Source organism: Mercurialis annua, linkage group LG8 (assembly GCF_937616625.2).
Source record: "Mercurialis annua linkage group LG8, ddMerAnnu1.2, whole genome shotgun sequence".
NCBI classification, from domain to species: Eukaryota; Viridiplantae; Streptophyta; class Magnoliopsida; order Malpighiales; family Euphorbiaceae; genus Mercurialis; species Mercurialis annua.
This window is the reverse complement of record NC_065577.1, coordinates 36,509,375-36,581,463: the sequence shown is the minus strand read 5'-3', so window position 1 is coordinate 36,581,463 and position 72,089 is coordinate 36,509,375. Positions and strand designations below refer to the sequence as shown.

Here is a 72,089-nt window from a genome sequence, read left to right as displayed (position 1 = left end):
TTTCATGCCAAAACCCGACCTCTTACCTTAATTTGATGGTCGGAGGTGATAGAGCTTTCCGTTCTGTAGAAATCGCCGCTTGAATCGCTCGAATCGGACGTCGAACGGAGAAACGGCGGCGAAACGAAATCGATCGGAAGTTTTTCTCTCTTTCTGGAGCCTTCTTTTCCTTTCTTTCTGATTTCTTAATTCAAATGGTTTCCCCTTATATTGAGTGGTTAAGAGCTCACTTTGATCCTTGTTCTTTTTGCTTACTATCAATTATCCTTTAAACTTTTCAATCATATGATTTAGTCCATAACTAAATCGTTAATCTCTTTTATTACGACTTATACGTATTATTTATATCCTATAAATAATACAAAGCCCGATAATAACACTTTTCCGTCAATATCCAATATTTCTATTTTTGACATAAAGTGGCTAAATTACCACTTTGGTCCCTATACCTTATTTTAGACTTTTCTCATCATTTTTCCATTAAATTCCAATTCCAAATTTTTAGAATTAAAATATAATATAAGTTTTCTTCATAATAACCTTTTCTAAAACCGACCTGCTTAAACTTATTTACCGGAAAACTTTCCAATATTGCCACTTCTGCGACTCAAAACTGGACACGTGGTCCAATTAGCTAATTAATTATTTTGGGGTATTACAAGAAGCCTACGTTGATGACATAATTGTGAAAAGCCTGACAGCAGAGGAACACGCCCAAGACTTAGAAGAAACCTTCAAAGTCCTGAACAAGTTCGGAATGAAACTCAACCCGGCAAAATGTGCTTTCGGTGTTAAAGCAGGGAAGTTCCTAGGCTATCTGATTAGCCAACGAGGAATAGAAGCAAACCCGGAGAAGATCCAAGCAGTGATGGATATGAAGGCCCCCTAAAGTGTGAGGGACGTACAGAAGTTGAATGGCAGAGTCACGGCGCTGGGACGTTTCATTTCTTCCTCAGCCAAATTATGCCTGCCGTTTTTCAAACAGCTCCGGAACATGAAGAAATTCAAATGGGATGAGGATTGCCAAGCCGCATTTGAAGAATTGAAGTCATTCTTGACTAACCCGCCCCTACTAAGTAGGCCCGTAGCCGGGGAGAACCTGTACCTGTACTTATCGGTAGGGAGAGAGACTATCGCCTCAGTACTAGTACGGGAAGAAGAGGAGGAGCAAAGGCCAATCTACTACATAAGCAGAATGCTAAAAGGGGCAGAACTCAATTACCCAACCATAGACAAACTCGCACTTTCCGTTGTCATAACCACCAAAAAGCTCAAACCATATTTCCAAGGACACACAGTCATAGTGCGCACAAACCAGCCTTTGAGGAAAGCACTGTATCGACCTGAGACTTCGGGACGATTGGTCAGTTGGTCAGTACAACTGGGAGAGCACGACATCAGGTACAAACCAAGGACCTCCTTGAAAGCCCAGGCACTCGCGGATTTCGTGGCTGAGATGACAGAGAAACCGTGGGACTCAGCAACCGAGGAGTTAACATGGAACCTATTCGTAGACGGAGCCTCCAGTGACAAGGAGCCGGAGCAGGCATAGTCCTATTAGGACCTCACAAAATCGCAATTGAGTACGCAGTACACCTAAGCTTCAAGGCTACCAACAATGTGGCAGGTACAAACATGTTTTATTCATTTCTCAAGCAAATATTTCTGCCATATGCTAACAATGTAGCAGAATATGAGGCCCTCTTAACAGGACTCGAAATTGCGACAGAAGTAAAGGCGGAAAGGTTAAAAATCCACAGTGATTCCTAACTAGTCACTAGCCAGGTTCTGGGACAATTCCAGACCAAGGACCAAAACATGGCGAAATACATGGCAAGAGCGAAGGAACAACTCAAGAAGATCGAAAAGAACGGAGGACAATGGGAAATAATACCCATCCCCAGAGAAGAGAACACCAGAGCAGACGCAATAGCCAAGGCAGCCGCAGTGAAAAGCCAGCTATATGTGTCGCTCCAGATGAAGGAGGAACGGATGACACCAACAGTAGAGGGGCAGCAGGTGTTACCAGTCGCAGTACTTGATCCATGGATGCAACCCATAGTGGCATATTTGGCGGACGGAGTCCTACCTGAAGGACGCACCGAGGCGGCCAAGCTAGTTCGAATTTCCTCTGTTTACTCATTAATAGAGGGAGCACTGTATCGGACTTCAGTCACACACCCATGGTCTAAATGCATATCACTAGAAGAAGGAAGCTACGTCCTTTGGGAAATCCATGAAGGAGAATGTGGAGCTCACGAGGGCGCAGTCACTCTATAAAGGAAAGCAATGTTACAAGGATTTTATTGGCCTACGATGAAAAGAGACGCTGAAGAAATGGTCAAGAAGTGCGATAAATGCCAGAGGTTTGGGTCACTCATCAGAACCCCAGCCGCTCACCAGTCAACTATTGGAAGCCCTTGGCCTTTCATGATTTGGGGAGTAGACATACTGGGACCTTTTGTCCCAGCTAGAGGACAAGTGAAGTTTATAGTCGTCGCAGTCGACCATTTCACCAAATGGATAGAGGTACAACCCATGAGCACCATTACAAGTAAAAAAATCCAGAAGTGGTTATCAAACGAAGTCATGAGCAGGTATTTTGTGTTTTCATTTTTCCTTTAGTCAAAAGCAAAACAAAACCACACATTAACATGTCACAGGTTCGGCACTCCACATGCCCTAGTCACAGACAACGGGAAGCAATTTGACTGCGCCAACTTCAGAGATTTCTGCGCTGAGCTAGGAATCCTCTTAAAATTCTCCTCAGTAGCGCACCCGCAAACCAACGGACTAACAGAAGTCACCAATCGCACCATCCTTTCTGGAATAAAGAAGAGGCTAGGAGACTTAAAAGGGAGATGGATTGATGAGCTTTATCATGTGATCTGGGCCTATCGAACCACCCCCAGAAAAGCAACAGGGGAAACCCCATTTCGCCTCACGTATGGCACCGAAGCTGTTCTCCCAGTAGAACTTGGGATGCCGACCTTACGAGTTCAGGTCTTAGACGAAGACCGCAACGAGGAGTCCCTGAGGCTATGCCTGGACCTCCTCGAAGAAAGAAGACAGCAGGTAGCAGTCTGAGCTGAGGCGTATCGCAGGCAAATGGCCAAGTACCACAACGCCCGAGTCAAAGAAAGGAAATTCGAAGAAGGAGACTTTGTCCTGAAGAAGTCAGAAATTGGAAGAGGAGCCGCCGGAGTTGGAAAATTAGAGGCCAACTGGGACGGTCCATATCGCGTAGCAGCAGTAGTCGGCAAGGGAGCATACAAAATAGCTCACCTAGATGAGACTCCATTACCCCGGACTTGGAATGTTGAAAATCTGAAGCTATACCTTCAGTAAAAGATGTAACCACCATTCATGAATAAAGTTACTTCGTTTCTTTTTACTTCATTTAATTTATTCTGCTACTTATGTCAACCACAAGAGTCGAACCAGTAGTATGATGAAGACGCAAGACGAATCTACACATCTTTTCATAAAAAAAAAGGAGCGCAATCAAAGCATATGACGCAACAAGACGACTGAGCAACCAGTCGCCAATACTTGAAAATATGAAAATGAAAATTGTTCAGTTAACCAAAAGAAGGGAGTCTACTATACAGACTCCCCAAATACGTACAAAAGCTACCTAACAAGTAGCAAGAAACAAAAACAAAACGGCCAAACACACGGCCTATACATCTTCCTCTGGCAGGGTCGCTCCCTCCTTTGGACCAACCACATCTCCTATGGGAAGCAAAACGTCAATTGGGTCCACGTCACCCAGCCCTTGGTCTGAGGCACTAGCTTCAACATCGGGGGTAAACTCAGTAGACAGCGCAGCTACCTCATTCCCAGCAGGAACTCCAGAAGAAGGCGTCACTTCCTTCTCCTCAGCACCTTTGACATTCTCCTCGGATCCTATCGCATCAATAGCCCCATCATTAACTACATCCGACGGAAGAATAGGAGAGACACTCCGCCCTGCTTTCTTCGCAGCCACCTTGGCCGCAACACGCTGACCCAGCGCACGAAGATCAATGGACAGAAACTTGCTTATATCATACTCGGGGTAATCTGCACGCACAATCTTAATGACGGTAGAGCAGAAGTCAGTCAAGCACCCGCTTACGTACACATTAACATCTTGCTTGCTATTTCTCTGCTCCTGCAACAACTTGTCATAAGACAGCCTCAATTCCATCAGAGCATTCTCACGACCAGAGACCTTTTTCTCCATAATTTTCAGACGATCAGCATCCGTCTGACTCAGCTTGGACAACCTGACCTTCTCCGCCGCCGCAGTTGCCCGAAGAGAAGCCATCTCCTTTTCATGCTTGTGACTCAATGAGACCATCTCATCTCGGTGACGACGCATCAGAGCATTCCCTTGCAAAAGCTGACAGAACACAATACAAATAAACAACTAAAAAAAAAACAGAGAAGAAGAAGAAAGAAAAAGACAACAAGGAGGGAATTATTTCAAACCTGAAGCAAAGCGATGTCAACCCGGTCACAGGCGTCACCTTCTGAGAGATTTGTCCAGGACTCCATATCCTGAGGAAATTGAACAAACTGCGAGAAAAGAGACGCAATACCAGGAGAAGTCACAGTCACATTGTCCACGTTTCGCTCCAACCACTCCCTGGGACTGGGGCAAGCATCCAGGTTCGTTTTCAAACGCTTGGCGGAGCCCTATTTGGCCTTGTCACGACCATCACGGTTCTTTTTCGCAGAAGGGGCAGCCAGGGCGGTATCCATGGACTTCTCCAACTTCACCACAGGCTTGGGAGGAAGAGAAGTAGACGCTGGAACAACCCCAGTGATCACAGGGACATCTTCATCAAAGGACAATTTCAACGAATCAAGATAGTTATCACCCATGTCTGCATTTGCCAAAAACAAACAAATCAAAGGATGCATAAACATCAAGTAAAAGAAAACGAAACAAATTGAAGCATACCATGAGAGGCAGTCAAATCTACATAAGACGCAGTAGGAGAATTATGGCAAGATTGAGATAAGGTACCCTCACTCTCTAGAGGACCCTCAGTCACAGCACGAAGGGGCAACTCAAGATGAGGAAACTCTCGCAGAAGGTATTTATCTACTAAATCACAGCAATCATACATACAACTTTTGGCATCGTCAACAAGGGAATCTATTACCTCCAACTCAGTAGCAGAAAGGGGAGAGAAAGCCAACGAGGCTGCATCATCAACCCACTCAGTAGGAAAATCAACAAAAGCTTCATCATGACTGACAACAAAAAACGACCGCTGCCAATGTTTAGTGATCTTAGGGAGACCTTCAACTACCCTCTTACCCCTATGAGCAACTAAACGAACGTAAAATTCATTGTTGCGACGAGACACGAAGAACAGTTGGCTAAGGAGACCTAGAGAAGGAACTAGGCCCTGTTCGTGAGACAACTCAACAAAGCAACAAAGAGTTCTAATGGCATTAGGGTGGATTTGAACCAGAGGAACCTGATAATCTACAATAAAGGCTTTGATCAGAGGATCTAAAGGAAAACGCAAGCCACAACGCAACTGCTCCTTATAGACGATAACTTTTCCGTCACCGACGAAGGTGTTAGCAGCAACTCGAGAACCGCAGACAGAAAGAGAATAGCTAAGAGGAATACCATACTCTTCACGGAATTCAGCCAAGGTCTCTCTATCAACATTGGAGGTAAACGTATCAAGTGAATTCCTATACTCTACAGCCGTACCAGAGGAAGGAAGAGAGACAAAAGACCTAGTCCGAGGCATTGAATCAATTACACTACCAATAAAGCAGAAAAGAGGAATTTACCTGATAAAAGGAGGAAGAAAACACCCAAAGATAGGAGGAAATGAAGCCGAAGCAAGAGCAGATCAGAGAAGTAAGAAGGAGCAGTTAAAAGAGAAAAAGGAAAATTGAAAAGAGCATTTAAAGAAACAGCTAGAGAACCGTTAAGCGGTTACCTGCGCGAAACGTGGCGACAGGCGGAAGTCCAGGGAATTTCGAAAGATTACAATTTTGAAATTTCAAACATTAAACCAGCTCCATAAGCGCCCAAGTAAAGATGACGGGTTGGGCCCAGGAAGCTCCTTCTAAGCCGAAAACCAAGCCCAACAAAATAACTACCCCAACGAACAGTCACACAAACAAGCATAAATACTTGACAAAACTGTTTTTCGGGAGGGAATAATGATGGATAAAGGACCAGAACAAGGGACAAGACTCACTACAACGGCCCTGAGTATGGACCCAGAGACCGATCTATTCAGGTCCCTGACCCAGTACGCAGCTATAACGGTTGAAGATATCAAGATAACACCGAAATCCCTTAAGATCAGGGATAGAGGCGAATCTCAAAGAGATAACTGAAACCCATAGAGAAACAATCCTACTATGATACAAAGACTATGCAATGTATATATAGACGAAGCCTAAGCCAGGTAACATTCATATTCACTTCTCATTACTACTCTCACTGAGACCCCATCGGAGACTGACTTAGGCATCGGAGGGTGTTCGAGCCAACACCGGCTCGAATCCTTCTAACTTGTTAATCTTAGCAGGTGGGAGCTCAGCGACAATAGTGACAAAGACGATCATCAAAACCATCAATAATTAAAAGGAAATAAGTAAAGAGAAAGTGACAAACCTAACGTTTTTGTTTCCTTGAGGCCACAGGATTTGGGTGAAATTCTCGACCATATCAAGCTTGTGTGGTTCATCGATTGCTAGGCTTTCGGACGGAGATGTCGACGATCCGAGATAACCATGGTAAACTTTTTCAACAGTATTGCGTTGTTTAGTTTCTTCAGAAAGTTGAAACATTTCTTCCATCGTCTCGTTCATTGCGTTTCGAACTTTCTCAGGAATTTTGTCAAACAACGCCAGAAACCACCCATACTCTTCTACAGCTTCCGTAACTTGGGATTTTACCAAGTCCCATGCACTGCTGCCTGGTCTTAGCTCTGGATCAGATAAATCTATAACTGGAAAGCTAAATGACCCTTCAGAACTCATTTTTTTTCTTTATGTAAAATGTTCTTGTGCATGAAATTCAGTGCAGTTTTCAATAACTTATATAGCTTGAATCTTGGGTATATGACATCCAATTGCTAGTAATTTAATTGGTCCCAATGTCTAACAGTACACGAGGTCATTTTATTATGGGATTACTATACTTTCGGTGTGTGAACTTTTTAAAAAATAACAAGTTAGTTTTTGAATAAAATTTTATCACGAATCGGTGTGTGAACTTGTTAGAAAATTACAAATTGGTGTTTTTAGCAGGTCACCAACAAGTTACAGGTTATTCTAATGTATTAAATTGACATTTTTTCATTTGAAAAAAAGTTCAAAATAATCCTTTATTTTTATCCTATATACAAATTAGATATTTATGTTATTAATTGTACAAAAAAACCAATTTCATCATAAAATTAAACGATTAAATATTTTTTAAATTTAATTTATATTAATTACTAAAATTAAAAATATTCAATACGACGCAACATCGTCTACTGTTTCACGGATCCACCATTATCCGATTTACAGATACACCGCGAAAAATAAATAAAAAATTAATTTTTTCAATTTATAATAAAAATATTAAAATTAATTTTTTAAAAAAGATTAAAAAATTTAAAAAATAATTAATTAATTTTTTATTTAAGGTTTATTTGAACGTTTTTAAAGATAAAGGACTAAAACTGAAATAACTAAAAAGTTTGAAAACTGGTTAAAGTCAGAAACTGGCAAATACACTTCTTTGTAATTATTCAACAAGTTGTAACACCAGTTTGATACAAAATAAAGTTCAAACACCGAATTGTCATTTTGTAAAAAGTTGAAACACTAAAAGTATAGTAATCCCTTTTATTATTGATCAATGGCTCATATTTAATTATTGAGAAAAGAGTCTCAAAAAAAAAATTGAGAAAAGAGTCCGGATTGTGAGCTTGCATCTTGGGAGTTAAATAAATTATTTTTAACTTTTTTAATCAACTAAATTTTAAAATGTGTTTCGGCGTCAAATAAATTAATTTAATAGAAAAGTTTATCATTGGAAAAAATTCTCTCTCCAAAGTATAATCCTCTTACTTCTCTCTACAAAACCACAATTAAAAAACTATTGTCTTGAGGGGGTGGTTTTGGCCTTTTGGCCGGAAAACCAGCTCCTCCAACCTTTTTTCTTTCCGTTTTCTAAGGCTTAATCACCAAAAAATGCCAAACCTTTGCGTCTTTTGTCAAATTTAGCCAAACCTTTAAAAACCACCAGATTTAGCCAAACCTTATATGTCATGTGTCAGTTATAGCCATTTTTAAATAGAACCGAAATTGTTGCTCGCATGTCATCCATGTCACCTCCAACTCAGCAAAATTTGTTGACATGGCACATTTCAAACTACTAAACCAACTTTATCAAATCAAATAGTAAACCAAGAAAAATCAAATCCAACCAAATATTAATTAATTACTAAACAATATTATAATATATATAAAAAATTCATAAATAAATATTAATTTCCGACAAAAAAATATATTTTTATTTATCAAAAAATAATTAAGCAAGAAAAATTTCCGACAAAAAAATATATTTTAAATTTTTTTCCGTCTGAGAAGACGAACGGTTCCCGTTCGTCTTCTCAGACGAATGGTTCCCGTTCGTCTTCTTCAGACGAATGTAGATCTGTTCTTGAAAAGATTCCCGTCTTCCCGTTCTTCTTCTCAAACGAACGTAGATCTGTTTTTGAACAGATTCCCGTCGGAAACTGTTCAAGAACAGATGACAGATCCTCAAACGAGGATCTGCCATAAATCCTCGTTTGAGGATCTTGTCGAACAGATCCTCAAACGAGACAGATCACGAGAATTTGTTTCATAATAGATCCTTGTCGGATCTGTTGTTATGAACATACCTCCCCGGATCTGTTCAAGAACAGATCCGTCGAGGATCTATTCAAGAACAGATCCGTCGAGGATCCGTTGTTATGAACAGACCTCGCCGGGTCTGTTCAAGAACAGCTCTGGCGAGGGGCTGTTTAAGAATAGATTGAACAGATCCTCGCCGGACATGTTCAAGGACAGATTCGAATCGATAAAAAAAATTCGGAAATTTTTTTGGATGAATAAATATATTTTTCTTTGTTGGAAATTAATTTTTTTTTTACGTCCATTGGAAAATCATTTGAGAGAATCTGTAGCGACCAGAGGTAGAATTTGTTTTGGATCCATAAAAAAAATGGACGGATGGGGATTAGTCTTAATTAAATATAAAAATGTTAAATTTTACGATGTCCGATTGAATTATGCAATTTTTTATTTATTTTGTAAAAATTTAAAGTTAATCATATATATATATATATATATATCAAATTATTAAATAAAATAAATTAATATTTATTTATGAATTTTTTATATATATTATAATATTGTTTAGTAATGAATTAATATTTGGTTGGATTTGATTTTTCTTGGTTTACTATTTGATTTGATTAAGTTGGGTTAGTGGTTTGAAATTTGCCATATAAGGAAATTTTGCTGAGTTGGAAGTGACATGGATGATATGTGAGCAACAATTTCGGTTCGATTCAAAAATGGCTATAACTGACACATAACATATAAAGTTTGGCTAAATCTGGTGGTTTTTAAAGTTTTAGCTAAATTTGACAAAAGACGCAAAGTTTTGGCATTTTTGGTGATTAAGCCAAACATCAATAAAATTTAGTTACTTTATTTTTTCAAATAGAAACATTTTCTTGGGGTCTTTCTTCTTAGAAGATTGAAGAAACAAATTTTTGAAGAAAGTGGTTTTTTGGGTGTGGAAAACCACCTTCTAATTTTTCAAGTGGTTTTCTTCAGCCCTTTAAAATTAGATCTACCACATAAGTCTAATTAATTTATTTTCTCAAATAAAAGTCTTTTTTAAAGGTCTTTTTTTTATTGAAGAAACAAAATTTAAAGAAGGTGGTTTTTTTTAGGATGGAAAACCACCTTGTATTTTTTTTTCAAGTGGTTTTCTTTGACTCTTTAAAATTGGGACTTTAGGAATTTTATAATTTCAATTTATGAGTTGTTGCTTATTAGTGTGTTCTAAATCTATCTTGTTGGATTCAAATCGAAGATGCGGATAAAGATTAAGGAGCAGGCGGGTTTAAGGCTTAGTCAGACGAGTCTAAGCGATCTAGCCCTGCTTCTCTTGAACAAGAGTGCCGTGTTTAGCGAACTTAAGCGGAAATCCGGTTAAACTTACTCATTTTTGATTAATTTTTGCTTATATTCTATATCTTTATATGTATTTTTGATTGTTTCTTGGTTGGTTTGCAATTGAAACTTTCATCAATATCAATTTGTAACATTTTATCTTGAAAAAAATAATAATAAATTAATTTAATTAATTTAGTCAATTAGATCCAAAATTTGTTTTTTGGAGTCAAATAAATAACTCATTTGAAGTATACAAATAATGGGTTACTTGATCTTGAGACACGAGTTTTAAAATCTAATTAAATTAAAAAGTTGAAAGTGAATTATTCGAACCTCAAATACAAATTTTGAAATTTAAGTGATTAAAAGTTAAAAATTACCTGTTGATTCCAATATACAAGTTTGAAATCCGGATCTCTTTTTTTATTGATTAGCACCAAACACGAGATCATTTTATTATTGATCAATGCTTATAATAAAAGTTTCCTATTGGTTTGATATGCTTCGTCAGTTTGTAGATCAGTCAGTATTTGGCCATTACTTGAACTTGTATTTATTCATTAAATACAGTAAAAATAATCTTGGTCAACTTAGCCCAACAACGTGTGATTTAATTTATTTTTAATCGGCCAACACATACAGCATCACTACTGTCTGATTAGGTACCATGAGCTGCTCTGTTAAAAAAAAAAGGTGCCATGAGCTGTGAATTTTTGTAATTATTATGGCAATTAATCTACTTGATCCGCCTCCTACACATATTTTTTAGAGAGATTTACAAAAATATCTCAAAAATTATAAATATTTGTCAAAAATATCTCAAAAACTGAAAATTTATAAACGTACTTACGAATTTAAATATTTATTTATTTTACTTCACAATTTATTTTTTTACTCTGTAATTTTAAACAGTTGCAAATAAAAAAAAAACAATTTGAAAATGTTTTACAAAATATTTCAAATACAGTATCTAATAGAGTTTCAAAGACATTTTCTAATTGGGTTTCAAACGGTTTCTTAAAAAATAATTTGAAACTGTTTTACAAAATGTTTCAAATACAGTTTATAATAGACGTAACCCAATAGCAACTAGAAGGGGGGGCGGGGGGGTTTGAATAGTTGCCACTAAAAACTTTCGCGGATTACGAATTGATTGCAACTAATCTAATGGAGGTTGAGAAAGAAAAACATACAAGATTTATAGTGGTTCGGTGATTAACATATTCACCTACATCCACTTCCCTCAAACTAGAGGTTTCCACTAAACTTGGAGTTTTTACAAGTTCACTCCCAACTTAGGTTTTCAAAGGCTCAACCCAAACCAACAACAAACAACAACAACCTATAGTTTTTCTAGGCAAAACTACAAACCAAACAACAACAAGAGTTTCTAGGATTCACTCTTAAACCAACAAATTACAAAAGTTTTTCACACAATATTTGAAGATTGCTTGAGAGGTTTGAATGCTTTGGTTGTCAACCCTTTTCCATACACAATAGTATGATATATATAGGCCTCCAAACAATTCTTCCCGTTACTCCTTTTGTGTGAAGCAAAAGAGTAACAAATCAACTTTTCCAAGTATGCCTTGCCAGACAAGGTTCGCGCCCGCGAACGGCTCCTTGGACAAAGTTCTCATCGGTCCTCTGCTGAAGTGTCAGCACCTCGTTGGGTGTAATAAATGACCGTTGCAACTCAACTTTTCGAGATTTAAACTTCGCGCCCGCGAACTAAAGTTCGCTCTCAACACTTGTTGAATCTGGCACTCGCGAGCTTCAGCCCCATTCATGTCTGATTAAGTTCGCGCCCGCGAACTAAAGTTGGCGCCCGCCAACTTCCACTGGACAGCTTGGTGATTGAAAAATTCGATTGTCGCTAGAGATGTCCGATTTGCTTTCCGAGTGTTCCGGGGGGTTCCTACACACTTAATTAGAGTGTTAGAACCTTTGGTGTTAATTGTCATGGTCAAAATAGAAGAGATATTGAATCAATTAAGGTCCAACATTCTCCCCCTTTTTTACTTTGACAATTAACACAAAAAAAATATAACTTGAAGACTAAACTTTGTCTCCCCCTCAATTGATGCATATAATACAAAAAGAGAAAAGTTAAGTCAAAGTTAAGATATCTCCCCCTTTGGCAAAATCAAAAAGCAAAAATAGGACACGGCATAAGCATAAATTGCACGAGTTTGAATACGTCATGAAAATCACAAGTACAATACGATAAACATAGGAAAAACACATGTGTGTTCCAACCACACTTAGAAAAACAAGCAACACAAAATGACTATGAAAATAAAACATGATATGCAAGTGAAAGGATGCAATGGGTAGGTTCAATCTTCATCATCATCGGGGTCTTCATTGTGAGGAGGTGAAGTGGAGGGCGAAAATGACCAATGAGAGTCAAATTTGTTCTTGAGATATGTCATCCCTTCCTTGATAGTATGGACCTCCCCCTCAAGCATTGTTATCCTTGACATCATATGAACATTTTGTCCATAAAGAGTTTCAAACATTTGAGCTTGCGACATGTTTGCAAAAGAAGGTGGAGGATTACTTGATGAGGCATGGGAATCCATATGTGGCCATGATTCACGCTCTTCTTGCCTCATTGCCCTTGCGGCTTCCTCAACATCTTCCTAAATATTAGTAGAGGAGACCTTTCTTTTTCTTGCTAGCCTTTCAATTTCACCACCAATTGTATTCTCACCAAATAAATATTGAATGGAGTTGTCACGAACCATGATGGCCTTAGAAGAATGCTCAAAATGCTCTTGGTCCAAGGGAGCACATTTCCAATGAAAAGGTTGAGGATTAGCATTCTTGACTTTAGAAGTGAGGGCTTTGGCCTTTTTGACTAGGCACGTCATAAAGGAAGTAACCCTTAGGTGACCCCCTCTCTTATCAAGATCAAAAAGATAATTCATAAAGTAGAAGCCACATGAAAATTTAATACCTTTAGTTGCAAGATAGAGGAAAAACACATCCTTCTTGGAAATTTTCTCATTGCCCTCACTTCTTGCATGAATGGAGTGAGTGATGATGCGATGAAGGATGAATAATGGTAGGGTCTTCAATGTCTTGGCGGTTGCGGAATCGGAACGATATGGTGTGATGGTACTAATTTCGCCCCAAAATTCCTCAAAGTTGAACCGAACATGAGAAGGACATGTAGGATGCCCCCATTCAAAGCCAAACGCATCATCAATTTCTTCTCTTGATAGCCGGTAAAGCCTTCCTTGAACTCGAAAAGAGACCCCAAAATAACCAACTTCTCCATCTTCCTTGCGAATGATGTAGAGTGAAGAGAGTACTTCGCGAGTCAAGTTTTCATACCCATCATGGTGATGAGAGTAAACAAATTTCCTCCACCCGAGATTGTCAATGAGTTCCAAAACATCTCTTTTCACATTGCTTGCTTCTAAACCCGTAAAATCTATGTAGCGACTAGGCAAAACAGGCCTCTCATGAAACTTATTAACCCTTAAGTTCAAGGTCTCTTGATCATGTGTTGGAATTTCCACTTGTGGTGGAATTGCTTCTCTTTGGCTAGTGGAAGGACCTTGAGATTTCTTGCCTTGTGTCTTTCTTCTTAATGAGCGAAGGGGGGTATCCATGATGCAAGTGAAAAATGATGATGAACAAGAGTATTTGATGAGAAAATGAGTGATTTTGGTAGCAAAAAGTGTTAGAAATGTTGTAGATTGTTGGAAATAAAGAAAACAACTTAAGGGGGTATTTATAGGCATGAAAAACAACTCCAACGGCTAGTTAACGGCTAGTTTGACCCATTAAATGCATTGAAAACCGTTGCCTAACGGCTATTTTTTTTGAAAATTCGAAGGAGTTCGCGCCCGCGAACTACAGTTCGCGCCCGCGAACTACCACTGCATAGAATTGTTTTGAAGGAGCAAACTTCGCGGCGGCGAACTAGAGTTAGCGCCCGCGAGGTTTGTCTGGACATAAAAATTTGACAAAATTGAAATTTTCAATAGAAAGGAATTAAGCCTTGATTTTCAAAAGTTGGAACACATTTGATATGAAATGAAGGACTATTCAGTTTAATTCATGAGTAGAATCAACTAGCTAAGGTCCAATCATTTAATCATGTTATCATAATAAGATAAAAATAAATAGCATGAAAAATAACGACCATAGAACCAAAAAGCACGTAAACTCGGATGCTTAGAGTCACATAGCAAACAAATCACAACAAGGTAGACCCATCAATCATACCAATTTCTCTTAAGATAAAAGACATTCTTTCCTCATTTAAGGGTTTTGTGAAAATGTCCGCCAATTGATTGTTTGTATCAATGAATTCTAATACAACATCTCCCAATTGGACATGATCACGCATAAAATGGTGTCTAATATCTATATGCTTGGATCTAGAGTGTTGAATCGGGTTCTTGGATAAGTTGATCGCACTAGTATTATCACATTTTAAAGGAATGTGATCAACTACAATTCCATAGTCCTTAAGATGTTGTCGAATCCAATGAACTTGGGTACAACAACTTCCCGCGGCTACATATTCGGCTTCGGCCGTGGACAAGGCAATCGACACTTGTTTCTTACTATGCCAAGAAACAAGGCAATTGCCTAGGAATTGACAAGTTCCCGATGTACTTTTTCTATCTATGACACTACCGGCATAGTCCGCATCCGAATAAGAAACAAGGTCAAAGGAGTTCCTCCTAGGGTACCAAAGACCTAAGTGTTGTGTGCCCATGAGATATTTGAAAATTCTTTTGACATGAAAATAATGAGACTCTTTCGGAAAAGTTTGAAAACGAGCACAAAGGCAAACACTAAACATTATATCCGGTCTACTAGCGGTAAGATAGAGTAATGAACCAATCATACCTCGATATTTCTTTTCATCAAAGTTCTTACCACTTTCATCCTTGTCAATTTTAACATTGGTGGGCATTGGGGTTTTGCTTATCCTACATCCATCCATGCCAAATCTCTTGAGTAATTCTTTAGTGTATTTGGCTTGATTGATGAATATTCCCTCATTGCTTTTCTTGATTTGAAGCCCCAAGAAGAACTTAAGTTCTCCCATTAAGCTCATTTCAAATTCATTTGTCATGCACTTTGAAAAATCCTCACAAAGCAACTCATTAGTAGTACCAAAAATTATATCATCAACATAAATTTGCACAACAAGGATGTCTTTATAACTTCTTTTGATGAAAAGAGTGGTATCCACTTTACCCTTAGTAAAACCGTTTATGATGAGGAATGTGCTAAGCCTATCATACCAAGCTCTAGGTGCTTGTTTCAACCCGTAAAGAGCCTTGTTAAGCTTAAAAACATGGCTAGGAAATTCAAAGTTTTCAAAACCCGGAGGTTGAGAAACAAAAACTTCTTCTTGAATAAAACCATTTAGGAAAGCACTCTTCACATCCATTTGATAAAGTTTGAAATTCATATGAAATGCAAATGCAAGCAAAATTTTAATAGCCTTTAATCTAGCCATGGGAGCAAAGCTCTCATCATAATCGATACCTTCCTCTTGGCTATATCCTTTGGCAACAAGTCTAGCTTTGTTTCTAGTAATGACTCCATCCTCATCAAGTTTATTTCTAAAGACCCATTTTGTGCCAATAATAGAACCAAAGCTAGGCCTAGGGACTAATACCCAAACATTACTCCTCTCAAATTGGTTGAGTTCATCTTGCATTGTAATCACCCAACACTCATCATTGATAGCCTCTTCAATGGTCCTTGGCTCAATTTGAGATAGAAATGCAAGGTTGTTAGAGGCTTGAGATCTAGTAAATATACCTCTTTGGAATCCATCAAGTACTTGCTCTCTTGGGTGGTTCTTCGATGTTCTTGTCGCTTTAGGGAGTTCCGGGTGCGGATCTTCCTCTTGTGGAAAGTCTTCCTCAAGTGTTGTTTGCATTGGTGCACTTTCTTGAGGTTTCTCTTCATCATCCATTCTGTTGAATGTGGGATCAACCTTTCCAATGTCTAGTGATCCAAAATGATCTACAAAATCCATACCTTTCCCATCAAGTGTATTGTTTTCATCAAAAACAACATGCATAGATTCTTCAACAAGCAAAGTGGACTTATTGAATACTTTATAGGCTTTTCTACATGTAGAATAACCTAAAAATATGCCTTCGTTGGATTTTGAAGCAAATTTATTTAGGTTATCCTTTGTATTTAATATGAAGCATTTGCACCCAAAAACTCTTAGATATGAAATGTTGGGTTTTCTTCCCATCCATAACTGTAATATCCAGTGTTTTTCCGTCATGGTTTCGTTGTGTTTCCAACTTAGTTTTGGATTGTTAATGGTGGACTTAGCAAGTGTGACACTTTGTTTTGGGTTTGAGTTGTATCTTGTATGTGTCGCATATGTCGTGTGAGTTTTCGATGGCGATTTGATTTGTATTCGGTTTATAATCGATGATGTATTCGTATACCTTCTGAATCTGACATGTTTTGAGAAAACATGCATATCTCCCAATATAACCGTTGGATTGGGCTCATTTTTGGATATGTTGTGCCCAAGACAACGTTGACCGTTGGATCAAAATTTGAGGCGCGTTGGAAGGAGCGATGGGCCATCTCGCCTCGCAACGCGCCCCATACATTTTCTGTGCGCCTGGTGAAGGCGCGATGGGACGAACGCGCCTCGCATCGCGCCTCACCTGTAATTTTGTATATTGGGCTATAAATAGACCCCATAACTCGACCAAACTCTTTTTATTTCGTTTTGTGAAAACCCTAGCCGACTTTGACGCACCAGAAACTCTCAGGAATCATAACTTCATCTCCTCCTTTCGTTCATTCGATCCGGTAAGTCTTTAACGTCATGTTCTTGATTTATATTTCGATATCGTCAAAAACGGTTCTTGATTTCGTATCTCATGGCTTAGCTTTAATTCGATTGTTCTTTGACGGTTCACATCAACTCAGCAATCTCTATAATCATTACGCTTCAAAATCTATAAAGGTACGTAAAGATTACTCCGTTTAGTGCCGTTCCGTTTCGTCGTTTCTAAGATAACTTGCTGCCATTCTTTGAATTGTTGCTGTCGTTCATGTTATTAAGTTGTTACTGCCATTCGTACGTGCAAACCGTGTTACAGATGTTGTGGTTAAATCTTGGCTTAAGTTTTAGATCGTTTCTTCGCCGTTTCAATTTCGCCTCGTAAATGTTATTTCGATGCCATGTTCTTGTCTTGTTGAATGATGGCTGCCGTGACAAAAATTCTTGGTTGCTTGTTTGATTCCTCTATGATTAGGGTGAAATGGTTTGATTTGTAATGGCAATAGGTTATGGTTTGAATTTGTTATTGTTAATAGGTTCATAATTGGTTAGTTGCTGCCATTGTAATCATGTTGGAGGGATTTATGGTTTTGAAATTGTTAGCTCTGTGTTTGATTTTCTTTCTTAATGAAAGAGATGGCTTAATGGCCATTATGGTCACCCTTTTGTTTAAAGTTAAACTTATTAAATCCCTCAAGTTAATTTTACCTATGGATAATAACTTTTGATTTGTGTTTTAATTTTAAATTGACAATTAGAAAACGGTAATTATTTTATAATCTAAATTAATATAATTACTCGGGTAATTATATTTAATTTTAATTGAAATGTCAAATTTGGCTAATTTGCAGTTTAGCCCCCTAAAAGTATCAATAGGATGACTTTTGAACTTTAAACTTTTGAGTTCCGTTTTGAATTTGATTATTATTTTATCAAGGTTGTGTTTATAATTATAGACTATGGTTTATAATTTGGATAATATATTATTTTATCAAAGTTGTTTTTGGAATTATAAACTTGGGTTTATATTTTGATAAAGATTTTGGGTTGGGTTAGACTTTGATCGCCCAACAAGTGGGAAGAAGCTTGGTAGTTTTGATAACTCGGCTGACTCACTGATACAGATTTTAATTTGGATTATTATTTAATAAATATTTAAATAATATTTTTTGAAACGAATTTTAAAGCGAGAACTTAATAAGCTTGACTTATTGTTGACTGTATAATTGTTTGAGTATTGCGTTTACTCTAATTGGCTTTACCTTAACTTGTTGTTGGTGCTAGTCCTATGTGGTGTCTAGTACTCTATAGAGTTAGGGTCTGTTTTAACAATTGTTTATATTTGTTTATATTTGCTTGCCAGGAGTTTTCACGTGGATTAGCAAACAGTGAGTTTATATCGCTATTTACCGCTTTATTAAGTAAATTGTATTTTTGCATATATATATATTGTATATACAGCTTTCGAACTGTTTTCGACATTATGGATCTGAATTGGAACGGGCTACTCGATGGGCATCATCGAGACTGCGTGCGCACCGGTATATGATCATATGGTATTGAGGTAGGTTTGAGATATGTCTCGCCTTGGTGAGGGCGCCGGTGGAAGATACGTCTCCTGGGACTCACATATTTTATTTGAGTGATAGTCGGGGATCGGTTATGGAGATACGTCTCACCGACACGACAATTGGATTTAGATATTTGTGGTTTAGGGTTTCAATGCTTATCCATAATGATAAATTGCTTTACAAATATTTTAAGGTTTTTAAAAGTTTTCACTTAATAAATGTAAATAGTTGTATGAACTCATCTCAGTATATCTGACCCCGTTGCTTTCCCAATTTTTCCAGGGTTATGACTTGAGCGAGTCAGCTGGTCTCCGATTTTTTATTTCCTCGGAGGTCTTACTTTATTTTATTAAAGTTATTGAACAGATTTTACTCTTAGACCGCAGTAGTAATTAGAAGTCTTACTTGTTATAGTACTTGTTGTCAGATTAATTCAATTGGATTATTTGTTGATTGGCGTTATCATATTAATTTAATTTATTTTAATATTTATGCCATGTTAGAGACTCGGAGTTGACCGAGCATTTATTATTTATATGTTGTACATATAAACTGCTAGACCAGGTTGGAGTCTCGGTTGCCCCTGAGCATGTGGTTTTATGCAGGTATAATGTTGTTAATGATAAATGTTTGTTATCCGCAAGTCTAGCTACGGGTTTCGGTACAACCATACTCATACCCTAGCGCCGGTCGCGATTCATGAAAATGGGTCGTGACAAAGTTGGTATCAGAGCTTTGTTTTTAAACCAAGGCCTTATGCATGTTATGTGTTATGTGTTTTTTTTTTGGCATGATAAGTGATGTCGTGTCTTAGGAACTACTGCGGAATTAGGATTCACGTCTTGTCTTTTAAAAACGTCATCTTTTATTTTCAAACTTTCAGCCTACATCCTATTGGTGATGTCTGTCAGTCTTTATTTGGTGTTGATGTTATGATTGACAATTTATTTCACTTGGATGTTACTTGCTGTGTTTTATCATGTTGAGGTTATTTCACTTGGGTGATTTTAATTGCTTCTGATTTCTCGAGAAATCTATTGTTGATGATGTTTTCTAAATTCATACTTGGGTATGATGTTGTTTGAAAAACTTTGGCTTTATGCCATTAATGGTTTTAAATAACGATGAATTATATGGTAGTACAATTTGGATTTGGCCGTAATTGTTGGGTGCTATATACGTTAGTACCTATGAGGATACATTTGGGTGTTAACCTAAATTTTGTGTTAAATTTTAAGGGTTAATTACATATAAAATCACCACCTTTACACGAAATTGCAAAAATAACACGACCTTTAAAACGTGGCAATTCAGGGCACCACCTTTCATTTCTTTTCAAAAATAACACGGGCACATTTTTAGTGGCATTTTTGCTGATGTGGCGTGACACGTGGCACTCTCATTGGGTGTCCAAGTCAGCAAAATTTTATCAAAAAACGTGCCCATGTTGTTTTTGAAAAGAAATGAAAGGTGATGCCCTGAATTGACACGTTTTAAAGGTCGTGTTATTTTTGAAAATTCGTGTAAAGGTGGTGATTTTATATGTAATTAACCCAAATTTTAAAACGTGTTTTGGTGGTCATACATTGTTTGACCCCATGTTGTTTTATAATTTTCATTGAGAATATTGGTTTATTCTGATTTGTGTTTCGACACAGAATCATAAGAGAAGTTTGGTTTTAAATTCTTAAAAAGTTTGATTTTTGGTTGAGTTACCAGTAAAAAAAGAAAGGGTTAATTACATATAAAACAACCACCTTTACACGAAATTGCAAAAATAACACGACCTTTAAAACGTGGCAATTCAGGGCACCACCTTTCATTTCTTTTCAAAAATAACACGGGCACATTTTTAGTGGCATTTTTGCTGACGTGGCGTGACACGTGGCACTCTCATCGGCTGTCCAAGTCAGCAAAATTTTATCAAAAAACATGCCCATGTTGTTTTTGAAAAGAATTGAAAGGTGATGCCCTGAATTGACACGTTTTAAAGGTCGTGTTATTTTTGAAAATTCGTGTAAAGGTGGTGATTTTATATGTAATTAACCCAAAAAGAAATTCTTGTATTTTGAAATATAATGTGTGGCTTGGTGTTAACAAGCGATGATTTCAAAATGATATTTTATGAGATGAGCCATTATTTTAAGAATTTAACGTTGAAATTATTTTATCATAATGTATGTCAGCATTTTAAATTTTTGGAATTTACGGAATAGATGTTTGAAATCAAAGATTTCTCACTTGAGTTTTAAATTACCGTTTAGCGGTTGGATTAAGTTGAGCTCTCAAATTTCAAAGAATGAAAATTTTATTAAAATATTTTTTCCGGATTTACAAATATTTTGAATACGTTTTATAAACGATTGTTTTAGGTTCGACTTGGGTCACCCAAATTTAGGAGTTGAGCCTGGTAGTTGTAATGACTCGGCTAGCTCGATGATTTTATGATTTGAGATACTCGGGTATCCGTTTTAAAGCAACTGATTAACAAGAAGAGATTTTTACAAATTGTGAATTTGTTTTAACCGTGGGGCTCAACAAAATTTGGAAGTTTTCGTATTTTACTTTAAATTTCAAAACGAATTTTGAAGCGTATTCTTAAAAGATGGTATTATTGCAAGTTGTTTTTTTTTATACAAAGATTTGAGCTTGTTGTAGCATGTCTTTATATTTGTCTTTAAGAATGATTAAGTCGTTTTGCTGAATGGCATGGTTGCATCGTTTATGAATTACAAATTTGGTATCTTTTAGAAATAATATATGTTGTATAATTCGCTTGTCTGTGGGACTAAGTTGATTGTTTTTGTTTTGTCTTTTCGTGCGAAGTAGCACGTGGGATGATTTATTTCATCTGGATCGAAATCTTTGGGTTTCGATATCGAGGAAGACGAGGGAGGTATTCCCTTGGATTGACTGATGACTTCTGATTATCCTAGATCGGATATTGGAAACTTTGAACCGATAAGATAGACCGGTGTATTATTACACCGGTGTTTTCATCAAGTTAATGATGCGATGCGGGAGCTGGCGGTAGGTTTCGTAGGAACGTATGTGATGTGTTATTTTCATTGAGTATAAGTTTCAGTTGGGTTGAAGTTAGTTGGATACTTTTATCGAAGAGTTGTAACGAAATTATTAGGTTGAGTTGTTATATAACATTGAATGTCGGTAGATTTGTCACGACCCAAAATATTGAGCCGCAACCGGCGCTAGGGAATGGGAGTGGTAGCTCCGGAACCCGTAGCAAGCCTTAAATCACTATTAATTTTTTTTCTCGCAAATAATAAACAAATAACATAAAGCAACAGAAGCAAGTATACATAACATGTATACACAAACATTTACACTAACTATTCAAAAATCTTGCGGGCTCTAGCTACCGTACCCTGTACGAACTGGCCTCGCGGTACTATATTGTCACGACCCGATTTCCACCTCGAAACTCGAGCCGAGACCGGCGCTAGGGAATGGGAATGGTTGTTCCGAAACCCGTAGCAAGCCTAAAACCTCTATAAATTTTTCGCCTCTTAAATATAAATATATATCGTACATCGCGTACGACCCGTTTTCAGAAAACACCGTTAAAACATTTTTCCGTTTAACGTGGAAAACATATTCTGAAAATATTCATATAGGCGATATCGCGTTTTCAGAAATGCTGGTTGAATAACCCTAGTTATTCTGACCCACGCGCATTTTTGAAAACCGGTGCGGTGGTACAGGGACTTAGCTCACATGCCTTGCCTCGCAGGCAGCCCTGTCTCAAACCGCGCACCCGAACAATATGTTTAATAAAATATATCGAACACTTTCCTTTTCAAAGCGTTATATCAAACATATAAAAAAAACATGCACAGCAGACACACAAACGTAAGGCCAGCTAAAACTACACACAGTGTCTTTGCAGACCAAAGACACGAAGCTTGGCCACCCGTAGGGGACACCATAAAACACCATATGCCTATTGAGTAGCCACTTATTAGAGCTAGACAAAGTCAGGATTCCTATCAGAGTATATAGACAGAGGAACCATGACGTGGCTACAGGCATATCAAACCTATATACACTATTGCAGCAGCTAAGAGTTAAAGTGTTATTTACATAATAACAGAATAAGCTTCCCTGATGGAAAAGGGTGGAAGCTCGACCAGACCCGGTAGCTAGGTACCTGAAAATGATAAACAACAACGGGGTCAGAAATATAAATATTTCTGAGTGAGTAGATAGGTTTACAATTAAATACCAAAATCGCGTATAGACAAAATGTCGATATATAAAAATATTACCAGTCCTCGATCCAAATGAAACCCTAATCCTGATTACGTTATAGTGCTATCATATATATAATGCATATGCACAACTCTTGTTTAATACAGGATGAGCTGTATACATATGTATCACAGCCATCTTGACTCTGTATAGGGTTGCTGGGCCGGAACTTAAATCACTGCCACCTCAGGACTACCCATTAGGTTTAAGCCGCTTTATAAGCATCTGGCTTAAAACCTAATCTCAATATGTATGCTTATAATATTTACCTCTCATCTAGTTCATTAACACCGGTGATCACACAGTCCTATTGTTGCCCAATAGATAGCTCGTTTCAGTGGATCTTCCTTGGCTAAGTTTCATACTTAGTGCGATTTATGATTTAAAAACAATTGAATACTAATATTCAAAAGTAAACAAATGAACTCACAAACACCGCTAGGTCTGGAACTTAATCCTGTGGTTGTGGTCAGACTGCTGGCTAGCTGGTCGGACTAAACACACAAAGCAAACAGGATAAAACACATCAATATATGTTTCCTATAAAATTTCTAGGTCCTTAAACCCAGATCTAGGTCAAACATGTAATCATTTAAACATATAGCACTTATGGTCTGTTTTCTTTTAAAACCATATTATAGATTCTCGTTTTGAGAAAACGTTCTAACTTCTCTCTAGAAGTTATTTTAGGTATCACAATACCTAAAGAAAACCATTTATAGTATAGACCTAATTGTCAAAACAATTCTCGGTCATATACTAAGTATTTAGCAAAAGCGATTGCTAAATCTTTAAAACCGTTTAAACATTGACTTTAACTCTTTTAAAGTCCATTATAAACGTTTAACTTAACTTTTAAAATCTCCTTTTAAAAGTCTTTAGGTTTAGGTTATAAAACCTTTTCACTTTCTTCTAACACAAGTTATCATTTTAAAATATCTAACTTTAGTTTAAAAACATTTATTAAAAATGTTTTAGCTTCGGTTTGGAAACACCTCGGGTTATTAGGCGAAAGCACGTCGGAATCGCCCCCGGAAAGTCCTCAAATGACCGAAGAAAAATCGACCCCAGACCGCTCGTTGGGGCAGCTGTGCGGTCGCACAGCTTGGCTGTGCGGTCGCACAGCATTTCATTGCTGTGCGCCCGCACAGCACATGCTGTGCGGTCGCACAGCTCGCTGTGCTCGCGCACAGCGGGCTGCGTACCCGCACAGCCCCGGAAATGAATTTCCGGGACCCCCCGTCCTGCTTAAAACGTCCAAAAACGCTATTCTAACGTCCACAATCACGTATACACAATTTAAAATCAATTCGGACGTTTAAAACGATAATTCGATACGGTAACCGTTTATAAACGAGTTTATATTCGAAATAAATCGAAATAAACGTTTAATACGGATATAATACCTCGATTACTTCAGTAATCGTCGAAGAAATTGAGTTAGAATCGAGAAATGGATGAAACGGCGCGAAACCGTTCTTCACTGTCGCCCTAAGCTAGCACCTCAACCTTTTAAACCTAAGAAAATGAGTTTCTGCACTCATTTGATTCATTTGGTAATATATATATAGTATTGGCTAAAGTGCAGTTTAGTACTAGCTCAATCATGCACTTTAAACCAACTTCTAAACTAGTCGTCCATAGCCTAAACGCAAACGATTTCCAAATTTCGTGAAAATTTTACCAAAAATCAAATAAAATATAACGAGAATAAAAATATAATTTTTATTCCCATCCGACTTATATTTTATTCTTAATAAATCATTTTCGATTTATTAAGTCCGCATTGACTGCGCTTGATAAAATTTCTGCTTCCAAATTTTATCAAATTTTCACGATAACCTTTTTAAAATATTTCGCGAATATTAGTACCAAAAATATTCGCTAGGGACTTATGAATTATTCTGCACCCAATTCATAAATCCATATTCCCTTCGTTAACTATATAACTATTCAAATTTAAATTCTAAAAATTTAAATTTGCAATCCTATAGCCATATTAAAAATTTAGGGACACTTGTAAATTAAATTTATCTTTAAATTTAATTTACCTACCCCCGTCTAATAAAATATTAGACACGTGGCTATATTTTAACTCTTAAATTTCCGGGTTATTACATTCTCTCCCCCTTATATAAATTCGTCCTCGAATTTACATATACTTACTTTTCACTTATAATCCAAATTTTACTTATACTTATTCTCACTTCATGCTTCGGAAAGCATAGCACCCTCTTGACTGGCATTCTCAATCATATCTCTCTTCCTCGCTGTTGTTCTTATCATCTGTTTGAACTTCCGTTCTACAAACAGATTATCCATTTTGTATACTCTTCTTGATCCTATAACTCGTATAGAATACCTTTACTCCTTAGTTTAGCATCCTGCAATGCATTTCAAGGACTAGTCTCTAGTCTTTTTCTTGCTAAGCGATCCAAGTAAGTAGGTATAAGTTAATACCATTTAACTTATTCCAGGGTTATCATAAAACTAGGTTACCTTTGCTAGTTTCTGATAACTACACTTTTAGTATACCACCTTTGTCGCATATCTTTATTTTTTTTTTTTTCTTTCTTTTCAACCTTAATTGTTTGTTTATGGCTCATCTTATTATTGAGATGACTTTTAGTATGTTTTATGATTATTGTTCACAAACTAACTACTCATCTTTTACTTTCCTTACATTTCTATACCTTGTATAGAATATCCCTTTATTTACTCCTCAATCTATAGTAACTTCCTGTTACAGATTGGGTAACTGATCTTCTCTCTTGCCTAAATGTAGTTGTGTAGGTGTAGGTGTGGTTATAATTTAACTGTCTCACTATAGAGCACCTTGTAACTTCCTTTATAATCACCGCAAAACTATACTTTCACTCCTAGTTTTCGGGATTTCCAATGTTAATTGGACTTCTTAACTTCTTCTCCATATACATATCTTCCTTGTTCACAGCTAACAGTTTTCATAACTGTGCTATAGCTGTTACTATCATGTTTAATTAACTGACTATCAACTTTAGCTCCACTTTCAAACCGTTTTACATTAAAACAAAATGTTCATTAAATATTTTCTACTTTTAGTCGGCTATGCATTATGCATTTCTAGCTCGACACTTAAAATACATGTACGCTACATGTATATTCCGTTACCAGTCAGCCTAGACTTCACAGTCTATGGCCCGGTTCTCGGAATTTATCTTCTGAAATTACTGTCTCACTACAGTTTTCAAATTCTTTTTATACATATATGGAGCTTATGTTGATAATTCCAAGTTAACTAAAGTTTACACTTATTATCGTGATTACTTGCGTTTTTTGGCTCACTGCCAAAATTCACGTAAGTGTCACAACATCACCTCCCTCTTCAAGCATCATATTCCTCTTCGTTGATCAATCGCAACGGTTAAAACTTAGATAACCGTCCTGAGATCATCCTATCCCAATATCAAACCGATCTAACGGTTCGATTACTAGTTACTGGGGTTTTACTATACTTTGTTAGTTTCTAGATAACATCTGAAACTTACTCCTTGAGTTCTTTATTCTCATCTCTTTCTCACTTTGATAACATTTCCATTTATGTTAATCCAATGTTTATTATACTGTTTAAGTATATTATTTATTCATCAAATAATTAATAATTATTTATTAATGAATACCTTCATTTGACACGACTTCACAAAGTCTGTCAGTCGTTAACATAATCAACGACTCTCTTTATTCAAATCAGAACTAGTAGTGTAACTACTTGGTTCTGAGAATTAGTTTCCTTTTCATCATCTTTCTTTTAACTATTCGTTATTATTTATTAGTTAAGTGCTGAGGTTTACTCCTCTCAGACTTATGAGTTTTGGTTTATCTAACCACTCGTTTGGATTTAAGAGATATGTCTATTACTGACATCTGCTCTGTCTGTAAGACCAATCTCAGATCCATTTTAATTAAACACATGCGTATGACTTTGTTCACCGACAGTTACTTGAAGTCAAACTAACCGAGTTGTGTTTAATTAGATCCTACTCTCTCTTATCTTAATCGCAATTATCTTCTATTATCTATTCTTGAACTTTTATTTATCATAAAAGTCCATCACTAGACTTACCTCTTAGTCTATCTCAAAGCAAGAATGTAAATTCTCACTTCCTACTCTTCTCAATCTTTAATAATTTCTGATGTTTCGGAATGAAACATTAGAATCCAGATCTTTATTGTATATTATGAACAATAAAAATCGCAACATCTTATCTTCGCTATCTTGTATCCTATCTTGACATTATTATAGAGTTTTCGTTTGAGTATGCTTACATTTTAAAACAAATACAGTTTGTTTTGTAAACAAATTGTTTCTCAACAATTTATTTCACAAAATTTTGTTTTATAAACAAATGGTTTCTCAAACTAATAATTTCAAACATATGTGCATATACACATATTCACCCACATATACAAATATATGTGTGTACCAGCTGGATTTTCTTTAAAATTCATCTCTTCAAAACTGTGAATCTAACAATTCACATTTTTAAAACTTTTGTACAATTGTAGCTCAGGGTGATGACATCTCTCATCCCCAAAGAGTTGCTATACAATCCTCTTTCTCTTTGATATACAATATACATGATGCATGTCCTAACAAAATCATTTTGTATAAGTATATGGAATTCAAGTATTCCTTTTTCTATAGTGATTGTTGCAATATGCATTCATGATGCATCTGAGCACAATAATACATTCTTTTAAAACAAAACTGTAATACTCACTTGTAAGCTTCTTTCAAACTACTTCTCCGTAACATTTCAAGTTTCTTAATCCTAATAATTTATTCTCACCTTAGGATTATTATTGCTTCATATCATTTGGTTGTTTATCAATAGTTATTGATTTCTATTTTTAAGGATGCACGTTTCTAACATCCCTAACTTATCAATTCTCATTTATCATTTATCTTTTAATGTTTATTTGTATGTGTATTTCTTTTTGTTTAAGAATATAATTTATATCTGTAGTTTATGTTTTCCAATTCTAACGTGATATTGAAAACACATAAACATACTAACTTAAACATTAAACACATAACTAAACATTACCTGACGATGATCGCGAAGACGGAAACGCCTCACGAATCATCGGGCCTTTACCTCGCCCTCCGCGGAATTTCAGTTTTCCCTTATCCTTTCCCCCTCGCGGAACAAAGTAGGGGTTGTAGTGCCTCGCGGGTCCAGAGTTTCCTATCCTAGGAAATGTAGCAGTAGGTTCTTCAGGTTTGGTGTAATAGTACGGCTGGAGGGGTATGTCATTCCTGCTCAACTTACTTTCTATCTGCTTTGCACGCCCAGCCAGATATGCTACAGAATCAGACTTTACCGCCATGAGTTCCTCGAACTCAGGCCCTAAACCTTTGACGTACCTACTTGCAACTTCCTCACCATCACGAACTAACTCAGGTACTTCTTCACATAAACGCATAAACTCAACAGTATATGCCTCCACATTCAAGTCTTCCCTAGTGTACTTATCCATATAATCCCTCAACCTATCCAAACTTTGGTTCTCTTGTACCTCCCACTCGCTCACGTATTCCCATGACTGATTCGGCGAGTGTCTTATTTGTTGTTGAACCCTCCTTAGATGGTCCACCTCAGCTAAGAATTTTTTTACCTTAAATCCCAGATAAGCTGATGTAGCAGTCGATTCAGACACAGAGCTATGGCTATTTCCAGTACTGTTTATGTCTTCATTCAATATTCTCTCTAATTCCTCTACTCCAATAGCATCCTCCCATATGTCCATGTCACATGCTGATGTTGAGTCAACAGCCTCTATAGGAACAGATGTATCAGGTATAACAGGCAAACCTGGTACATTATGTGGATCAGACCCCACATGCGTATGAGCTCTACTAGGCCCAGACATACTGAAACACATGAAATTTCAGCATAAGTACCGTATGTAATAGTTATAGAAAAATCACATTTTCATATAACAGGTATCAACTATTAAACCTATATAAGCAAAACATATAACAATCACACACAATTCAGATAAAATCTAACTATTTTCTCGAACAAAAATTCAGAGGAAATCTTCGCTTTGTCCTGTGTTCAAACAGAACCATTCTCCTCGAATACTGGTCATCTGTTCTGACCATTCCGCTCCATGATTATAACGTGTTTCCAATTTAGGAACATCTCACATGTTCCATCAGTTGTAACGTGTCTCGAACACAAGAACAACTCATGTGTTCCTGATCAAAACATCAATACATACTACACACATGTATAGTTGCTATCTATAGCTGAATGTATTCAATAACTGACAACTGATCAAGACATGACTCGAATCCTATGTTGCTGCAATAGTTCACTAGGAACTCTTATGACTTCTAGTACCTCTACTTAACATATATCAGCAACAATACTTCAGACATTCAAGTCCTAAAACATTGCTCTGATACCAACATTGTCACGACCCGATTTCCACCTCGAAACTCGAGCCGAGACCGGCGCTAGGGAATGGGAATGGTTGTTCCGAAACCCGTAGCAAGCCTAAAACCTCTATAAATTTTTCGCCTCTTAAATATAAATATATATCGTACATCGCGTACGACCCGTTTTCAGAAAACACCGTTAAAACATTTTTCCGTTTAACGTGGAAAACATATTCTGAAAATATTCATATAGGCGATATCGCGTTTTCAGAAATGCTGGTTGAATAACCCTAGTTATTCTGACCCACGCGCATTTTTGAAAACCGGTGCGGTGGTACAGGGACTTAGCTCACATGCCTTGCCTCGCAGGCAGCCCTGTCTCAAACCGCGCACCCGAACAATATGTTTAATAAAATATATCGAACACTTTCCTTTTCAAAGCGTTATATCAAACATATAAAAAAAACATGCACAGCAGACACACAAACGTAAGGCCAGCTAAAACTACACACAGTGTCTTTGCAGACCAAAGACACGAAGCTTGGCCACCCGTAGGGGACACCATAAAACACCATATGCCTATTGAGTAGCCACTTATTAGAGCTAGACAAAGTCAGGATTCCTATCATAGTATATAGACAGAGGAACCATGACGTGGCTACAGGCATATCAAACCTATATACACTATTGCAGCAGCTAAGAGTTAAAGTGTTATTTACATAATAACAGAATAAGCTTCCCTGATGGAAAAGGGTGGAAGCTCGACCAGACCCGGTAGCTAGGTACCTGAAAATGATAAACAACAACGGGGTCAGAAATATAAATATTTCTGAGTGAGTAGATAGGTTTACAATTAAATACCAAAATCGCGTATAGACAAAATGTCGATATATAAAAATATTACCAGTCCTCGATCCAAATGAAACCCTAATCCTGATTACGTTATAGTGCTATCATATATATAATGCATATGCACAACTCTTGTTTAATACAGGATGAGCTGTATACATATGTATCACAGCCATCTTGACTCTGTATAGGGTTGCTGGGCCGGAACTTAAATCACTGCCACCTCAGGACTACCCATTAGGTTTAAGCCGCTTTATAAGCATCTGGCTTAAAACCTAATCTCAATATGTATGCTTATAATATTTACCTCTCATCTAGTTCATTAACACCGGTGATCACACAGTCCTATTGTTGCCCAATAGATAGCTCGTTTCAGTGGATCTTCCTTGGCTAAGTTTCATACTTAGTGCGATTTATGATTTAAAAACAATTGAATACTAATATTCAAAAGTAAACAAATGAACTCACAAACACCGCTAGGTCTGGAACTTAATCCTGTGGTTGTGGTCAGACTGCTGGCTAGCTGGTCGGACTAAACACACAAAGCAAACAGGATAAAACACATCAATATATGTTTCCTATAAAATTTCTAGGTCCTTAAACCCAGATCTAGGTCAAACATGTAATCATTTAAACATATAGCACTTATGGTCTGTTTTCTTTTAAAACCATATTATAGATTCTCGTTTTGAGAAAACGTTCTAACTTCTCTCTAGAAGTTATTTTAGGTATCACAATACCTAAAGAAAACCATTTATAGTATAGACCTAATTGTCAAAACAATTCTCGGTCATATACTAAGTATTTAGCAAAAGCGATTGCTAAATCTTTAAAACCGTTTAAACATTGACTTTAACTCTTTTAAAGTCCATTATAAACGTTTAACTTAACTTTTAAAATCTCCTTTTAAAAGTCTTTAGGTTTAGGTTATAAAACCTTTTCACTTTCTTCTAACACAAGTTATCATTTTAAAATATCTAACTTTAGTTTAAAAACATTTATTAAAAATGTTTTAGCTTCGGTTTGGAAACACCTCGGGTTATTAGGCGAAAGCACGTCGGAATCGCCCCCGGAAAGTCCTCAAATGACCGAAGAAAAATCGACCCCAGACCGCTCGTTGGGGCAGCTGTGCGGTCGCACAGCTTGGCTGTGCGGTCGCACAGCATTTCATTGCTGTGCGCCCGCACAGCACATGCTGTGCGTTCGCACAGCATGGTGTGCGAACGCACACCATGCTGTGCGGTCGCACAGCTCGCTGTGCTCACGCACAGCGGGCTGCGTACCCGCACAGCCCCGGAAATGAATTTCCGGGACCCCCCGTCCTGCTTAAAACGTCCAAAAACGCTATTCTAACGTCCACAATCACGTATACACAATTTAAAATCAATTCGGACGTTTAAAACGATAATTCGATACGGTAACCGTTTATAAACGAGTTTATATTCGAAATAAATCGAAATAAACGTTTAATACAATTGAGTTAGAATCGAGAAATGGACGAAACGGCGCGAAACCGTTCTTCACTGTCGCCCTAAGCTAGCACCTCAACCTTTTAAACCTAAGAAAATGAGTTTCTGCACTCATTTGATTCATTTGGTAACATATATATAGTATTGGCTAAAGTGCAGTTTAGTACTAGCTCAATCATGCACTTTAAACCAACTTCTAAACTAGTCGTCCATAGCCTAAACGCAAACGATTTCCAAATTTCGTGAAAATTTTACCAAAAATCAAATAAAATATAACGAGAATAAAAATATAATTTTTATTCCCATCCGACTTATATTTTATTCTTAATAAATCATTTTCGATTTATTAAGTCCGCATTGACTGCGCTTGATAAAATTTCTGCTTCCAAATTTTATCAAATTTTCACGATAACCTTTTTAAAATATTTCGCGAATATTAGTACCAAAAATATTCGCTAGGGACTTATGAATTATTCTGCACCCAATTCATAAATCCATATTCCCTTCGTTAACTATATAACTATTCAAATTTAAATTCTAAAAATTTAAATTTGCAATCCTATAGCCATATTAAAAATTTAGGGACACTTGTAAATTAAATTTATCTTTAAATTTAATTTACCTACCCCCGTCTAATAAAATATTAGACACGTGGCTATATTTTAACTCTTAAATTTCCGGGTTATTACATATATACATCAGTTAGTGTATCCAACATATCACCGGCATCTGGTGCCGTGCACAACATATAAAACACGTAGCCTACAAAAACATATAAACAGGACAGCAAGTAATATGTACAATCAAAATGTACTGCTGCCTAGGCTACGACTCTGTCATACGGGACCACTACTGCAGCATTCACAGAAGTCAGATACTAAACATACACAGCTGACTTCTGGACTTCAAAATTGGCCTCTAGCTAAGTCCACAAACTAAGCACCTGAAAGACATCAAAGGTGAGGGGTCAGTATTTGGGAAAATACTGAGTGAGTTGACATTTACTATCAGTATTAATATAGAAACATAGCATCGCATCTCAAGAAAACAATAATATAAAACATATAAACATGTATTTGATCCATACGAAACTAATATCCTAGCATGCGACACATTTCTCGAATAATCATATTGTCACGACCCAATTTCATGGATCGCGACCGGCGCTAGGGTATGGGTATGTTCGTACCAAAACCCGTAGCAAGCCTCGCAGATAACCTTATATACAAATAAACCTGCAAGAAAACCACTGCTCGGGGGCAACCGAGACTCCAACCTAAGTCTAACAGTTTATACAACAGTTCTAATATCATAACTTGATAATAATCCGAAACTGTGAATCATGCCTCAAATATAATAATCCAATGTAACATGCCAAAGTATAATAATATAAAAGTCGTACCACCACGACAAACCAAAGTATAATAATCAAACACTATACTAGTTCTACTGCGGTCTAAGAGTTTAAAACAACAGACTAGTTTTATTGACATAAAAACCTCCAAGAATCAAGAATCGGAGTGGACCAGCTTTCAAATCATAAACCTGGAAAATTTGGGAAAACAACGGGGTCAGATATACTGAGATGAGTTCGCAATACTATTTACATTTATTAAGATTAAAACCCTTAAATCAAAATCTTTTATACTAATATAACATGATTATGGAAAACAGTATTGAAATGATCCCAGCGTAAGTATGACATAGCATACTGATAAACCCAGAGTGGACGGGAACATATCCTCGTCATATACCAGCGTAAGCAAGACTTTAGTCTGCCGATCCCAGAGTACTTACCGGTGCACACAGTCTCGATACAAGCCTATCGAGCAGCTCGTTTCAATCCAGATCCATAATCCGTAAAAACAGTTCAAAAGCATTTATAATATTAAAATATGATGAGGTACTTAATAAAGTGGTAAATAGCACTACAAACTCACTACTTGCTTATCCACGTGAAATCTTGGCAAACAGCTAACCCTGCGTAGACTCCGAAGCACGAGCATTCGACGGGTCTAAAACAATGTATAAGTTAAAATCCATTCAACCCCTAACTCTAAGAATACTAGACACCACATAGGACTAGCATCTTGAACACAACCAAAGTACAACCAAGTAAGGTAAACATCTATGTATCAAACAAACCAAAGAATTCATATCATTCACTTTAAACAATTTATGCAAGTTAGCTTAGATGAGTTCGTATCCATAAAAACAAAACCGAAGTCCTTTTCATAACTTAAATAGTTCTTTTAAACCAAAGAGTTTCCCGGAGTAGTGTGTTAGCCTTAACTGCAGTATAGCTCAACACAACATGTCGGGCGACACAAGTCTAACCCGTCCAACCATAAGCCAAAGTGAAAACCAGAGTTTAAAACCAATCCTTAAATAAAACCAAAGTCATTTGAAAATAAGAACTCAATCCATAGCTTAACAATGCCAACCTTAAAAGCAATAAATCATATAGCTTGCCAACACTTGACAAGTTTCACCCAAGGTATACATCATTTAAAAATGCCACCTTAAATTCAATTAATAGGATTTTAACACCTTTTAAAGATTAAACTCAAATGTAAAATATTAATTTAGATAGCCATATCACCTTTGTAAAATTCACCATAACTTATATACCATAACAACCACTGATTTTTAAAACGACCCAAGGTAAACTATCATTTTATAAATGTCCAAAATAGTTTATAAAATGTATTTCCAGACATTAACAATTTGATCAAAATCAAAATTAAGCCAAAGCACTCAAATAATCAAATTTGGCAATTTTGCCGAAAATTGCCTAAACTAGCCAAATGATTCAAAACCAACAATCGATGAACCAAAATATGTTACTACTGATTTAAAAACATAAAAACATCATATAGAAAATATTAGATCAGTAGATATAGCATTTGAAAACCATTTTGCAATCGTTGCGTTTAACTTTCGTAGAATTGTCAATTTCGCAAATCGTAGAGATTTTACAACACAAACCAATTTCAATTCTCATTTACAAATAAAAACTTTTTATATCAGTAGCTATTGATATAATAACACTTAATAATCAATCAATTTGGATTCAACCATTTAAATAATTCATTAAACGAATCCAATTCGCACAAGTCTAGAAATCGCCTATTCATTGTTTAATTACACCAATTCGTTATTGAATCATGTCAAACACTTTCCAAAACTTATAAAATCAGATCATATATGTATAACCCATCATTTAATCATATAATATCAGTAGCTTAAACATAGCATATCAATAACGACGATTCAATCCATCAAAATCCTATATTATGCATTTCTAGGCAAAATCACACAACAACGAATCCATAAATCAATTAGGAGTAAAAACATTACCTAAGAATGATGGACAAGATTATAATTGATGTATTAACCCAAGGTTCAAAGGGCTGGACCAAAATCAATTGGATCCACAAGCCACCAGCGAAGAACACAACGTAGAAATCGCGTAGATCTTGCGAGTATGATGAAAAATCAAGTTCTTAGCGTAATGAATCGCATCCGGGCTTGTTAGAACAAAGGAAATGTGCATTTTATATGAAGATATTCGTTTTAGGGTTTGTGGAAAAGAAAAGGGGGCTGCTCACATGAAAATATGGGTCTACTTATAGACTTATGCGGGCTTTACATGGGCTTTGATAAAAACCACGATTTAATTATCATTTTGAGAGTTAGAAGCATCCAAAAAACGCGAAAATTTAACACATGCTAGAATATACTCTTATGAACAACATATAAAAAAATGGGCCTGATCCGACATTTCAATTGGGAGATATCAACGTTTTACTAAAACAGGGCAGTTCTGGAAAACATACAAATGCTATTTTGATATATACCCGAAAATAAATCGAATCAACATCAAACACATACGAGATCATGGGATACATATAAGACACTCAAAAAGACACAACCAATGTATCACAAGTGTTACTTCTAACATATAACCATTCAGAATCAAGTTCGAAACATAACAAGAAAAATGTTGAAATGCAAAATAACAACGAATGCAAGAAAACAACCAATTTGTAAAGGATAACCAAACTGACAAATCAAGTTTGAAAACACGGGGTATTACACATATATCATTCAACCCAATCGTAAATTTCAAGTTGTGAGTCCAACTCACTTGTGGGCCCAGCCCACTAGATACAGGGACTTCCAGACTACACCGTAGCCGAGTTCACTCTCGTATCGAATTCATATCATATCATACGTATCCAATCATTTCTCAGATGTAAACACACTAGACCGACTCAATACTGGTGATCACACAGCCTATTGACACCCAATAGGTAGCTAGTTTCTTCGTATATATATTGCGATGCGTGTAAACCGTATATATATCTATATAAAATAACTTTAATATATAATACGTGAAAGTAAAGTGCAACTCACAGTGACCGCTATCCATTCTACAACAAGATCGATGTGGTAATATGCTCGTATTAGTACACCTCTGGTGCCCTCACTGCCTGGTCGTACGTCTGATACATATTAATTAACGTTTAATAGTCAGACGTAAATCATGTATTTATACGTATAATATTTTCATAATTTAAGTATTGGTTTCATTCTTAGTACTATTCACGTATTCAGTAATTCTTGGTTGTATTCACGACTTATCGAATACCATTCCTTGTATTCGAGAATTATATAATTTCCTTAACGTTTTTCATTATCGTTACTCGCGTAAAACGTCGAGCTAAATCTTACTTTTTAAGTTATCGGGGTCTTAATTTTATCTTTAAAGTTCAATATTCAAAAACGTCAAAAACCTCGGTCAATCGGGACAAAAGTCCATTTTAGTCCCTTCGGAATCGTCGTGCGAGCGCGTAGCTCGAATAAGTTGTGCGGTGCACAGCTTGGCTATGCGCGCGCATAGCTCAGCTATGCGCTCGCATAGCATGAGCTATGCGGGCGCATAGCTCCTTGGCTATGCACAGTCCCGGAAACGTCGTTTCCGGGCTGTTTCGCCGCACCCCGACTTCTCCAAAACGTCAATAACTCTATTTCTCACAAAACCCGTCATTCCGTTTTCACCAAAACGCTAAAATCGAACCAAAAACGTCAATTTCGACGTTTCTCACAAAACATCCTATATAATCCCATTTTTGCACCAAATTTCGAAATATTACCTTGAAATGAATCTTAGAACGAGTAGAGCTCTTGATTCTGAAGAAATTGCCGTGAAAATCACTCGAATCGGACGTCGAACGGCGAAACGGCGGCGAAACGACGGTATCGAACGAATTTCTCTCGCTCTCTCTGGAACTCTCTCTGCTCTTCTTCTTTCATATTTCTCTTTATATATATATCTTGGCTAAAGTGGCATTTTGATCCTTGTTCTTTTTATTTATTATCATTTATTTTTTAAACTTTTATTTTGTACGATTTAGTCCATAGCTAAATCGACAAATACTTTTATTACGACTTATACGTATTATTTATACCCGATAAATAATACAAAGCTCGATATCAATACTTTCCCGTCAAAATCCAATATTTCTATTTTCGACACAAAGTGGCTAAATTACCACTTTGGTCCCTGTACCCTATGTTGGGCTTTTCTTGACATTTTTCCTTTTAATTCCAATTCTAACTTTAGAATTGAAATAAAATCTACATTTTCGCATAATTAGTTTCCCAAAACCGACCTACTTAAGACTTATTTACTTTATCTTTTCAGAAATTCTTCTGATATCGCCACTCTAGCGAATCAAAACTGGACACGTGGTCCAATTAGTTAATTAAATATTTTAGGGTATTACAAGATTACAAGTATGGAGTTTGAGAAATATTTTGAGGTTATCGAGTGCACATCTCACAGAGTGTAACGTCTAGCAAATAGTTTTGAGAAATTGATTTTAAAGGTTGATTTGTTAAAATATTTGAAATATTTTCAACACGTAATTGTGCCCAGACATATCATGAACATGCATTTTGAATGTCACGAATAGGATTTCATTGAGCATTAAGTATGTTCACTAAATAAAAGATAAAACAATAATAAATACATGCATAAGAGTACATGCATCACGTGCATAGAAATGATTAGGGTTGTATGCAACTCTTTGGGGATGAGAGATGTCATCACCATGGCGCACAATTATGTAAAATGGATTTTATCGATAAAGTGTTTGAGGAGGATGTTTTGAGACGAGCTCGCGAGTCACATTGTGATAATCTATTTATAAAGTTGTTGGTTTTCAAATGATTTTCAAACTGCTACCGAAAGGTAGCTAGACAAATACTCTGTGATGATGGTGATGAATTTTGGACGATTACGTCGTAATGGATCAGTGTGTATTGTCAGAATCTTGTATTTTATAGAAGATAAGAATAAATTTGAAGTTTCACACGAGTTTTAGTTGTGCCAAGTACGGTGTATGGTTAGATTCAGATTAGGAAGTTTTAGTGATAATTTCCGATTTGTGATCTAATAATTGGTGGATTAAGAATATTGGCTATGCTCATGTGTGTTTCTACACTATATTTTTAAAAGAGACTTTATCTTTTCAGATTTGATTTTGTCCAAGTGTTTTTTGTTTTTGGTTTATTGATATAAAGGTGATTTCAAAAAAAAAAGATTTTGAATTGTTAATTTTACCCTTCTAAGGAAAGGAATTTTTTTTATCAAATTTGATTTAAAGGAATAATTTTTTTTTCGTTTAAATGATTTCTTCAAATTGTGTTTTTGTGTGAGAGTAAAATTTGGAAAGCGATTTAAATTTTGGATGTTTGAAACATCAATGTGCATTTTAATACGAAGGATTTTTCCACGGTTTCTGTATTTTCGAGAAGGAGATAAATTTATTTTAGCAAGTTTGATTAAAGAGAACATAAATTTGTCAGTTGAACTGTTTCATAAATTGGCAAATGTATTTAAAAGTAAGGGAAAATTGCGGATTCAAATGCGAATATTTTAAAATTTTCAGGGGTTCACAAAACTTATGGTTTTTCAATGGTAAAGCATTTTGATTATTTAATATAAAAAGGAGGTGTAAGACGTATAGTCTTTAAAGAGAACTGAATTCTTTTTGAATATAAAATGTTTGAGCATAACTAACAATCCGGTCGAGGTGAATTGATCGTAGTGATCTCTCGTTGTAAACGAGGTTATAGTCATTTGATTGAATAATTTTGGTTTAGGATATATGAGCTAGCTGGTCCAAAAATCGATGATCGTGTTTGGTGAATTCCGATAACAAAGGTGGTTGGTCAATATTGTTGATTGAGGGTTTAATTCTTGAAAGTTTGGATATCGTTTTGTTCGGATATTGAACCGTTTGTGTGTGGAATAAAATTAAGTATGTGAAACTTAGTTAGAATTAAGTTGATGGTTAGTTACCTTAGGTTATTACATGCTGTTTATTTTTGAATGATTGGAGGAATAATTATGATTGAGATGGGTTGTTACTAATCTGGATATTCTGTTATCATGAGATAGGTTCACGTATTCTTTTGAATGACAATATGAGTTTTTGTGTTTTATAATTCGCGAGGTTGATGGTATTATCAAATTTGGTGTTAATCGTTGGACTGAATGATCCAAGTAGTGTTTGTTGTTGGCCAAAATATTAATTAGTTGTTATTGAGTATTGTTATCGATTATTTTGGTGTCGAGCTCGTTATAAGTGGACAGGTGAGTAAGTGTTGTGGAACACAATATATCTTTTCAGTGTTCCTGTTTGATACGATAGAGTTTGGAATTGTAAGAACTATAGTTTGAGGTTAGGGCTTGTTCTTGCGCTTTGATAATATGGATTTGGTAATTTTTAAGATTCGAGCTGGTTTTGGAAGCCATCCTGGTAAAGAGTAATTGTGATTCTCAGTTGGATAATTTTTGTCTGTTCACTTTTGTGTTGATCAAGTGATCGTTAGAGCACCAAGTTGTTAGAATACGAATGTTGTACATATGTGTGTTGTGACCGTTTCAATTTTGAATCAGTTTCAGATTTAAAATTCGAGGTCGAATTTTTCATAGGGTGGGGAGAATGTAATACCCCATATATTTTCGGCGTGTTTCGTCTTGTGTTGACCTTCTCTGGGTGAAAATTTTGTTAGAGTTATCATTGAAAAGATTCGAGGTTTCTTTCTTGATAATCCTTAGAATTTCAGTAGAGTTTCATGTGGGAGAGTTTGTATTCCATTTGGTTTCACCTAGAAATGGCATTATCGTTTTATGTTAAGTGGAAGTTAGTGTTGATACTTTTTGTGATCATTTGAGATTGTTCGGTTTATGAAAGATGTGGGTTAGAGTTATTGTTCGAGGAACAACCTTTTGAGTTTTTGCTTACGCAAGTACTTAGGTCGTTAATCATGGAAATTCCTATGATTACAGTTTGGATTGGACTCGGTTGAGGAATCTTCTTAAAAGACAGAGTTGTTATGCAGAATTGTTATTATTGCTGTCATTGATTACCTTGGGTATCTTTTTATGTGTTTTACGTTGGCTATGTGCATTTTTGTTCGGACAGCATATAGTTTATGATATGTTATTACGCGGGTTCTGTTGTTTTAAATTCGAGGTCGAATTTTATATAAGTTGGGGAGAATGTAATATCCCGTGTTTTTCTGTTATGGTTTCGTTGTGTTTCCAACTTAGTTTTGGATTGTTAATGGTGGACTTAGCAAGTGTGACACTTTGTTTGGGGTTTGCGTTGTATCTTGTACGTGTCGCATATGTCGTGTGAGTTTTCGATGGCGATTTGACCTGTATTCGGTTTATAATCGATGATGTATTCGTATACCTTCTGAATCTGACATGTTTTGAGAAAATATGCATATCTCCCAATCTAACCGTTGGATTGTCCTCGCAACGCGCCCCATACATTTTCTGTGCGCCTGGTGAAGGCGCGATGGGACGAACGCGCCTCCCATCGCGCCTCACCTGTAATTTTGTATATTGGGCTATAAATAGACCCCATAACTCGACCAAACTCTTTTTATTTCATTTTGTGAAAACCCTAGCCGACTTTGATGCACCAGAAACTCTCAGGAATCATAACTTCATCTCCTCCTTTCGTTCATTCGATCCGGTAAGTCTTTAACGTCATGTTCTTGATTTATATTTCGATATCGTCAAAAACGGTTCTTGATTTCGTATCTCATGGCTTAGCTTTAATTCGATTGTTCTTTGACGGTTCACATCAACTCAGCAATCTCTATAATCATTACACTTCAAAATCTATAAAGGTACGTAAAGATTACTCCATTTAGTGCCGTTCCTTTTCGTCGTTTCTAAGATAACTTGCTGCCATTCTTTGAATTGTTGCTGTCGTTCATGTTATTAAGTTGTTACTGCCATTCGTACGTGCAAACCGTGTTACAGATGTTGTGGTTAAATCTTGGCTTAAGTTTTCGATCGTTTCTTCGCCGTTTCGATTTCGCCTCGTAAATGTTATATCGATGCCATGTTCTTGTCTTGTTGAATGATGGCTGCCGTGACAAAAATTCTTGGTTGCTTGTTTGATTCCTCTATGATTAGGGTGAAATGGTTTGATTTATAATGGCAATAGGTTATGGTTTGAATTTGTTATTGTTAATAGGTTCATAATTGGTTAGTTGCTGCCATTGTAATCATGTTGGAGGGATTTATGGTTTTGAAATTGTTAGCTCTGTGTTTGATTTTCTTTCTTAATGAAAGAGATGGCTTAATGGCCATTATGGTCACCCTTTTGTTTAAAGTTAAACTTATTAAATCCCTCAAGTTAATTTTATCTATGGATTATAACTTTTGATTTGTGTTTTAATTTTAAATTGATAATTAGAAAACGATAATTATTTTATAATCTAAATTAATATAATTACTCGGGTAATTATATTTAATTTTAATTGAAATGTCAAATTTAGCTAATTTGCAGTTTAGTCCCTAAAAGTATCAATAGGATGACTTTTGAACTTTAAACTTTTGAGTTCCGTTTTGAATTTGATTATTATTTTATCAAGGTTGTGTTTATAATTATAGACTATGGTTTATAATTTGGATAATATATTATTTTATCAAAGTTGTTTTTGGAATTATAAACTTGGGTTTATATTTTGATAAAGATTTTGGGTTGGGTTAGACTTTGGTCGCCCAACAAGTGGAAAGAAGCTTGGTAGTTTTGATAACTCGGCTGACTCACTGATACAGATTTTAATTTGGATTATTATTTAATAAATATTTAAATAATATTTTTTGAAACGGATTTTAAAGCGAGAACTTAATAAGCTTGACTTGTTGACTGTATAATTGTTTGAGTATTGCGTTTACTCTAATTGGCTTTACCTTAACTTGTTGTTGGTGCTAGTCCTATGTGGTGTCTAGTACTCTATAGAGTTAGGGTCTGTTTTAATAATTGTTTATATTTGTTTAGACTCGTCGACTGTTCGTGCTTTTGAGGCGAACCGAGTTTAGGTTGCTTGCCAGGAGTTTTCACGTGGATTAGCAAGCAATGCGTTTATATCGCTATTTACCGCTTTATTAAGTAAATTGTATTTTTGTATATATATATATATTGTATATACAGCTTTCGAACTGTTTTCGACATTATGGATCTGAATTGGAACGGGCTACTCGATGGGCATCATCGAGACTGCGTGCGCACCGGTATATAATCATATGGTATTGAGGTAGGTTTGAGATATGTCTCGCCTTGGTGAGGGCGCCGGTGGAAGATACGTCTCCTGGGACTCACATATTTTATTTGAGTGATAGTCGGGGATCGGTTATGGAGATACGTCTCACCGACACGACAATTGGATTTAGATATTTGTGGTTTAGGGTTTCAATGCTTATCCATAATGATAAATTTCTTTACAAATATTTTAAGGTTTTTAAAGGTTTTCACTTAATAAATGTAAATAGTTGTATGAACTCATCTCAGTATATCTGACCCCGTTGCTTTCCCAATTTTTCCAGGGTTATGATTTGAGCGAGTCAGCTGGTCTCCGATTCTTTATTTACACGGAGGTCTTACTTTATTTTATTAAAGTTATTGAACAGATTTTACTCTTAGACCGCAGTAGTAATTAGAAGTCTTACTTGTTATAGTACTTGTTGTCAGATTAATTCAATTGGATTATTTGTTGATTGGCGTTATTATATTAACTTATGTTATTTTAATATTTATGCCATGTTAGAGACTCGGAGTTGACCGAGCATTTATTATTTATATGTTGTACATATAAACTGCTAGACCAGGTTGGAGTCTCGGTTGCCCCTGAGCATGTGGTTTTATGCAGGTATAATGTTGTTAATGATAAATGTTTGTTATCCGCAAGGCTAGCTACGGGTTTCGGTACAACCATACTCATACCCTAGCGCCGGTCGCGATTCATGAAAATGGGTCGTGACAATAACTCATAAGGTGTTTTATTCAAAATGGATCTTTTCAAAACACGGTTTTGCACAAAACAAGAAGTATTGACGGCTTCCGCCCAAAAATAGTTTTGTAATTTAAATTCATTTAGCATAGTCCTTGCCATTTCTATAAGAGATCTATTTTTCCTTTCCACTACCCATTTTGTTGGGGAGTTCTAGGACACGAGAACTCATGAGAAATACCAAGGTCTTCACAATAGCTTTCAAAAAGATGATTTTTAAATTCACCACCATTGTCACTTCTTATACTCATAATATAATATCCCATTTTGTTTTGAACAAGTTTTGAAAAACTTTTAAAAGCATCAAAAGTGTCATCCTTATGAGCCATGAAAATAACCCAAGTATATCTAGAGTAATCATCAACAAGGACATAGGTATAATGCTTACTACCCAAACTAGCAACTCTAGATGGTCCAAATAAATCCATATGAATCAATTGAAGAGGTTTGGATGTACTTACCACCTTTTTGGATTTGAAGGATGACTTGTGTTGCTTCCCCATTTGACATGAAGCACAAACTTTTTCCTTCTCAAATTTAATATCCGGAAGTGCAATCACAAGTTCTCCTTTTCTCAAGTTGTCTATCAACTCCATGTTAGCATGGGCAAGCCTTCTATGCCAAAGCCAAGGCTCGTTCTTTGTGGACATAAGACACTTGAGATTCTTGTTAGAAGTTGAGTCTAAGTCAATTATGTAAATATTTTCGCTCCTTTCTCCTCTAAGGATGGTCTTGTTGTCACTCACTTGAGTAATGTAACAAGCCTTAGAGTCAAAAGTGACTCTTAAGCCACTATCACATAATTGACTTACACTCAACAAGTTATGCTTCAAACCATCAACTAATAGAACATTTCTAATACAAGAAGATGAGTTTGAAGTCTTACCAATCTTACCAATACCAACTACTTTTCCTTTTGCATTGTCACCAAAGGTTACATAGCCACCATCCTTTGATTGAAGGGTTGTGAATAGCTTTGAAGTTCCGGTCATGTGCCTTGAGCACCCACTATCCACAATCCAAGGTCGATTTTTATTGATGGATACTCCTTTGCCCTAAAACACATATGGAAATTAAGAACTTTTAGGTACCCAAATGTACTTGGGTCCTTGAGGGTTAGTCTTGGAATCATCCAAGTGAATCAAGTTCAAGTGGATTTTCCTCACATAGCACCTTCCATTTGTATGCCCAACCTTCATGCAATAGAAACATCTAATGGTTGACTTAGCCTTTTTAGGCTTAGGTCTCCATGTTCTAGAATGAGTTGAAGGAGCATCCTTACCACAAGAGCAACATGTGTGAGGTTGTCTTGGGTTGGTGTGAGCATTCTTGCCCTTGGGTAGTTGTCCCTTGGGGTTGGGACCTCTAGGCTTAGCATTCTTAGGAATGCTTGGTCTAGTGTCCTTAGCCTTAGCATTTGATGGAATGCTTGGCTATGTAACTTTAGGCTTATCATCTTTAGATGTGTTGGCCTTAGCTTGTGGAGGATCAACATCCATCTTAGTCATAGAAGGACTAGAAGGTGTTGTCTCCTTTGTGAACTCAACATCTATAGAAGAAGATTGTATCGTTTTAGCTCTCTTGAAGGTGGTTCTAGAGGATGGAGATGATGAGAAACTAGCCACAAAACCCAATCCTTCCTTAGAAGAAGAAGGTCTTTGGAAAGTCAACATCTCATCTAAAGATTGTTTTCCCTTTTGAAACTTAGTCGAAGAAGTTTTGTACTCAATCACTTCCTTTTTTAATTTCTCATTCTCTTCTTTAAAAGAGTTGAGAGAAGTGAGATTGGAAGTATTGAGTAGAGAAATTGAATTTTTTAAGGATTCCTTTTGTAAATTCAAATTAACAATTTGTTTTTGAAAATCATTAATTTTAGCCTCAAGTAAGGAAAAATCTTCTTTGTTTTTCACAATTTTTCTCTTATAGCTATTGACTTTCTTAGCCATAGTTTTCATCATTCCCACCTTCTCATCCCCACTATCACTTTCATGATCATGGGTAGAGAGATCATCAATAGAAGAAGAGGAAATAGAGGAGTCATTGTGTACCTTAGTGGAAGAGGCTTCCTCTATATTAGCCATGAAACAAATGTTGGCTCTTTCACTTTCATAGTCCTCATCCTCTTCACTAGACTCATCCCATGTCACTTTGTAAGCCCTTTTCTTGACTTCCTTGTCTTTTCTATGTGATCTTTGTGGACTCTTCTCATTGTTGTTGCACTCATTTTTCATATGGCCTTTCTTGCCACACTCATAGCATTTCACATCTTCCTTCTTGAAGGGTCTTTTATGAAATTCTCTCTTGCTTTTGTCTTGCTTCCTCTTGATGTAGTTGTTGTATCTCTTGGTGAACAAAGCCATTTCTTTGTCACTCCCACCATCCGAGTCCAATTCAAAAAACTCATCATCACTAGAGTAGCTTGACTCCTTAGCTTCCTTTGCCTTAGTTTCTTTGACCTTGGTCTCCTTGGCCTTCAAAGCTAGCACCTTTTTCTTTTCTTCTGGCTCTTCCCTTTCAATGTAAATTTCAAAGGTAAGAAGCTTACCAATTAGCTCACCGGTGTTGAGCTTTGTGAGATCATTTGCTTCCTCAATGGAGGTAACTTTTGGCAAAGACCTCAAGATTTTGCTATTGACATCCGCCTTGGAGTAGTGCTTCCCATACTTTCTTAATGCCTCAACAATCTTGAGAAGTCGGTTGGTCATCTCAGTCACCTTCTCATCGGCCTTGTGGAAGAACATCTCATATTCTTGAGTTAGGAGTTGAATCTTCTTGAACTTCACTTCACTAGTTCCTTCATGATGATTCTCAAGAGTAACCCATATCTCCTTTGCGGTTTGACAATGAAGAATTTTTCCTCCTTCTTCTCTAGAGAGTGCATGATAGAGAGTGGACATGCACTTATTGTTTTTCAAGTAGGCAATTTCCTCAAGGGGAGTCCAAGCATCTCTTGGCTTATTCACCACAACACCATCAACAAGATTTGTAGGACATACCCATGGCTTCCTTATGCATTTCCATAGATTCACATTTTCACTATCAAGATACTTCTCCATCTTTTGCTTCCAATACGCATAATCGGTACCATCGAAGTATGGTCTTATGGAATTGTTGAGAAACCCTTCCATTGCTTTTGGATCTTTAAACTCTTGCAATTAAGCACAACTAGAGCACCAAACTTTGATACCACTTGTAACCCAATAGCAACTAGAAGGGGGGGGGTTGAATAGTTTCCACTAAAAACTTTTGCGGACTAAGAATTGATTGCAACTAATCTAATGGAGGTTGAGAAAGAAAAACACACAAGCTTTTATAGTGGTTCGGTGATTAACACATTCACCTACATCCACTTCCCTCAAACTAGAGGTTTCCACTAAACTTGGAGTTTTTACAAGTTCACTCCCAACTTAGGTTTTCAAAGGCTCAACTCAAACCAACAACTAACAACAACAACCTATAGTTTTTCTAGGCAAAACTACAAACCAAACAACAACAAGAGTTTCTAGGGTTCACTCTTAAACCAACAAATTACAAAGGTTTTTCACACAATATTTGAAGATTGCTTGAGAGGTTTGAATACTTTGGTTGTCAACCCTTTTCCATACACAATAGTATGATATATATAGGCCTCCAAACAATTCTTCCCGTTACTCCTTTTTTTGAAGCAAAAGAGTAACAAATCAACTTTTCCAAGTATGCCTTGCCAGACAAGGTTCGCGCCCGCCAACTTGACTTCGCGCCCGCGAACGGCTCCTTGGACAAAGTTCTCATCGGTCCTCTGCTGAAGTGTCAGCACCTCGTTGGGTGTAATAAATGACCGTTGCAACCCAACTTTTCGAGATTTAAACTTCGCGCCCGCGAGGTCTACTTCGCGCCCGCGAACTAAAGTTCGCTCTCAACACTTGTTGAATCTGGCACTCGCGAGCTTCAGCCCCATTCATGTCTGATTAAGTTCGCGCCCGCGAACTAAAGTTGGCGCCCGCCAACTTCCAACAATAGAGTTTCAAACGGTTTCAAAAAATAAAATAAAATTTGAAACTGTTTTATAAACCGTTCAAATGGTTTATAACGGTTTCTTAAAAAAAAATTGAAACCGTTGAAAAAAATTGTTTCAATTACAGTTTCAAAAATTTTCAAAAAGTTTCTAAAATTGACGTCTTTGAAACTGTTTATAATACAGTTTCAAACAGTTTAAAACAATGGAATATCTTTCCAAATTTTTTCAGAGTAAAAAAAAATTCGGAGTAAAAAAATAAATTTTCGAAAAAATGATTTTTCAAAAAACGGAATATCTTTGCAAATATTTTCAAAAAAGTAGTATTTTGTGAAAATTTCTCTATTCTTAATAAGTATTACGGTTAATTTTTTATGCTTAAGTTAATAGATACTCCCTCCGTCCCAAATTAATAGGCAGTTTAGGACAAACACAAGTATGAAGTAATTTAGTAAATTTATGTAAAATGAGTAATTTCATAAAAACATACCACACTTTTCCATATTTAATGTAGTTTTGACTTTGTCTTTTAGTGGTGTTTGCTCTTTTTATTTTGGATAAATAATGGATTTATTAGCTCAATCACAAAGCCGTGATTGACAAATGCCTAAAAATGGCGCAAATTCAATTGAATTTACAGAAGAAAAATAAATTCCTATAAACATCATTTCATGAGTACACAAAGGCTTGATTGTTGTCTTCGTAGTATTCCACCGCCTTACAAACCGAAGAAAAACCCACTGATTCCACATCTAAGAACTCATTCTTGAAGATTCTCTTGTTTCTAGTCTTCCATAGCTCCCACACAATAAGCAGCTATTCATCCTAGAAATAGAAGAAATCAATCAAAGAAATCGGCATCACCGTGACTGTATTACACATACGAAGCAACGTGCTCCACCTTAGCCAAGAAAAACGAAAATGGATAACTATATGGAGGCTGTCTTCATCATAAGAACAGAAGGAGCATGCCAAATTCATAGAAGAAATTATATCTTTATGCGCAAGAACAATGTTGGAGGATATTCTTTTTCGGGCCAGCAACTAGAGGAAAAAAAGAATATGGGGAGGGAGCTTGAATTTCCAAAAGAACAAAAATAATACTCCATTATGTCTTCCTAATCCAGTAGCTCGTTGGTTATTATCAGACTGAATAGAAAATGCAGATTGCTGAGGAGCAAATGGAGCTATTCGAAGGCGATTGTTTAATGAAGAGAGGAAGCAGGCTGACGAGAACTGCCATTAACAGCAATTGAAGAAGAAATTTGAAGCCAACCGGAGTGTAGCAGGTCTTATTATTCCTGCAGAAATAATCTATGTCATTAGGTCTTGGTAAACAGTTTTGTAGCTGTGCTAAAAGAGTATCCAGTAGCTGTTGATCACCCAAACGAAGACTCTTGTTTCAGGTAAGCTTGTAACAATTAAGATCAACATTGAAGTCAAAAATCTTGGCCATTTTATTCGTTGCAAGACTAGAAGTCCTGGGGTAACAAGAAGATAAAGTGATCCTTTTTTCATCATATTTCCATTTCATTATTTTGATTATAATACGATTCTTATATTCATTTGTAACGTGACCGGAAATCAATCTTATCCTTTTCTTAAAATCTTTTATCTGGTTTAGCTCTGTTGAAAGGGTTTTTGATATTTGGGTGCCTCAAAGGCACCCAAATTTCCAGTTCTGTGCCTCTTCTGGAATTAATTCCAGAAGAGTGCCTGGGACCACCGGTTCCGCATTCTAGGAATGCGGAACAGGTGGTGTTCCGCATTCCTAGAATGCGGAACGGGTTAATCAGCTGATTAATTAATAATCAGCTGATTAAAGCGTGTTCCGCATTCTAGGAATGCGGAACACGCTTCCCCAATGATTGGGGAGACAGTTTTGTCTCCCCAATCATTGGGGCAGCAATGATTGGGCACTAAAATGCCCAATCATTGCTGATTGTTAATTTTTTAAAAACAAAAAATTATTTAAATAATTATAAACTAAAAATAATATAAAATAATTTTATTAAACGATATATTTAAAAACGATTTAAATATTTTTTTTAACTTCTGAATTTAACAAACGCTTATAAATAAACGACAAAATTTAACAGACGATATAAATATTTATTTTATTTAACTAATGATTTTAACAGACAGTGGTAAAAAAATAACAATTATAACACACGAATATAATATACATAATATAGTAAACATACAACATATACTAAAATACAAAACGATAAATAAAGAAAAATATGAAATCTAATCCTCATATCTACGAGTCCTCGGTCTCTGTATCCTTAAACCGTGAGTCTCTCGTCGGTGCCGCGAGCTGTCTGTGATCGAGTGAAACTGTCTGGGTACCGGAGGGCTCTCGCCGCTGTCGTGGGCGTCCTCGTCCTGAGCTGAATGCTGAACGTCTGCTGCTGGTGGTGCAGTACCGGTCTCCTCCTGTGTGGGCGGTAGGAGTCTAAAAGATGGAGGTGTGAGATCCGGTCGTGATAAAAGCTCCTCGTACGCCTCTAAACCGATCTCCGGACCGAATAAGCATGACTCTGACAGTGTAAAATGTAGCTGTGATGGATCCTGGGCCTGGTGAGAAGAAGATGGCCGCGAATGTGACGTCGACGGCTGATCATCCGAAGGCATCGTGGGACGGTAACACTGATCGAAAGACGTGAACGGTTGAGCATCTGTATATGGCGCTGGACGGTAATACTGATCTGATGCAGCAAACGGCGGTGGTGTGGTCTGCTGAAACGGAGACGCCGGTGGTGTGGCCTGCCGGAACTGAGACGCCGGTGGTGTGGCCTGCTGGAACTGAGACGCCGGTGGTGTGCCCTGGTGGAACTGAGACGGCTGCGTGCCCAGAGGAGTTGTATATGCTGTCTGTCCGTACGACGGCTCAAAAAACGGCATCGACGAAGGCGGGACCTGATACGATGATACCTGGGGTCCCTGAAATACAAAGTTAAAAACACAACATTTAAAATATATATTTAACTACGAGTTAAAAAAGCAATAAATTTAATTATAAATGACATGAAACCTGTGGGAAAGAGGTCTGATGCCACGGAGGCTGTGATGCTGAAGTGGAAGTGGAACCGTAGTACTGAGTCGGGCCATAGTACTCCCCCCGTCTGTCTGTAGTGGCTGTAGGATCGAAGTGGAAGTAGACCGGTGGGGGGATAGGGTCTGCCGGGCGCTCGCGAGGCGGGGCGGCTCTAGGCTGCCGTCTACGCGCTCCCCTGATGTGAGCCAGATCGATGGTCAGGGGAGGAAGAGGAGGTAGTACGTAAGCCGGAACTGCTGGCTCTGGTGGGGGCAGTGTGACGTCACGGCGCTCCTCTCCGTAAGCTAATTGAGAACTGCGTGCAGCAGTCCCAATCCTAGACGCACGCGCCTCTCTCTGAAGGGCGATCATCTCGAAAGTGTCGCGCTGTTTACATCAAAGAAACAAATTGTCAGTGTATACAATAATAAGAGAAATTTAATAATAAAATAAATACGTACACTCTGTCCGGCGGCTGCGCCCTCATGGGTAATCCAACGCCGACTGCGGCTCCGAAACCACTCCATATACGCTGAATGGTAGTGAGGTGGACGCTGGAGCTGGTAACCCTGAACAACGTAAGCCGCTCTGTTGTTCCAAATCTGAATGTAATCTGAGAGCAGTTCATCGAAGTTGTAGTTCCCCTGATACTGGATGTTATGAAGGCGCCGATCTTGCATAGCAGGCAGGGGAATGGGCTGCTGTAAGCCGAACTGCTGCAGAACCCTATCCGGCTGGTGCCACTCGACGATGTGATAGTAGATCATTGGCACTCGGGCACGCCAAATATGTCGCCCTGTCAGGTACATCTGTGGGATGGACTGGAGAACGTCGTCGGAGTATGGCTGCCAAACGATCTGCGCACGTAAATTAGAAAGTTAGTTAACATTTGTCCGTACGTTAGTTAAATTCAAAAAAAAAATTAAAACTTACATCGTCGTAACGCAGCCCGTCCAATAACAGTCTGAAGTGAGAAACTGAGTGTCTGGGAACTCGTCGTGTCCCCCGCTCCCGCTGTCTGGGACCCCCCCATCTGCACATATTATTAAATTATATTTTAAGTGTACTGAAAAACATAAAATTAAGATAACTTCATACGAAAAATGTACCTGTCACCCAAAGGCAATTCTCCCGTGACATCAAAGTCGGCCAAACGGGGTCGCAATGGCCTAAGTCGCTCGTAAGCCCAGAGCTGTAGAATCCACACGGCGCCCCCGATGTTTTGTCTGTTCGCCGAAGCAGAGGCGCAGAGGCATAGCTCGTGGTACAAATACGCCAGAACAGCCGATCCCCAGCTGATATCGCGCAAGTGCCCTAAATCCGCCAGATGCGGAAGAATCCTCACGCCCAAGTGGCCACTGTTCAAATCCGGAAAGCACAGACCCTGTAAAGCAGCCCAAAGGTAACCTCGAATCGCCTGGTCAACCTGATCCTCTGTAGCACCCGCATGCAATACCGTCCAACCAGCAAACTGAGCTGACAACCAAGCACCACTGACCCACGAGCACCCCGGTTTACGGGGACGGCTGACCTCTATCTCCCTCCCTAAAAGAGGAACAGACACCGTGTTCCAATCCCGTATACGAGGTCCGGTAACTGGCGTCCCATCCACTGGGAGCCCTGTCAGGATGGCCACGTCCTGCAGCGTGATAGTACACTCGCCCTCTGGAAACCAAAACGTGTGTGTCTCTAGTCTCCACCTCTCCACAAGAGCTGTGATAAGGCACAAGTCAACTGGAAACTGGCGCATCGCGATAAAACCAGACATGCCAGTCTGAATAATCCCATTCCTGATGCGAGAATCTAGCTCGTGAAATGGAGTAAGTCTGGCGCTCGAACGTGACCCTAAGGAAGACTCCTCGCCCTGAAAATATAAAAATTATATAAAAATTAGGACACTAAAATATATAAACAAATTAGGAGAATAAAAAACAAGATTTTACCTGGTTATCCCAAATAACCGAGGATCTGTGATCGTCCTGCATAGTCAGAACGTCTGGCACCAGCGGCCCAGGAGTGTAGTAGTCCCGACGTTCAGCCATAGCTGAAATAACAAATACATACAACAGTTATTAAAAATTACAACAAACATTCATAAGAATAATACATTAGTGAATGATATTCGTAAGAATTACTAAAAGGAGATTCATAAGAATAATACATTACTAAAGTAACATTCATTAAAACAATAACAGTCATCACAAATACAATAACAGTCATAACTACTTCCTGTCTATTACACGATAACAGTCATAATCTACTCATCTCGGATAGGATTGGTACAATCATTTGCATTGTGACCCCGACGACAACATCTACTACACCAGTTAGGACTCGGATCTTCCCTGTATTCCTGATCCATCTCGTTCCTGAAGCGCTGGTTGACTGGACGCCCTCTTTTTCGACGCCATTCAGGGTTTGGAATGAAGTGGGGTTCGCCTACGCCGGACTTCTTCCAGTATGTACCGACACGTAACACTTTAAATGGAGTGTTCCAGCATTGAATTGCAAACTTGGTCTGGTAATGCCAATGCACAAACTCAAGAGGGTTCAGCTTCTCCTTCGCACAAACGGCCATAGCATGAGAGCAGGGCAACTTAAATTGCTGGAATTTACCGCACGTGCATTTCTTATGCTGAAGGTTTACCGTATGGGTATTTCCTCCTCTCCCATTTGAGTGGTTCTTCCTAGTTTCCACTTTGCATGTCATCGTAGAACGGTCGTACGTCTGACTTGTATGAAAACGAGCCTTCTCCCCCCTCTACTTCAGTAGTTGGATGCATATTGGGATGTAGTGAACGTTTGTAGCAATCAACTCCTCATACGTCTTCCAACGCGTGTCGAACATTTTAACCATCCGAGCAAAAATTGCCTCAAGCATTGATGTGATCGGAAGCCTCCTTATATTCTTCAGTGTCGTGTTGACAGACTCAGCATAGTTAGTTGTCATCACATTGTGGCGTTGCCCTTTTTTGTCATACACCCTTGTCCACTTTTCTTTAGGCCGCTTTTCTTGCTTAGTCAGCCATGCATACGCTTCTGGGCTTCTAATCTCGATCGCTGCCATGTAGCGTTTACACTTGTGCTTCTGATATGCTCGGCCTATGTGGCAAACCATAATATTAGCGCATAATAATAACCTATGTAGCGTTTATAATGACTCGTAAAAAATCATTACCTGCTTTATCCGCCAGCTTCTTCAAAACCTTGTTCCTAAACTTGGTCTGAAAATTACTACAGAAATGTCTGATGCAAAACTTGTGGGCGACACCGGCCCATTCAGGACGCTTCAGAACCGACAATATTCCAGCGTGCCGATCAGATATAATGGCCACCTTCCTTTCGCAAATCACGTGCTCACGCAAATGTTCAAAAAAGTACTCATAACTGGCAGTACTTTCAGATTCAACAAGTGCAAATGCCAGTGGCATGATGTGACTGTTCCCATCGATTGCCGACGCGATCAACAAGGTCATTTTGTATTTGCCATACAAATGAGTACCGTCGACGAACAAAACTGGCTTGCAAAAACGAAACACTTCAATTGTCGGTTTGAAAGTCCAGAACATTCGGATGAACGTTACGACTTTCGGCTGAAGGATCCCGTCGGTGTACACCTCAGCGCCTACAAATCACAAGTTCAACAAAATTAGAATTATTACTTGAAGCAACTCGTTATATAACAAATTAGAGTTATTACGTATACCTTCTGCATCCCAGAAAGATCCAGGGTTGACATGCATCATCTCGTTCATGAACTTGTGAACCATAGCAAATGATTCATACCAGCCACCGTAAACATCAGCTATTGCCTTTTCCTTTGCATTCCAGGTTCATTTATACGGAGGCCTAACTCCAACTTGTTGCCAAATTCCAGCTCTGAGGGTATCGATCCATATATCACGTTGCAGCTTTACTTGACCCTTGATATAGTCTGCGATTGCAACAGACCCAAAATTCCGATGGTTTGGATCAGGTAACAGCTGATTGCACGTGTGCGGGCCAATATATTTTGTCAACGTCCACGTCTGAGTTGCTTGCAGAAGTGTAGCGCGCAGCCACCATTTACATACAGGGTTCTGCCTGCAAGCCAACACTATTGTGGAGTTGGTAGTCCGGCGACCCTTGAACTCCCTTCCCACCCCGACCGAATAAGTAATCGCACAAGCTCGGACGGCATCGCGATTTGCGAATACCATCCCTACTCGGAATTCCATCCCAGGATCCCACATAATCTTTTCATCAGCCTCCGGGGCGACGTCAAAGTCGCAAAGATCCGCCGTTCTTACATGCTCAGGAAGTTGCGACTCATATTGTGAATCTGCTCCTAAGTCTTCCTCGACATCCTCTTCGTTGCTGTCGTAGAAATCCTCTTCTTCCTCTTCTTCCTCTTCACCACTACCCCTCTCAGACCCGCTTGAATCACCTAAGACCAACTGATCCAGTAAAGTCTTGTTGCAAACCACGGCCTCGTATTCCACGTACAATTCCAAAATCTCCAGTTGCGGATACCGCACGACCTCGTTCAGAATTCCAAACACATGCTCGTTATTCTCCACAGAAAACAACGAGTACGACCCTATCGCACCCTCAACTATTCTTGGAAGCCGGAAGTAGATTTTTGAAATTTCTACTTCCCCGTCGGTAGAAACTGCTCTTCTACAAATATTTTAAAATTCTTCGAAACTCGTTCTCTCGCTAAGCGCCATATTAACCGGACGACCCCCGTGGTATTCTATTCCACACGGAGAACTCACAATACGGCCATCACACCATATCAACAAAGATATATTTCGACTCGTCATTTCTAATTAATAAACAGCAAACATATCACCGTTATATTTAAAATGGAAATCTTAAATTTATAGCTTTAACATATCAATCGTAATTACTATTACTTTATTTCTAATATTTTTTTTCAAATATTATAAAATTAAATTAAACATATCCTAATATTGAGGCCTAATTTTTTTAACAATTAACAATATTTTTGTAAACTACAATAATTTTTAACAACAACAATATTAATAATTAAAATAATTATAAATATTATCTAATTTTTTTATATTACACATATATTTCTAAATTATAATTAATAGCTAATAATATTTTTCTACATTATAATTAAATTTCTACATGCATTCTAAATTATAATTAAAATCTAACATTTTCCTACATTATAATTAAATTTATATATGTATTTCTAATATTTACTAACACTAAAATTATTTAAAGCAATAAATGAAAAATTAAACGTTCTAACCTCTTGTAGTCCTCCAAAATAATTAGTATCGAATAAAAAATATAACTCCTTAGCTCCAAAATATATTTCTGTTTAGCTCCGAAATAAAAACACCTCGATCCAAAAAAATTTCCGTGCTCCGAAATAATAACCGACTCACTCGAACTATTATATTTCACTCCTTAGATTTTCGGGTTGTGAGAATTTTCTTTGTTTGGTATGTGTTGTGGCTGGGTGTGGGGCGATTTATAGGCCTTGAACATTAAATGTGTTCCGCATTCTAAGAATGCGGAACACATTTATTACCGTTGGGAGCTGTCAGCTCCCAACGGTAATCTCTGCATGTTCCGCATTCCTAGAATGCGGAACATGCATTAATCAGCTGATTATTAATTAATCAGCTGATTAATGTGTTCCGCATTCTAGGAATGCGGAACACCTTGTGGTCTGCATTCCTAGAATGCGGACCACGTGGGACCAGGCACTCTTTCGGAATTAAATTCGAAAGAGGCACTGATCTATAATTTTGGGTGCCTTTGAGGCACCCAAATATCAAAAACCCCTGTTGAAACAATTTTCTCGATACAATATCCATTTGAAACGATTCTTTTTGAAACTGTAATCTTTTCTCTTTCGATATTTATTTCCCGTTCTTCATCGCTCTAGTACTCTACTCATCTCGACGGTATCGGCGAAATCTCGATATTCGTAACCCGTCAGCTTAGTCCTTTCTTATTAGCTCGGTTTCTCACACGAAGTCCAATACTATAAGATTGATCTCACTTTCAAACATCAATGTTTAAAAATTCATTTGCTTGAAAACATTGGAATATAAATATTTTTATTTTCGGAGCATAAACCGAAAAATTCCATTTTAAATCCGATAAATACAACCTTTTTGATTTTTCAAAACTTTCTTCAAATAATACTTCTCCAAATACATTCTTCAATATACTTTATCAAACCAACCTTTGTGGCTCAAATCATAGGGTTTTGGTCAAAAGTACCACAAACATCCCTAAATTTTAACATTTTTACAAATCGATCTCTTTTTAATTCTTTTATTTTCAAAAGTCATTCAAACTTTATAAAAATCATTTGGCCATTCATTCGGACACTACATCAGCCTTATTTCATTAAAAGCATTCTTCTTGAAAAATTGTCATTTTAGCCCTTAAACTATAGGGATAATGTCATAAAAATTCACCAACTTTACATGTTTTCTCAATTTAATAACGTTCTTTAAAACTTCTCATAAACATATACCAACTTTCATTTTTTTCTCAAATTCATATACGGTGCTGACGTGATACTCATTCATTGGTGCAATTTGCTGAGGTGTAAGTCATTTATAACCAATGAATGAGTGACACGTCAGCACCGTGTATGAATTTTGGAAAAAATGAAAGTTGGTGTATGTTTATGAGATGTTTTAAAGAACGTGATTAAATTGAGAAAACGTGTAAATTTGGTGAATTTTTATGACATTAACTCTAAACTATATGTTCGATTAATTAATTCGGTCCAAATCTATAATTTATTTCAACAATTTTACAATTAAATTCATCTCTTTCAAAATCATATTAATTCAATTTTAGCTTTTGATATAATTATTTTTAACTTTTTTAATCAATTAAATTTCAAAATTTGTGTTTCTGATTTAAATAAATCAATTTAATTTGTTTAGTCAATTAGATCTTAAATTTATTTTTTAGAGTTAAATAAGTCACGTGTTTGAAGTATACAGATTACGGGTTACTTGATTCCGAAATACAAATTTTGAAATCTAACTAAATTTAATAGTTTTAAAGTGAATTATTCGAACTTTAAAAATAAATTTTAAAATTTAAGTGACTAAAAATTAAATAAACCACCGATCCTTATATACAAGTTTGAAATCGGGATTCTTCTTTTATCTTTTTTTATTCATTAGCGCCAGACGCGAGATCATTTTATTATTGATCAATGCTTATAACAAAAGTTTCCTATTGGTTTGATATGCTTCGTCAGTTTGTAGATCAGTCAGTATTTGGCCATTACTTGAACTTATATATATATATATTCATTAAATACCAATGTTTTTAAAATCGGACCGGAAATCGAACCGGCTTTATCTGGAATTTACAGTTCAACCGGTTCAACCGGGTTCAACCGGATTTTTGAATTATAAAAAATATAAATTATTTAAATTGAAAATACATGTATTATAAATAAAAAAACATGATATAATATTTAAATTAAATTATCTATTAAATTTTTTTACATAAAATATAATTATAAATGATAAATTTTTAAGAATATATAAAATAATTTTTCTAAATGAAAAAAAATAGTTTTTTATTTTAATAATAATAATTATTAAATTAAAATTATACAATTAAAATTTATAAATAAAAAATATGACAAAATATTTAAATAAAATCAAAGTTTATAAATAAAAATATGAGAAATATTTAAATAGAATTAATTACTAAACGTGTGAAATACAATTATAATTGATAAACATAGTGTATATAGAATAATCATATTTTATGAGAAAGAAAAAATATAACTTTTAATTTAACATGTCATCATATTTTTTATTTAAAATAATTTAATATAAAAAATATAATTATAATTTATAAATAATAATATTCAAGAATATATACAAGAATTATTTTATATGAAAGAGATAATTTTTTTTAATTTAATAATTATTAAATTATAAATATGATATAACATTTTATAAATAAAAAATATAATAATATATTTACAAAGAATTATAATTTATTTTTTGTGAAATATAATTATAAATAATTAATATTTAAGAATATATAATAGTGTTAGAAAGAGTGTAGTTATATTTTTTGAGTAAAAATATTTATTAATAAAAATTAAAATGTCATATGAGAGAGAATTAGTATGTGTAAGAATAACTAATGTGTGTAAGAATTTATATGAGAGAGAATAAAAGACATATGGGAGAGAGAAAAACAAAAACACATGGGAGAGAGAAAAACAAAGACACATGGTAGGGAGCACAAAATGCTTTTTCTATCAAAAAAGAGTGCTTTTTGACCAATTTTTAAAAAACCGGATTTGGCCGGTTTTTATGCTAAAACCGGTTTTTCCGGTTAAATCCGGTTTTGACCGGTTTTTAAACTATCCGATTTTAACAAGAAACCAGACCGGACACAGAGCCGGTTCCCGGTTAACCCGGTCCGACCGGCCGGTCCGGTCCGATTTTCAAAACATTGTTAAATACAGTAACAATAATCTTGGTCAACTTAGCCCAACAACGTGTGATTTAATTTATTTTTAATCGGCCAACACATTAAGCATCATGATTGTCTGATTAGGTACCATTAGCTGTGAATTTTTGTAATTATTGTAGCAATTCTAATCTACTTGATCGGCCACCTACACATATTTTTAATAATTATTAAAGTTAATTTACGATGCTTAAGTTGATAAATATTTAATAATTGTATCTTACAAAATTTAAGCCTAATATCTTAAAATATAAAAATTTCCGATTAAGATTGATTCTAATTAAAAGAAAATTCTATCAAAAACTAAAACTTCATTAGATAATATAAGAACTGTATATGGAAAATATGACTCCTTAATAATAACCACTGAACTATTTTAATAGAAAAATAATAATACAACAAAGCAGTTATCTACAAGAGTTCTTTTAACCAGTGTTTTAAAAAACCGAACCAGTGGCCGAACCGGTATGGCCACCGGAATCTGGTTTGACCGGTTCAACCGCTGGTCGAACCGGTTGAGTATATTTAAAGAAAATATATAATAGAATATTACATTCCTATTTTATGACTTATTATCTTTTACTACTATTTACAGTTTTCTTACTATCTTTTCAAAACTCTTTTAAAGGAAAATATAAGAAGATAACTTTTTATTTATAGAAATTATGTGTTGTTTAGCTATAAAAAGAAATAAAAAAATTTATTATTTTTATTATTTTTCTTTTTTTTTTTCTATTTAGGAGGTTTTACTTTTGTGTTTCCTATTTTGCATTACCTTTTTGGTTTTAATCTAGCCTAATAAAATTAAAGACTTATTATTTTAAATTCCTAATCTATTGTCATTCCTTAAATAAAATTTAAAAGTATTTTAAAAATTATATTAGAATCTTATGTATTAATTATATTTAACTCTAATTAAATGGAAAGAAATAACTCATTTGACTTAGTTATTAAAATTTGTTATTTTAAATTTAATTATTAATTAAAGTTATTTATTATAATTTAATACCAAATGCAAAATAAATATTATATCCTTTGGTTGATATTACTATTCTTAGTATATAAATATGAAAGAAGGTAAGAAAATTAAAAATATGACACAGATAATTTTTTAAAATCATAAAAATACACATGAGATTAAACCGGCCGGTTCAATCCGGTTCCGACTCACCGGTTCAGTCTGGTTCTGCCGGTTCAGTCCGGTCCAAATCGGTTGGACCGGATTTCAGGTTTTTAGTGTTTTAAAAACCGGACAACTGACCGGTTTCCGGTCGAACCGGCCGGTCCGGTTGTTAAAACACTGCTTTTAACCACCACGTTGACCCAATTACAATAACATAAAATCTAATCTCTAAAATTAAAAAAGTAAATAAAAGATATCGTCAAAAACTATTAAACTATCCAAATGTCTCCGCCTAATATTAAATGATGATTGTGTGTGAGCAACAACTTTTTTTTATTGATTTTTGATGTTCTAATGTTTCAAGCACAATCAGCTCAATAACGCTGAAAAACATCGAGCTCTAGCCAAGATAACATTACCTTGTTGATAACTTGTGAAATGGCGGCGACACTCTGATCAGGTAGAAGCTTCAAGGCCGTACCTGAAAGGCATAGCACAACCGTAAAAAGGATGCCGGAAGGGGATTCTGGCAAACCACTCCGACGGTCTAGTCAATAGGTATTTTAGTGAGAGAAAGAATAAGAAGTGAAGGTGAGTTAAGAGTTGAGAGAAAAAGAGAATTAACCTTTTTACCTACTTTTTCTTATCCTTTTATACTATGTCTTTTGCTCCTCTTTGTCTGGGCCGACAGATCTGATTTCATTCTCTTTGTCTGTGCAGATATTGTCTGGAATGTTGTTGGCAATTTATCGCAAGTGTACGATATCGCGCAAGTAATATAACTTGGAAGACCAAGTATCGATCCCACAAGGAACAATGAATTAAACAACTAATTTCTAATATTTTTTAATTGGCTAGTATAAAAATAAATGGATTTGTGTAAACTAAATAAAATCTAATTTAAATTAACTTCAAGTAATTAAACTAAAAATCTGAAATTAAAGAAACAAATTAAGGTTTAAACAATAATAGCAAAAAGCTCAAGGATTAATAATTCCAAATAAACTAGTAAAAGAATGGATTAAAATTTATCTAGTGATTTTATTATGAATCGAGTTATTCTAATGCACCAAATCCCGCTCTCTCAAGTCTCAAAGATTCAAATAAAATCACAACCTAATTAGCTAATCAATTATTAACTTGGTCTCACAATATTAAAACTGAATTAAATAACTAAATTGTAATTATGAAGCAAACTCAACGACTACCTAAATTCCAACCCGCTCTCACGGCGTTTTCCTCTAAACTTTTAATTACCTATGTATATTTAATTAACAATCTCTCAATTAGTTAATTAAACACAAAATCATGAACTAAGTGATCAAATTAATTCAAGCATTAATCTTAGTAATTAAAACACAATTTTACTCACTTAATAAATCCTAATCCAATTCGAAAACTAATCTAAGTGTTCATATCAATCCCCGAACAAAGGATTTAGTTACGCATGCTTAAGCTTAAATTAAACAAAGAAGAAGATGAAGAATTAAACATAATTAGAACAATAAATACCGGAGTTGTCAATTTCGGAAGAATCGTCTAGATTAAACTTGAAATCTTCACAATCGTTCTTTGCAGAAACTAATAATAAACTACTTATAAACTGCTGAGAAATAGAAGCTAAAACGCTATTTTAAGAGAACGAAAATAAAACTAATGTATTCTAATTATTAAAACTAGTCTATTACAAGGTCTTTATATAATGGAGGAAGCTCTGGAATCTTCTAAATCGATTTACGAATCGAATTTAAAATAGGAGTTTCGGTTGTAGTCGTAAAAGGAGATTAAGTCCAAGTCAAATTCTGATTAGGCAAATTTCACCTCTTTCTCGTTCGTACCCTTCATTCTCGTTCGAGAAATGCCCAAATTCTTCATGGTTCTCGTTCGTACCTCACTTTCCCGTTCGAAAAAGCTTTGACCGAGAGAAAATTCTCGTTTGCCCATCCTTGGTTACGAACGTAACCTTCACATTTTCTCTTGAGTCTCGTTCGAGACTCAAGCTTTTTCCTCATAGTTCCCGTTCGAGAATTGTGTTTTTCGAACGGGAACAGCTCTTTACTGCACAAGTTTCGTTCGAAACTTTTTAATCTTTTTTTACGACGTTAATTCCTTCGTCCGCAAGCTACGCTTTTACTCCAACGCTCAATCCATCATTAATTAACTCAAAATACTCGATTTTCACCTAATTTCCACCGAAACACTAACAAACACTATCAAACATAAAAATGCCAAATAATGTATAAAATTAATACTAAACGTGATAAAAACCGAGTAAAATCGACCCTAATTATAGGAGTAAAATACTCCTATCAAACCTACTCACACTTAACCTTTGCTTGTCCTCAAGCAAGAAATAAATCTTACTCTACAAAATATGTTAGAAATCCTTAGCATATAACTTAACAATAAATCAATCAAAGAAATCCCCAACCTATGAACAATATGAACAATCAAAACTTCTAAACCCGACAACTAAATAATGATGCAATCAAATAACAATAATAATTTATGACATAATTCAATATAACAAAGGTTACTAACTCATTAGTACAAGGTCAAATTGAATCACACTTCAAGTTTCACTATCACTTGCGGGACATGGAAAATAATCAATTTCTCACTTAGGCAAATCATAGCACAATTTAGTAAAAACCAAGCTAATGGCATCAATATATCAACGAGTAGGGTATATATCAAAGAAAAGCTCACAATTGAAAACATGAATACTCATAGTCCCGGACTCCGCTACTTGATTCGATAATCAACAAAAATCATATGGTCTTTTATTGGGGCTGTAACGTGGCTAAGGTAAAGGGGTAGGTAAAAAGAGTAAAACAAAGGCTAATTATCAACTTAATAGACTATTTATTACTACTATTAACTTCTAGGTTGATCTAACTCCGCTTTTGCGTTTTATGTGAACTTTTAACTTTCTTTTCCTTTTTGAATTACGCTTTACTCATTGCTTTTTGCAATCTCAGAATTTTTCTTTCTTTTAAGCTATTATTTGCAAATTTCTATCTCTTTTTTTTTTCTTCTTTTTCAATCTTTTTCAAAGCGCAAACTCTATCTTTTAAGCACAATGTAGTTCACTTTCTCTTTTCACTAATCTTGAGTTATTAATCACCTATATTCATCATAGTCATAACAAATAATATATCAAGTCGATAAGGTAAACAAAAGAGGTAAAACATAGAACAGTAAATGGTAAAATGCGGTAAAAACAATAAAAAGGTTTAAGGCTCAAGTTTGTGTAATCTAAGGGATAAAGGGTAGTCTATTTAAGTGGTCTAAAAGAAAGGGGTATACCTAATTGCCATAATCATCTAATTGTTGAAAACTCAATCGTGTAACTTTAAACGGACACCGAGCAAGTTCTAGGAATAAAATACGAAATCAACACTCACAACAAGGAAATTAAGCTCAAAAACTCTCAAAAGTGTGTAGTGTTATGCCATAAACTCAATTCCTATAAAAATCGTGCCACTTATGCCAAAAGTTTGAAGACGACTATAAAAATAAACAATCGACATGTCATGAATCCGCATTAAGTTATTCAATTATGTTTCAACGATTTGAACAAGTCTAAATTTTGAATTCGCCCTTATTTCATCGGATTATGTCAACGAATTATTAAGTCATTAAGCAAGCATCGCTTATCAATTGTCGAATTAAAAAGTCGTATTCATACATTCATCGATTCGGGGAAATCTAAGATTGATAAATTAATTAAGATACACACCAAATCAACTAACATTTTTCATGATTAAAGACAAAGATTGGAGCGATACAAGCCTTTGAAATTAAACTACTTTAATACCCTACATTCTACTAAAAATAAAAAGAAAACTGAAAATAACTACTTCAGCACCCTAATAAAAACAAAAATAAAGCTGAAAATTAAGATAAATCACCGAAAATAACCCAAACGAAAGATAAAATTTTCTTCCCCCTTCCTCACACTATTTCTAGCTATGTCCCAAAAGGTAAGAAATAAGAAAAAATAAAAACAGAAAATTAAAGGAGTTTGGGTTTAGAAAAACAAATCTCGCTCTAGTTAAAGGCCGGTGGATCCGGTGATGGTTCCGGTGATGGATAACGCTCTCCGCCGGCGGTATTAAAATAACCCCGAAGAAAATCCTCTTGCCGATTAAGCCGTGCCCGCATTTGATCTTGCCTCCATTGAAGTTGTGCAAGACCAACATGTTGCTCACGTCGGATGTCTTCAAGTAATTTTTGGTTAGTTTCCCAACCAACCCGGTTTTGCTCCCATCTGGTCCGGTTTTGTTCAACCAACTCAGAAAACCGTTGATCAAACCCGGAAATATTAGCCGCTTCGCCGGCTTGAGAAGTTTCCGCGGGTTCCTTCCCCGCTCGCCTTCCTACTCTTCCTTCCACGTCTCCTCCTTCTTCTTCCGCTCTCTCTTCTTGTGCCGCCGCTTCTCTTTCGGCTCTTGACAACAATCGCACCCTTCTATTATAGGGAATAATTCTCCCCCTCTTCACGTACCCGGCCACATCTAAATGGGAAATATTTATTACCCGCGCCGGAGTGGATCCGAAGGTTGCCAAGGTAGATGCCGTGGGCATACAATTGTACTTCTCGGCCAATGCACGAACAAACCATCCATAGCCAATCTTCGACAGTTCTTGTGGAACCGCTCTTAATCGCTTCAAAAGACGATAAGCCGTGTTGACTTGGTAGGCGTCGATCTCCGGATGTAGAATGACATTTAATGCCAAAAGATCACTCTTCGCCGCCTTGGAGTACTCATTACGCCCGCCAAAAGAGTGTCCAAACCATTTCAAGAACACCACTATGTTGATGTCTTTGACTTCATTCATCTTCGATACCTTGGACCTGTAATCGGCACGATCCGTCAATTCCCTCCAAATTGCCACTTGATCGAACTCTTGAGCCCAATTGACCAATCCCGTTTCCCTCATTCCAAAAAGTTCCACTAAATCTTCAACACTAAGAGTATGACTAGTGTTGTTGATGCGGAAAGTAATGGAAGTAGGAGAACCGCGAACCGGCTGAAGAGTAGAAAAGAACTCAAGAATCATCTCATCGTAAGAATGGTGACTTACCTTAGCCAACGCCGTTAGACCCAAGATGTCTAAGTACCGCTCAATTTCATCTTTAATACCTAGGCACTCCATATCATCAAAATCAATTTGAAATGGAACCGCCATATCCCGCTCCTTAATATTCGAATACAAGTCACCTTCCTCCTCCGTATGGATTTGGAAAGGTGCTTGATAACGGGATGTCAAAATCGCCGAGGTGCTAGGCCTAGAGGCGGAGGGAGCGGTTAATTTTGAGCGACTTCTTCCGACGGCCGGTAAAGATGGAATAACCGCCTCTTGATTTCTTGTGCTTGAACGGCAGATTGGTTGATTTTCGGCATTCTTACTTCGCACCATGATTGCGGAAAGAGAATTTTTCTAAGCAAAAATTTGGAGAATAAGAAAAGAAGAGTATTAAAAGAAGAATGTGTGAAATAAAAAGTGGAATAATGCAAGGTATTTATAAGGAAAGAATATCAAATCTCAAGATTTCCCACCACTAAATTCAAACTTTCCATTTAATAACTTTGAATTGATTTAACGGTTTAGATCAACACCATGTAATCAATCCAAGTGAAATTTAAGCACTAATGAATGGTTCGGATTTGCCAAGTCATCAATCCAAGTGAAAAATTCAAATTTTTCAAAGCACAAATCTCAAAGAAACACAAGTTTCAAAAGAAACACAAGTTCCAAGAAATCTACCACACTTTAATTCAAAAGGTTTAAATGAAAAATTCAAATTTCCCACTATTTTTGATGATTTCCCGAACGGGAAAGAGAATTTTCGAACGGGAAAACAAAATTTTTAATCAGGTTTATTCGTGCCAACATTTTCTCGTTCGAAATCTGTCCGAACCTAGGCAAAATTGCCTTGGTTCTTGAACGGGAAAAGGATTCCCGAACGAGAACCATGCCAATTTTTCCTAGGTTCGAACGAGAAAAGGGTTCTCGTTCGAAAAAAATCAGTTTCCAAAAGAGCCGAGAGCTTTGGCTCTGAAAATTTTCCTTGGTCTCGAACGAGACCAAGGCAATTTTCAAAGTTTCTCGTTCGAAACTTGTGTTTTTCGAACGAGAAACACCTTACCTGAGCCATATTTAAGGGATTTTGCAAGGGTCTCGTTCGAAATTATAAATTTCGAACGAGACCAAGGCAAAATAACTCAAAGAATGGTCTGGAACCCTCTGAAACTTGCGATAAACCCTTTAAATACCTGCACTATCAAAACAAAAACTCACCCCGGAATTAAACGGAAACAAAAATAAAACAAAAACAAATAAAATTCAAACATAAATAATAATAAAAATAAAATAAACAAACCTCTCGGGATTGCCTCCCGAGTGCGCTTTATTTTTAGTCAAAAGCTAGACTGTGGCCCGGAATTTATGGAGGAGTGGTGAACATGATTTGTTCCACCACTTGATCCGTCAAAGGTCCAAGATACGGTTTGCACCGTTGTCCATTTACCTTGAAGACTTCACCGCTAGCATTCTCCAATTCCAAAGCTCCATGACTTGCCACACTTCGAATTTTGAAGGGACCGCTCCAACGAGACTTCAATTTCCCGGGAAATAATTTGAGGCGTGAGTTGTAGAGCAAGAAAAACGACCCTTCCAAAAAGGTTTTAGGAACGATATGAGCATCGTGCCATCGTTTCGTCTTTTCCTAGTAAAGCTTGGCGTTTTCGTAGGCATTTAACCGAAATTCGTCCAACTCATTGAGTTGAAGAATACGTTTCTCCCCCGCCGCTTTAAGGTCAAAATTGAGCTTTTTTATGGCCCAATATGCTCTATGTTCAAGTTCCACCGAAAGATGGCACGCTTTCCCAAAACAATACGATATGGAGACATTCCGAGAGACATTTTAAAAGCCGTACGATATGCCCATAATGCATCATCTAGTTTTAGCGACCAATCTTTCCTTGTGCTATTAACCGTTTTCTCTAGAATTCTTTTTAGCTCAGGTTAGAAACTTCAACTTGCCCGCTTGTTTGAGGATGGTACGGAGTAGCGACTCGATGATAGACTTTATACTTCCGCATCAAGGCATCGAATTGCCTATTGCAAAAGTGAGATCCACCGTCGCTTATTATTGCTCTAGGAGTCCCGTATCGATTCATCAAATGTTTGAGAAAATCCAACACAACTTTGGCATCGTTAGTGGGTAATGCTTCCGCCTCTACCCATTTTGAAACGTAATCTACGCACACCAATATGTATTGCTTTCCAAACGACATAGGAAATAGACCCATAAAGTCTATTCCCCACACATCGAAAAGTTCCACCTCTTGAATGTTGGTAAGCGGCATCTCATCTCTCTTAGATATGTTCCCCACTCTTTGGCATCGATCGCAATGACTAACAAAGTCTTTTGCATCGCGAAATAGCGTAGGCCAAAAGAATCCGCACTCTAGCACACGAGCGGCGGTCCTTGATGTACCATAGTGACCCGCATAGTCCGACGAATGGCATTGACTAAGTATAGGCATCATCTCTTGTAGTGGTACACATCTCCTCAAAATCCCATCTCCACACACCTTGAAGAGGTACGGTTCCTCCCATAGAAACTGTTTAGCATCGCTCAAGAACTTCTTCCTTTGGTGGTAAGTCAAGTCCGGTGGCATTATTTCGGAAGATAGATAGTTTGCAATATCCGCATACCATGGCGTTTCTACTTCCGAAAGTACCATCAACATCTCATCCGGAAACGTTTCATTAATCTCTACGCCACTTATAATTGGTTCCGGAATTTCTAACCTTGACAAGTGGTCGGCGACGACGTTCTCCGTTCCTTTCTTGTCGCGAATTTCGATGTCAAACTCTTGCATAAGAAGCACCCATCGGATTAGTCTCGGTTTAGCATCTTACTTTGCAAAAAGGTATCGAAGTGCCGCATGGTCCGTATAGATGATAACCTTAGAGCAAAGTAAGTATGACCAAAATTTATCCAATGCGAACACCACCACAAGCATCTCTTTTTCGGTGGTGGTGTAATTAAGTTGAGCACCCGCCAATGTTCGGCTCGCATAGTATATCACATGAAGCTTTTTCTCCTTCTGTTTCCCCAATACGCACCCAAGTGCTATATCGCTTGCATCACACATGAGTTCGAAAGGAAGAGTCCAATCGGGTGATGAAATAATTGGGGCCGAGATAAGAGCTTCCTTCAACCTAGAAAAAGCAACAAGGCAATCATTAGTAAATTCATAAGGAATATCTTTAACAAGCAAATTAGTTAAAGGACGAGCAATGGAAGAAAAATTTTTGATAAATCGTCGATAAAACCCGGCGTGCCCTAAGAAGGCACGAACTCCTTTTACGGTAGTTGGTGATGGTAATTTCTCGATGATTTCCGTTTTTGCTCTATCTACTTCAATGCCGTCCTTGGAGATTTTATGTCCCAAGACAATTCCTTCCTCTACCATGAAATGGCACTTCTCCCAATTCAAGACTAGATTGGTCTCCTCACACCGGGCCAACACTCGTTCAAGATTATTCAAGCACATCTCAAAAGAGTCCCCGAATACCGAAAAATCATCCATGAAGACCTCCATAATATCTTCAATCATATCGGTGAAGATGGAGGTCATACATCGTTGAAATGTTGCCGGTGCATTACAAAGACCAAATGGCATCCTCCGGTAAGCAAACGTTCCATAAGGACATGTGAAAGTTGTTTTCTCTTGGTCATCCGGGAAGATAAGAATTTGATTGTACCCGGAATATCCATCGAGAAAACAATAATAAGCGTGGCCCGCTACCCGCTCCAACATTTGATCGATAAATGGTAATGGAAAATGGTCCTTCCTCGTCTCCGTATTTAACTTGCGGTAGTCAATACAAACACGCCATCCCGTTATCGTCCTTGTGGAAATTTGCTCACCCTTCTCGTTTTCAATCACCATCATTGCCCCTCTCTTTGGAACGCATTGAATGGGACTAACCCACGCACTATCGGATATGGGGTATATAATTCCGGCGTCGAGAAGTTTTACTATCTCTTTATGCACGACCTCCTTTCATATTTGGATTCAAGCGCCGTTGTCTTTGAGCCGATGCTCTTGACTCACTTTCTAGATGGATCTTATGCATGACTACCGATGGACTAATTCCTCGGATGTCCGAAATTTGCCAACCGATCGCCAATATATGTTGCTTCACCACTTTGACAACTCTCGCTTCTTGTGTTTCCGACAAGTTGTTTGAGATGATGATGGGAAGTGTCATGTTGTCGCCTAAAAATGCATACCGTAAGTGAGATGGTAACGTTTTAAGCTCAACCTTTGGTGGAGAAATACACGAAGGTGGTGTCACGCTCTCTCTTCTAATCAAATTCTCGGCTTTCGGCTCATCTTCTTTGGAATATTCTTCCCCGGTGGTTTCATGTGTCTCATCGGTATGAAATATGACTTTTGAAACCGGGAAAAGTTCTTCCACGATTCCATCAATCATATCCAATTTCATGCATTCTACCTCCTCAAAAGTGTTGCGCATGATCCTTTTCATATCAAACTCCACTTTATCATCATCGATACGCAAAGTGAGTCGTCCGGCGTGCACATCTATCAATGCCCTCCCCGTGTTCATGAAGGGACGCCCAAGAATCATAGGGCATGTTTTATCCGCCGCATAGTCAAGTACGACAAAATCCACTGGAAAGATGAATTTGTCTACTTTGACTAGAACATCTTCTACCACTCCGTATGGCTTTTTGAGTGAATGGTCCGCCAATTGAAGCATCATCGATGTTTGCTTCAATGTTTGATCACCAAAAATATCCCTGAAAAGAAATAAAGGCATTAGATTGATACTTGCCCCTAAATCACATAGACAATTAATTGAATTTAAATCGCCTATTCTGCATGGAATTGTAAAACTCCATGGGTCCTTAAGCTTGGTGGGCAAGTAACTAAGGATGAGTGAGCTACAATTTTTCGTTAGGGAAATTGTGCCTTTGTCGTCCCAACTCCGTTTCTTCATTATGATTTCTTTGAGAAACTTTGCGTATTGAGGCATCTCACGCAAAGCATCCGCAAAGCTTATGTTGATTTGGAGTTTCTTAAAAATTTCCAGAAATTTATGGAATTTTTGGTTGTCCGGCGTTTTCTTTAATCGTCCCGGAAAAGGGACCTTCGGCATAAATGGAGGAGGAGGTGGCGGTTTAACATATGGAAGTTCGGTTACTTCCTCCTCATTTGTGCCCATTGTTAGATCGATCGCTTTCTCTTTACTTGCATGTGGATCATCAAGCTCTTTCCCGCTTCGAAGTTCAATAGCTTTGACTTGCTCCCTTGGATTTGATTCCGTTGTAGACGGTAAACCCCCTTGAGCTCTATTTTGAAGCGAGATGGCAAGTTGAGAAATTTGAGTCTCGAGATGGTGATTGACGGAAGCTTGGTTCTTAAAACCGGTTCTAACTTCCTCAATAAGCTTGTCAATTTTGCTCCCCTCATCCGCATTCCGATTTTGAAAACCGGGTGGGTGTTGTGGTCGGTAGTTGTTGAAGTTGCCTTGGTTTTGTGGACCACGGTTCCCTCCTTGGAAATTTGCTCCTCCCATATTTGGGTTGGCATTGGCTTGACCCGAATTATCCCTCCATGAAAAGTTAGGATGATTCCTTCACCCCGGATTGTAGGTGTTGGAATATGGGTCATTGCCTTGCCTTTGCCCATTGACGTAGTTGACTTGCTCATTTGAGTTTTAATGTAGAACGGGGCAATCCATTCCCGAATGATCGTGCCCATCACAAGTCTCGCAACCCATTTGAACTACCGCAAGTTGAGCATTCCTTTGATTTGCTTGTTGTTTGTACATCTCGAGTTGTGCTAGAAGTGTCGCATTCTTCGCTTTCATTGCTTCAAATTCTTGGTTTTGCTCGAGGGTCATTATACCCTTTTGAGGTGGTTGCCTCAACCGCTCGGTTGACCAAGAACAACTATTTGTAGCGAGTTCCTCTAGCAAGTTATTGGCCTCATCATAAGTTTTCTTCATAAGTGATCCTCCCGATGCCGCATCAATCGTTGCCCGTGTACCCTCATTGGTACCATTGTAGAAAATAGAGAAAAGATGCTCCCTTCCTAGATGATGATGCGGACAATTTCTTTGAAGCGTTCCCAAGCTTGGTATAGAGATTCACCATGTAATTGGAGAAAATCTATAATTTCTTTGGTCATCCTCGCCGTTTTGCCCATAGAGAAATACTTATTGAGAAAAGCTTGTGCCAATTGCTTCCATGTTGTGATTGAGGTGCTTGGAAGTGATTGAATCCAATTCCTCGCCTTATCCCTTAAAGAGAAAGGGAAACGACGAAGCTTGATTTGATCCTCCGTCACATTATGGATTTTGAATGTGTTGCACACCTCCGTGAATTTCGAAAGATGAAAGCGTTTGGATCCTCGCGTTCCAACCCCTAAAATTGGCAACGACTTTCAAGTAGTTGAATCGTTCCCGGCTTGATTTCAAAATTGTTAGCGAGGATAGGAGGTGCAAAACATCCATAGTTGGCGTTGTCCACGTTGGGTAAGAAGAACTCACCCAAGGTACGTCTTTCGGGAAGAGGGACAACCCTCTCGTTTGGCCTATTAAGAGCTAGGCCATCATGTGGTGGTGGTGGTGGTGGAACAATCCCCTCGTGATTCAATGGAGGGTTACGGTCGTCCTCCATTGTTTTGGATTTCCGCGCTGTTTTTCGGATACTTCTTTCGAAGGATGTTAAATCTGACTGAAACGGTTCTAGCGGTTTTTTGGCACGTCGTGTATTAGGCATACACTAACCAAAACTCCTGCGCAAACACAAACAAGAAAACCAACGTAAAATCCAAGAGTCACAAAGTATAAAAATAACTAAAAGTAAATAAAACTAACTCAATCTAAGAATAAGATACTTTTAATTAATTTAATCGCAATTGCTTCCCGGCAACGGCGTCAAAAACTTGTTGGCAATTTATCGCAAGTGTACGATATCGCGCAAGTAATATAACTTGGAAGACCAAGTATTGATCCCACAAGGAACAATGAATTAAACAACTAATTTCTAATATTCTTTAATTGGCTAGTATAAAAATAAATGGATTTGTGTAAACTAAATAAAATCTAATTTAAATCAACTTCAAGTAATTAAACTAAAAATCTGAAATTAAACAAATAAATTAAGGTTTAAACAATAATAGCAAAAAGCTCAAGGATTGATAATTCCAAATAAACTAGTAAAAGAATGGATTAAAATTTATCTAGTGATTTTATTATGAATCGAGTTATTCTAATGCACCGAATCCCTCTCTCAAGCCTAAAAGATTCAAATAAAATCACAACCTAATTAGCTAATCAATTATTAACTTACTCTCACAATATTAACACTGAATTAAATAACTAAATTGTAATTATGAAGCAAACTC

General features: G+C 36.9%; 4 protein-coding genes across 4 annotated transcripts; 1 reads left to right on the top strand and 3 right to left on the bottom strand.

Annotated features, from left to right (window-relative positions):
• Positions 1-994: 994 nt before the first annotated feature.
• LOC126661999 (uncharacterized) lies at positions 995-2,280 on the top strand. Its single transcript, XM_050355886.1, has 3 exons — positions 995-1,546; positions 1,657-1,731; positions 1,804-2,280. The coding sequence occupies exons 1-3, from the start codon at positions 995-997 to the stop codon at positions 2,278-2,280; spliced, it is 1,104 nt and encodes a 367-aa protein (XP_050211843.1).
• Positions 2,281-44,408: 42,128 nt separating this feature from the next.
• On the bottom strand, positions 44,409-46,103 carry LOC126661998 (uncharacterized). Its single transcript, XM_050355884.1, has one exon. The coding sequence runs from the start codon at positions 46,101-46,103 to the stop codon at positions 44,409-44,411; it is 1,695 nt and encodes a 564-aa protein (XP_050211841.1).
• A 3,101-nt stretch (positions 46,104-49,204) lies between these two features.
• Positions 49,205-52,229, bottom strand: LOC126661997 (serine/threonine-protein phosphatase 7 long form homolog). Its single transcript, XM_050355883.2, has 7 exons — positions 52,145-52,229; positions 51,953-52,053; positions 51,119-51,873; positions 50,943-51,042; positions 50,471-50,866; positions 50,007-50,396; positions 49,205-49,915 (listed from the first exon to the last, which is right to left on the bottom strand). The coding sequence occupies exons 1-7, from the start codon at positions 52,227-52,229 to the stop codon at positions 49,220-49,222; spliced, it is 2,523 nt and encodes an 840-aa protein (XP_050211840.1). The 3' UTR covers positions 49,205-49,219.
• On the bottom strand, positions 52,024-53,873 carry LOC126659725 (uncharacterized). The gene is made up of 3 exons (XM_050353060.2): positions 53,716-53,873; positions 53,188-53,634; positions 52,024-53,111 (listed from the first exon to the last, which is right to left on the bottom strand). Exons 1-3 carry the CDS (start codon positions 53,777-53,779, stop codon positions 52,771-52,773), a joined length of 852 nt encoding a protein of 283 aa, XP_050209017.2. The 5' UTR covers positions 53,780-53,873; the 3' UTR covers positions 52,024-52,770.
• Between the last annotated feature and the right edge of the window lie 18,216 nt (positions 53,874-72,089).

Coding starts and splice junctions, on each gene's coding strand:
- LOC126661999 (XM_050355886.1), top strand. CDS start 995: ATGAAGAAATTCAAATGGGATGAGGATTGCCAAGCCGCATTTGAAGAA. Junction 1,547..1,656: donor GTGACAAGGAGCCGGAGCAG/GCATAGTCCTAT, acceptor TCATTTCTCAAG/CAAATATTTCTGCCATATGC. Junction 1,732..1,803: donor GACTCGAAATTGCGACAGAA/GTAAAGGCGGAA, acceptor GGACAATTCCAG/ACCAAGGACCAAAACATGGC.
- LOC126661998 (XM_050355884.1), bottom strand. CDS start 46,103: ATGGAAGGGTTTCTCAACAATTCCATAAGACCATACTTCGATGGTACC.
- LOC126661997 (XM_050355883.2), bottom strand. CDS start 52,229: ATGACTGTTATTGTATTTGTGATGACTGTTATTGTTTTAATGAATGTT. Junction 52,054..52,144: donor TTCTTATGAATCTCCTTTTA/GTAATTCTTACG, acceptor TTGTTATTTCAG/CTATGGCTGAACGTCGGGAC. Junction 51,043..51,118: donor GAATTGCCTTTGGGTGACAG/GTACATTTTTCG, acceptor TAATATGTGCAG/ATGGGGGGGTCCCAGACAGC.
- LOC126659725 (XM_050353060.2), bottom strand. CDS start 53,779: ATGGTTCACAAGTTCATGAACGAGATGATGCATGTCAACCCTGGATCT. Junction 53,635..53,715: donor ATCTTTCTGGGATGCAGAAG/GTATACGTAATA, acceptor TGTGATTTGTAG/GCGCTGAGGTGTACACCGAC. Junction 53,112..53,187: donor GAAGCTGGCGGATAAAGCAG/GTAATGATTTTT, acceptor TTTGCCACATAG/GCCGAGCATATCAGAAGCAC.